Source organism: Tiliqua scincoides, chromosome 5 (genome assembly GCF_035046505.1).
Source record: "Tiliqua scincoides isolate rTilSci1 chromosome 5, rTilSci1.hap2, whole genome shotgun sequence".
NCBI lineage: Eukaryota > Metazoa > Chordata > Lepidosauria > Squamata > Scincidae > Tiliqua > Tiliqua scincoides.
Window position 1 is genome coordinate 121,884,543 of NC_089825.1, and position 60,436 is coordinate 121,944,978.

The window sequence follows — 60,436 nt, forward strand, 5'->3', positions numbered from 1 at the left end:
GAAGCAGAAAGTTTCTACCCTCATCAGTGCCATCTGATGAAATGCTGTTATAGTAACCATACCTGCTACCACCTTGCTATTGACGGTAAGACTTGGGAGCCTCTCTAGGCATTTTGAGCATTAGAGCGCCAGTGTGCAATTATGATTAAGTTGTTGGGCAGTGTTTAGATGCCTTCATTCAAATTAAGTACTTCTGTCTCAGGGGTGACTGTCAAATCAGTTCCCCTTCGTGGTATACAGACACTCAGTACGATGTGGCTGAGAAAGCTTCCTTTTTTCCTTTCCTAGCTTGTTGGGTCATTGTGATTTGCAAAGGTGTTGGGAATGCAAGTGTCACAGGCACCTACTGGATAGTGCCTATGATGTCATCAACGATAATGAATACAAATCCTTCCCCACCGATGTATGCATCGTATTGCGCTTAACACTAATGTTCCCTCTGCAAAGAGGAGATCAAGTATTAAGGCCTCTTGTCAGTTTCATCTCCTCCCCTAGTTTGTTTCCCATGTGCACAGGAGTTATTTTTAGCGGGGGATTTCTCCAACAGGCAGTTGGAGAGCTAGGTGACATATGGTGCAACTGCTGCTAGACAGGACTATTTCAGCGTAGCTGGGGGAATCACATGTCTGAATGCTGCTAGATAAAGGACTTCCTGCACAGAGAAAACTAGTGTATGTGGGGATGGGGAGACTAGGCTGTAACACATCTCCCACACATGTTAGTTTCCTATGTGAAACTTTTATAGGAGAGACAACTCAAATAGGCAACTCTCTGACAATCTGAATTGGTTCAGTCCAACAAGAGCTATCGTCAGCTCTGAGACTTTCAGATTTTGCGGTGAGACTTCAGAAGGATTCTCAATCCATGTGATATGGAAGAGCCTCTGGGACTATCTCTTGTTTTCTTTGCTTGTTTTCTCATGTTTGGCTGAGGGATCCTTCCCTGGCACACTGGAGTATGCATAATCCATCTTGCTTAATGAACGGGGGCACCTGCATAGGCATGCCCCTCTAGCAAGGTTTCCTCACTCTCTCAGCAACCATCCCATGGGGACAGGATAGCCATCTTTAAAATGGGCCTTTTAAAGGCCAGTTTCGTCACCGTTACAAGGACTGTACCACTGTAGGCCAATGGTGTTTGGTGGGAGCGCATATTTGACTATTCCTTTTTAGAGAAAACACTAGGCTAGGCTAAAGATTTAACCCTGACATGCTTGCTTTCTATGCACTGGAAATGTTTTCCTTGTGAAGAAAAATGCAATCCCACCAAGACCACCAGCCTGAAGTGGTAGAGGCCTGGAGAAGTTTTTCCCACTGAATTCTTCTGCGTGCATTAACAACTGTTCTGCAAAGGTCAAGATCTGTTAGTGGCACCAGGCTCTGGAACTGATTAACCAACCTGAGCTGGGATTATAACTCCTGACTAGAAACTTGGTGGCTTTGTTCCAATGTTGAATGAGAGAGATCTGCTCTGAAGAGCAATTGATACAACTGATCGTCGTGTCACGGTTGCTGCGCACACCACACACCACCACATCAGGTTCTGGTGCCACCATTAGCTCTTAACTGAACTGAAGAGATTCCTCACAGCTCCGGGGAGCGTAAAACGCACTCACTTTCCCCTGGTTCACTGCTTACCCGCTCTCAGTCACGCTCTTGCCTGCAAGTGTTTTGAGTGTTCCCTGAGGTATCTAGTGGGCCACTGTGAAACACAGGAAGCTGGACTAGATGGGCCTTTGGCCTGATCCAGCAATGCTCTTCTTATGTTCTTATGAGAGCCAGGACGGTGTAGTGGTTTGGCTTAAGATTTGGAAGATCCAGGTTCGAATCTCTGCTCAGCCTTGAAGCTCCCTGGGTGACCTTGGGCTAGTCACGATCTTTCAGCCTCATCTACCTCACAGGGTTGTTGTGAACACAGGGTGTTGTACCACCTTGGAGGAAAGGTGGTCTAAAAACCGTGAAAAATATATATAAATAAATCTCAGCAAAGGGCTGTGAGCTGACCACTGTGTAAACAGATGCCTTTTTTAACAGCTGGCAGACAACATCGAAATGCGGGGATCCTTGGTGGAATCATTGTCACGGCAGTCATTCTGAGCGTAGGGTTCTTCATTTTCTGGTAGGTCATGGGGACTTGGACGTCTGCCACCATCAAAACCTGACCACTGTTTCTGGCTGCAGGGCTAAGGTGGGATCTAGGAGTCCAAAAATCATGGGCAATGTTCATCATTTAACTCCTTGGACTCTGGGGAACAAGCAGAATTGAGAGGCTGGCCAATACCCGATACCACCTCAAAAGAACTATGGGACTGAAAAGACAGGAGTGAGTGGGTTGTCAAGCACCTGGTAGGCCACAATCCATGACTGATCGATTCTGCTCAGCTTGGTAGGTTGCAGGTTTTACAGGTTTGATCTCCAATTGTGCGCACAGGCACGGACGCACTCAAAACATTAAAATGCATAAAACGTGCAGTTCCTTGCCAATGAAATTTTGCACTTTGTCCATGATGTGTGACAATTTGTCTTGAGAAACAGCCAGAATCAGAAGCCTCTTACATTAAGCAAAATTCTTAGATGGGCTTACTCTGTGTGTGTGTGTGTGTGTGTGTGTGTGAGAGAGAGAGAGAGAGAGAGAGAGGCAGGGAGACAGGGAGGCAGGCAGGATGTGTTCAAGCATACAACATTCCCAAGTTAGAAAGTTAAAATGCATATCTGACACACAAACTATCTTTTTGCCCAGATCAGGTTCAGGAGGAAAACGGTTGTGGTTTGGAACAGAAGCCAATCATGCATATGGCACTCATTAGCTGGCTCGTGTATCACCACAAAGACCCACCCACCCCCTTTGCAGACTTCGACTGTGTGCTGCTGATAAGGCTGGCCAATGCATCAGCCATAAAACTATCTCCTCCTACCATGGAGCAATTTGGGGGGGGGGGAAGTACTTAAAAATAAGGCATTGCAGAAATGTAGGAGCCAATAAAAATGAAGGTGCTTGGAGAAGGGAGGTGGAGGACAGAGACACCCTGTCTGAGGTGAAGAGGGGTGACAATTACCTTTTGATCAGTAGCCAGGGGCAGGAGTACATATGTCCGTTAGGGCCAAGAGCTTGTTCCACAGCAAAGAATCCCACACCTGCTCCTCAATGTAGACTCTCACCCAGCTTTACCCCAGAGAACTTAGCCTGCATTCCAGAAGACCTCCCCCAGACTCATGACCCTTCTGTGAGTTCCGATGTGCTTCTCTCCTGTACAGGAAGTTCAGGGAGCTCCAAAGGAAGGAAAGAGGGTCTGAGACCCCAGAGAGCGGGAGCTCAGAGTACACAGCCAGACTCCTGAGTGGCAGCGACACCGAAGAAGAAGCCTACTGGTCAACCCAAGAGAGGGACACTTGGGTGCCCAGAAGGCAGGAAATGAGCCCAGAAGAGGAGCTAATGAGAGGAATAGGGCGACCGTACATGAGTCCAGAACCGATACAACTAGTAGTGAGGCTGCAGTCGGAGCCAGAGCCACGAACAGGGCCGCCACCAGGGACCGCACCACCGCCACCACCAGGCGCGGCACCCCCACCGGCTGCGGCACCATCACCGGCTAAGGAACCGCCGCCGCCACCGGCTGCGGCACCCCCGCCGGCCCCAGCTGCGGCACCCCCACCAGCCCCGGCTGCGGCACCAGGTGCGGCACCAGCACCAGCTGCAGCACCACCACCGGCACCAGCCGTGGCACCTGGCGCGGCACCACCACCAGCGCCAGGCGCGGCACCGCCACCAACGCCAGGTGGGGCGGCGCCAGGGGCAGGGCCACCACCGGCACCAGGCGGGGCACCTCCGCCAGCTGGAGGTGCGGCACCAGCTCCAGCACCAAGTGCGGCAGCACCACCAGCGGGAGGCGCGGCACCACCACCGGCGCCAGGCGGGGCGCCGCCACCGGCAGCAGGCGCGGCACCAGCTCCAGCAGGGGGCGCAGCACCAGCACCAAGTGGGGCACCACCTCCAGCAGGAGGTGCGCCACCACCGCCAGCAGGAGGCGCGGCACCAGCTCCAGCACCACCTGGGCCACCGCCTCCGGCAGGAGGTGCGGCCCCACCGCCAGCACCAGGTGCGGCCCCACCTCCAGCACCAGCTGCGGCCCCACCACCAGCAAAAGCACCATGATGGCCAGCACAGCAGGACAGCTATCCAGGCAGTCCCCGCATGTCTTTATTAGTAAAAGAGTTTAATTTTCATCCCATTCATCACTATGGTGACTGTTTCTTGATCAAACATCCCCAGAATCATTGCTTCCTGTCCAGAGAACCCAGGAGTCTTGGTTCCAAGCAACCTCTGGCTGCAGCTCATCCTGCTCCCATCTTTATCTCACATGTCTTCAAAAGCTGTGTGCTGTAGGAAGAGAAGTCAGAGGGCCAGACAGGCATAGCACCTAGTGCAGGGGCGCTCCTCTCCATTTCCAGCATCCGTTTACCGGTCAGACTAGGTTAATGGGGAATTGGTAGTATTCCGCTGCTGTCATCCAAAGCCAGGGGGCCCAGACAGAAAGAGGCCACCTTGAATAAGCCCTCCTTCCAGGATGACCAAGATGCCCTTAAGATCCAAGGGATCACCTCTGAAGTGAAACTTAGGGCAATCTAGTAAGCAATGTTCCCTACAAGGTGTGTTGATCTGTGCTGTCAAACTCTGTGCAGTGTGGGGATTGGCAATCCAGCAGTTTGGTGATGATGCAATGACATCATTGCTGAGTCTCTGGTGACCCAGCTGACAGACCTGTCAGAGGGAATAAAGCTGGTAAGCACAACAACCCACTTCCTCTTGGGCTGAGCCAGGCAGGCAATCAGTAAAAAAAAAGACCATGTTTATTTTACAGGCTGAAGGACCAAAACAACATGTGTTGGGGGAGGGGGGAATTTTGTTAAATGATCAAAGCAAGACATTTATCAAAAACAGACAGGAATGGCAAAAGGAGGGTGTTTGATAAAGGGTGGCAAAGATATTAAAATGCACAACAAATAAAACACATCCCTGATCCAAATCACTGCATACTTTCTTCCCTACTCTTCCTTACCCACCACGTTCCAGGCCTGGTTCCTTCATGCACTTGGAGAGTATGTATGCCTTTTGATAAAATCGTAGTTTTCAACAATAAACCTGAGCAATACACACATGCATTCCTCTGTGTGAACTTCTAAACACCAGGATTAATGATGCCATGGTTTTATCTGATTGGATGGTTTATGATCTCCTAGAACCTCCCCCTACCTGTCTTGACCTGATCAAGAGGGCTGGGAGGCCCAATCGGTTGGCACATGTCAATCTCAACAGGGGGGCCGGTTAGGCTTTAAGTTGAACCCAGAAACGAAGATGGGGAATCTACACTCTGATCTGGCTACCCTGACATGGGGCTGTTCTGAGGTTGCACTGAATTCAAAGACGGTCTTGCAGCAGGATGTCTCTGCAGCCTGGCTTAGGAGACCAAAACATCATTGAAGCTCTTTGGAGGGCTCCAAAATAGGAGGAATCCAAGGATTTTTACCACAAGCTGTATAGCCAGTAAAAGTTCAACATATGGCAGCCTTTTGGATTTCTGTATCAATAGGTTTGAATTTCTGGATGTTGTGTAGCTGTTACAGAAGCAGCATTGGGGGAGTGAGTGGGGAAGGGGTAATAAGTCAACTCAGTTTGTGGCAGAAATAGAGGAATGAAGACCTTCTTGCTGAAAAAGGAGAGTGTTTGAAATGTAAAGCAAAATTCACACATACAGATCCTGGATGCAGATGGCATGCCTTTGGATCAGGGTGATAGAAGTCTAAGGTTCTTTTTTCCTGGTATTTGAGTGTGTGTGGGGGGCAAAGGTCAACTGCAGTCCCAGGGGGAAAAACATCATCCATGCTGGTGATCCCATTCATACGTTCCACAGGTGGACCGTGGCATCCTTCATACAGTCAGCATGAGCGAACACCTGCAAAAGAGAAGGATGGAGAATTGGGCAAACAGGAGTGGCTGGGAACAGCATCTGAGTTCTCCAATCGGATAGAAGAAAGAAGAATGGGCTCAAAGCGGAAAAGAAAACATGCTTTGGTTCTCTGGATGAGAGGAAGGGATAAAACTGTCTCCAAGGCCCAGAGCTCACATGTGCTTTGTGTGGTTGCCAGCCTTCCAACTAGCCTTTGTAGCTACACATTTAACCACAACTTGACCTGTAGATATTATCTTCCCTATCTGCCAAAGGGAAGTGAGATGAAAGTAGATGGCTACAGCAGCCTGGCTTATTAACTTAGAAAAGATCAGACGATCAGACGATCTGGGCCAAGAGTTAGACCCCCACCCCCACCCCAGAGCTGCTGAAGGAGAGGGTGTTGCAACTCAATTACAGTTAAGGAGCCAAACAACTCAGTGACAACATGGAGAACAAGTGGTAAGCGTTGGAGTCTTTGATGGGAAGATGCAGGTTCAAATCCCCACTGAGCCACAAAGCTAATGGGGCAACCCGAAGACAGGTCACTGGCTCTCTGCTTAGAATGAGGGGAGGGCATGTGTATGCTACCTTGATTGACCTCCATAGCCCTAATATAACAAACAGAGCAAGGCTGGGAAGAAGCAATTTCATACAGATAAAAAAACACTGCCTTAGGCCAAGCCTGGATACCTTGTGACACATCAACCTGAATGCAGTTCACAAACGGTATATTATCTGCTTGACACACATATGTTTCTGCTGTCCCAAGCAGACAGAAAAAAAACCAGGGGGCTTGTCGTCTATCAGTCAATGGGCTGCCACACACTGCTAGTAGGTTGAGTTTGGCACAGGGGGTCGCAAGTCAAGTGGGGCCAACCTAAAGCAGAATGTACAGAAGGTTAGTCAGTGGGAAAGATGGGATGGAGGGAGGAGGGAATGGATGTCTCTTGTTTCATCCAGACGCCAATACAACATCTGCTGCCTCCATTTCTGGGCCACGTTGTGTTAAAAGTTTGATGAAGGTACTGAAAGAGGAACAAAAGTGAGAAGGAAGACGCTATACAGCAGTGAGAACAGAGTCGCAGTTCTCAAAGAACACAAAGAGCTCTTTTGGATCAAACCATGGGTTCATCTCTAGACCAGTAACCAGTTTCCAGCAGCAGCCTGCCAGATGCCTTTGGGAAACTCACAAGCCTTCTCATATTGTGTGTCCAGTGTCCGGTATCCAAGACATACTGCCTCTGAACATGAAAATTTCATGGAGCTACACTCTGGTTAAAACCATAACCCATCTTGAGGCAGTGAGTTCCACAAGCCACTTATGTATTACAAACATGGGCAGCTCAGGCCCAAATCCTAACCAACTTTCCCACACTGACATAGCTGTGCCAATGGGGCATGTGCTGCATCCTGCAGCTGGGTAGAAGTCACGGAGACCTCCTCAAGGTGAGGGAATATTTGTTCCCTTATCTCGAAGCTGCATTGCCCTTATCTCGCTGCTGTTAAGTTGGTTAGGATTGTGTCCTTAGTGCCCATGTTTTGTATAGAGATAAGAGACCAGGCCACACATCAGGAAATCCTAAATTTCAGGCTTCCCTCTTCCAAAACCTCATTAGACAGCCTTAGGCAAGTCACTGAGAGTCCAGTCCTATGCCTGTCTACTCAGAAGTAAGTTCCATTATAGTACATGGAGTTTACTCCCAGAAAAGTGTGAATAGGATTGCAGCCTGCATCTCAGTCTATGATATGGGGGATAGTAACACTTACTTTACAGGGTTGTTGACAGGATCAGGGCTGCTTCCAAATATCAGGGGGCCCTCACCAAACTGCTTTAACTTTGGTAGATGTGATGGGAAAGTAGAAGGGTGGCTGTTGCTCTGCTACCACTGTGTAAGGGCTATGGCAGTGGTACTCAAACTTTTCTGGCCAGCGGCTCCCTTGACCCCCGTGGCTGTTGGCCATGACTCCCCATCATGTTCCCGAGGGCTGGAAGTGACATCATTAAACAGGAAGTGGCCACAAATATTAGCTATATTAAATATATTAAATATAATATTATAATATTATATTTATTATAATATATTAAATATAATATATATATATTAACGATATTAATATTAATTATATTAATCATATCATTAATTAAATGCAGATCTTAAAAATATATTATTAATACCCAGCAATATACATGCTTTATAAATGATCAGCTGCTGATCACTGTTGGAGACAAGATGCTGGAATAGGTAGATTTTGTCTGGTCCAGGAGGACTCATTTTTTAAAACTTTGTAAGCATACCAATAGAATTGTTTTATCAAATGAACTTTGTGAATAACCAGTCTGACCAACATTACACACACACACCCTTGTGGACCCCAATCCAACTAGTAATTTCTCCCATTCTCCTTGGATAGGATTGAACCCTTTATTAATTTAATGAAATTAAATTTTTCCAGCAGCTGGTGGGGAAAACAAAAATAGACCATGAAAATATATCAGAGCTGATAAGGGTTTGGTTAGGAAGCTGATTTGTCTCCTATACTAGGAGATGCACAGCTCAAGTCTATGTATGTCTACTCAGAAGTAAGTCCCATTAGAGTCAATGGGGCTTACTCCCAGGAAAGTGTGGATAGGATTGGGCTGGCAATCACTTCATCATTGGCTGATAAGTATTCCCTTCAAATAGCAAGATTCATCACTTTAAAAATACAGCCTCTCCTCTTCAGTCAAACAACAAGATTAATAAATCACTTTAAAAACAGTACCCTTTCTCTGCTCCTGGCCAAGTAAAGTGTGTGATTCTCTCTCTCTCCCCCCCCCCCCCCCTTTGCCAACTGCATGGAAACAACTTTAAGACCCCTGGTGACTGGTAAAATAGGAAGTGTTTTATTTGGGGAGGGGGAGGAAAGCGGGAAGGTTTGGAGATCGAAAGGGGGGAGTAGAAGAGGGAGGGGGTTGAAAAGAGAGATTTCACTTTGATGAGAAGTGATCCCAGGCTGGGAACTAGGAACCAACCAGACAAGGATCAGCGAGGGTTAAGGACTGCAATCTGGGCATGCTCGGAACTTGCCAGATTGGGGTTGGAGTCAAAGAGCTTTGGAAGCAACATGCAGCGAACACAGAAGGCGGCAGCCTTGGAGTGGAGGGAGAAGAGGGTGGGGCGGCAGCAGCCACTCTCGCAGCTGAGCAACTCCCGTTTATTTTGCTTTAAAAAAAAGCACAGACGACGGGCAGAAGACGGGCTCGGGCTCGTATTCTGCCCAGGGGTGTGACTGTATCGCTGCGAGAGGACATCCCGTGCCTCCCTTTTGAGTTCCTGGCGCCTCCCTAAAGAACCGCGCAGCACAGTTTGAATAACACTGGGCTATGGGCATAGAAGGGATCTCAGGCAGTGGCAGGCCGGGGGGGGGGGACAAGGGGGGCAAAAGACCCAGGTGCTGCATCTATGGTCCCTATTGGGGCAGCAGCCCTGCGCCTGCCACAGCCTGCCACAGCGCCGCTTCCACCCACGCATCACCACTGCTGCCTCTGCCTGCCCTCCAAAGCCATTATGGTGAGCAGGCAAAGCCCAGCACAACCTTCCCCCTGGCACTCCAAAAGCCATCTGGAGCACCCTTAACAGTACTTCTGGTTTTCCATCAGAAAATTGGAAGTATTAAAGATGCCTCAGAAGGCTTTTGGAGCGCTGAGGGGGTTGCATGAGGCTCTGTGCGGCCAGGTAAGTATGGGGGGCAGCGTGTTGCATGAAGGTGGCGTGTTGCAGATCTGGCCCCAGACGGTACAGGGGCCAGGTCTACACTTGGTCTGAGGGATCCTTGACAGTGGGCCATTCTGAGGGCCATGGGGGCTGTCTGACCGTGCTGATCCCCTGAACCTGGCCCTGGTAAGGATGACTATAAATGAAACGTTTTGAACACATTTTACTGTTAAAGCTGGTGAACTGATAGCAAACGGGGATGGTCAAGTGCTTATCAGTTTGTATGCCAAAGGGGGTCACCTGCAGATAAGGTAGTGTTTTCTACACATTTGGGGGGCTCCCTGGGTCCTGCAAAGGAGATAGGTTTGTAAATGAAAAGAGGGGATGTTGAAGTATCAGTTTGAGGGAAAAGAAGCAGCAGAATTCAAGTTGGGGTGTGGTGTGGGGTCTTGGTAGGGACTTGGCCTACTTAAGCCAAATGGGCATTAGGAGTGGGGAGACGAAATGTTTTGGGGCAGGCCCGTCTTGTAAATGCTTATTTTTAGAAGTGCTTCTGTGTCACTCCCCAGAGATGCACTCAAGTGACAGCATGCGAGAGGGACGCCAAACACACAGCTGGGGAGTCAGGCAGCAACTTATTGGGCTGTCACACACCTTTGGTGACTTCCGAACACGTCTCGTGATGCATGATGGGAAAAGAAGCTGCCGCTGTGGCTGTCCGTGTGTACAAATGCAGTTTCCCCTTGCACTAAGACACAGTGGTGGAGAACATATAGCTGGTTGAATTCCTGCCTACTGCGCAGTCTTTAAGTAAAAGGAACCCTGTCAAAAAACTGACAGCTCAATCCTATCCACACTTTCCTGGGAGTAAGCCCCATTGAATCTAATGGGACTTACTTCTGAGTAGACATGCAGAGGATTGGGCTCTAAGGTGGCAATTATTATTCAGCACTGTCGATATCTGCACTTTGAAGCTGGGCAGGATTCTGAGGATCCCACCTTCGCTCCTGCTTGTATGTATAATACCTCCCTGTGGATATTCAAGCTGCCTCTAGTGCCACATTGATTGGCAGTGGCTCTCTGGGGTAACAGATGGAGTTTTTTTTTTTCTTCTCTTACCCTATATCATTGTTTGAACTAGAGATGCCAAAGGGCCTTGGGGCCCTTTTGCATGCAGACAGTGCTCTACGGCTGTCCTGCACTTTTGCATTATTAGGTCAGGGGTGTTCAAAGTTTTTGGCAGGAGGGCCACATTGTCTCTCTGACACTGTGTCAGGGGCTGGGGAAAAAAAGAATTAATTTACATTTCAAATTTGAATAAATTTACACACGTTTACATAAATGAATATATTAAAGATGAACTTATATGACTGAATGAAGGTCTTGCAATAGCTCAAGGCCTATAAAAGGCCTTGCACAAAGCAAGGCTGGCCTTTCCTTTTCTGCCACTATTGCATCACAGATGTGAAACAGCAAGCAGTGGAGGGAGCCCTCATCCCACAGCTCACTGAGAGGTCAAACAGTTGCCCTCACACTGAGAGCAGTTGCATCGGGCCAGTGTGGGCTCCAACAAATCACTGGAGGGCCAGAGGCTCATTGGAGACTGGGAGCTCTGTGAGGGCCGCATTGAGAGGCTTTGAGGGCTGCAAGTGGCCCCAGGGCTGGGGTCTGGGCACCCCTGCATTAGGTGGATGAAACACAGAAGGGTCTGAAAGTCTGGGATTTCCAAAAGGTTAGCCAATGAGGAAATACTGTTGGATGGGAGTTATGCAGAAATCTTTAGAATACCTTGGGTGATGATCAGATGCTGAGGAGGACAGGGGCTCGTTTGCCTTTAATAACTGTGCAGGAGAGGAACTTTGGCTAGTATAAAGTAGCAGGCAAGAGTGAGGAAAAAATGTAGCCGGTCACCTTACTAATCCGATTGCACTCTTGTGCTTCAGGTCAAATAATCCAGAATAACGCCTGGTTCTATACTCAAAATGGCAATTACAGATTAGAATTTCCATATGCACACATTGAAAAGGCAAAAGGAGGGGAAAAAATCCTTTTTATTGCTATTTAGCAAGCCTAAAAAGGCTGCCAAAGGGCACCTAACCCAGGTATGCACCCTACACCGTGTCTGCTCAAGAAATGGGGCTTTGGGACAAGTGCACTTGTGCACAAAATGTCCAGTTAAGCACTATTGTTGCCAAATGCTCATGTGCTTTTAACCACCATTTGACGTGCAGAAATTGGCAGGGAAAGCTTTTCAGAACATGGTGGGAAACATCATCTACAATCAAATGTCTGTGCCTCATGCAGCTGTTAAAGGCTACACAGCTACAGCTACATGGCTGATTGAAAAGTTGGCAATCCTAACAGGCATAATGAATAGGCCTGGGGGCATCAGCAGGGGGGAGACCCACGTTACCTCTAGGCTGCTTCCCGGCTGTTGGATACAGTCCTCATGGCCAACCCTCCACCTTGGCGCCGAGACCAGGTCCTCGAGATCTTCCTGGCCAGCCGGGCCAGTGTGCCTCCCTTGGCAGCGTAATCCCTCGCCAGTTCTTCAGGGGCTATCTCGATATTGCCTGTGTACCACATGATCCAGCCCAGCAGACTCAGGAACACCAGTACTGCACCCGAGTAGATCAAGAGGTCCCCAAAATCCCGGCCCTGGAGGCGCAGTCGGGCAAAGATGCCAGTCAGCAGTGCCACTGTGCCTGCTGCGTCCATGAGCATTGCAAATGCCAGTGCCAAGCGGCAGCGGCCCAGTCCTGAGGACCCCATGAGGGGACCCCCCCCCCCGGTGAGATGAGAGGCAGTGACAGCACAGAAGAGGATCTGGGGCAAAAAGGAAGGTCACAGAAGGAACTATGAAGAAGGGAGAGTCTCAGCCTGCAGAAAGGGACCAATACGTTGGCCTAGAACCAAGCGTAGTTGGTTTTCTTGAATGGAAGGGGAAGAAGAAAGGACAGCAGGAAGGGTGAATGGTCTGCTCAGGACTAGGAAAGAAAGCGAAGGAGTGGCTCAGGTGAGAGGCCCAGGAAAGCGGTCCAACCAGTTTCAGAAGGGGAGGGACCAAAACTCAGGTAGCAGAGGAATTAACTCTGCCCTGCCCTCCAAAGCCAGAAATGCCTGGATCCCAAGTCCCCCCCTGAGTTAATCTATACTAAATTTTTTTCCAGGGCATCCTGGCCTCAACACCCTGGCCACTCAAGACACCTAACCCCCAATAATTTGGGAGCCCAAATACTCAGTTCCCCTTGCTGTCACCGTTTGGCATAACTCTTGCTGCTTCTGAAAAATCCAGGCAATTTCTGGCTCCAAATGCTTCCTTCTCTAGCCTGCTAATCTCTCCAATACTTTTGCAGTGAACTCTGGAGTCCAGTCCTCTCCTTTACCCTCCCTTTATGACAGGTGAATCGGTCAACAAAGAACCTCACCCTTTTCAGAACTTTGCATGCACAAATACCTCCTCCATGTGTCTGTCCAATCATATTGGCACAATAAAAGCTTCCTGTTTACCTTTGGGTAGCCATCCAATCAGAGACCAGGAAAAAAGTTGGAAGGGGTGTGTGGGCGATACTGTTCAGTATGGCTATTTATTGCCTTTGATGTGCAGGAATCCATTGTGTTTTTTGAGCTTACAATCACAAAATCTGTGCCTGTGCAGGAATAAATCCATCACTACCACAATCTGAAACATTAGGGTCTAAGTCCCATTGAACTTTATGGAATTTACTTCATAGTAAACATGCTTTGGAGAGAAGAGGGCTATCTAAGTTTCTGTAGCAGCAAAACCTCATGTGGCATCTTAAAGTTGAACTCATTTATTGTAGCAGAAGCTTCCATAAACCAAAGTCCACTTCAACAGGTGCATGAAGTGAAATCTTCAGTAGGCACATATATGAACATGAATGCATGCATGCACACGCAGAAAAAAAAAAATTAAAAACAGAACAGCATTTTCTGTCCTGCTTCCTGAGAGTAACACTTGTGGACTGTGATCCACAAACACTCTAAAATAAATTTTTAAACTGTGATCATGCCACAATACTTTTGGTCCATAGTGGTGGAGAAGGGGAGTTCATTTCCCCTCCCATAGAAATTACACAGACTATGTGGTGAAACCCAACATTGCCACCCCTCTACAGCTGTCCAGAATTTCAGAGTAGTGGAGTAGCTGTTAAACACTGAACTTAACCATCCACTTCAGCTAGAAAGGTCCAATGCATGTTACAAAAGAAAGTTCCATGATTGCCTGTGCCACGTTTGAACAATAGAATCATATGAGACCTATGGATTGTGTGCAAAGCTAATAGGCTTTGCATAATATTTGCTCATAGCACAATACGCTATGCTTTGCTAATATGCAAAGCTCTGTAGGTTCCCAGGGTGGTATGGCACTGTGTGAATCCCCCCACATCACTGTCTGTCTCATGGGGTTCTACATGACCAGCGAGGCATGATCAAGACATGGGGAAGCAGTAATGGTACCATTTTGGCAATACACTATATGAACCAGGCCTTTATAGCCTTTGAACCTCTCTCCACCTCCGCTCCAAACAGCTGGGATTTCCACCAAGCCTCCAGAAGTTCCAAACATGTAAAAATAAAAAATAAAAAAACTGGAAACTCTCTTCTGAACATGTGTTCATGCCATACCACCCTGGGAACCTACAGAGCTTTGCATATTAGCAAAGTATAGCGCAGGGCTTTTTTTCTAATGGAACGCGGGGGGACGGAGTTCCGGCACCTTTTTGCAGGGGCCCCTCCCCTTTGAAGGCATTCCAGGAGGGGGGAAGCAAAATAGAGGCATTCGCTGGGTGGGTGCTGGGGGGTGCAGGGTGGGCGGGCGCCTGGCCCCTGCCTGACCGCACAACAACCCCCTCCTGCTCCCATCTCCAAGCTCTCGCCCGAGCCCAGCCCGCCTCCCCTCCCCCCGCGCTCTGCTTCCCCGCGCAGCTTCCAAGCCGGTGGAGGGCGCGGGGGACACGCACTGACGCCAAGGAGGAGGACAGACAGCCAGCCAGCCAAGAAGACGGGCTGCGGTACCCACGGAACACCCAGGTACTGGCTTGGCGGAGGAGGAGGGGAAGGAAGCTGGCTGGTGCAGCCCCCGTGCCAATCTGCAGCACAAGCCTAGGCATGTCTACTCAGAAGTATGTCTCATTGTGCTCAGTGGGGCTTGCTCCTGGGAAAGGGTGCATAGCCTTGTAGCCTGAGAGCCCAAGCATGTATACTCTGAAGTAAGTCTCGTTCTAGTCAATGGAGCTTACTCCCGGGAAAGTGTCATAGCCTTGCAGCCTGAGTAGACAGGCAGAGGAAGGGCTCTGTGGTTGCGGTCCTCTCCACACTTTCCTGGGAGGAAGACCCACTGCCTCTAGTGGGACTGACTTCTGAGTAGACAGGCACAGGAGGGGCTCTGAGGCTGCAGTCCTCTCCACACTTTCCTGGGAGGAAGCCCCATTGACTCTAATGGGATTGACTTCTGAGTAGACAGGCACAGGATTGGGCCCTGAGACTGCCATCCTATCCACAGTAAGCCCCATTCACTAAAGTGGACTTCTGAGTAGACATGCATAGGATTGGGCTCTTAGGCTGCAATCCTAGGCACTTTCCTGGGAGTAAGCTCCATTGACTAGAACGAGACTTACTTCAGAGTAGACATACCTAGGATTGGGCTCTTAATCCTGGCAGAGATATATATCTGCACCCGTTTTCACATGCTAAAGGCAGGTGAAAAGGGATTCTACGTGTGTACAATGTGCTGCCCAGCCTTGACAGAGATCCTCCTCATCCTTCCCCCACAAGCATGCCCTCCGCCAGCCAGCGTTTGCAGCTCCTCTCCAGCAATGCACAGCAGCTGCTCAGGGCAGCAGAGAACATGCAATTGCATGCCAAGTGCCTTCCCAAAGACACAGAGTATTCTGATACCTGAATTAAACCATATTTAATCGCTCGTTTGCAAACGTAGCTGTTTCTATGTGCACCTAAGGACCCCTCTCGTGTAAGAATTCCTTTTTTGTTCTTACTCCCACAGTTGCTTAGAGTAATTTTATTACATGGAACTCATGTAAGCCATTTTTCAGAATCCATTCACTGCTTCCTCTCCTCAAAGTAGTGCCACACTACATACTACACGCTACAAGTGCACCTATACAGTATTTTTCCCCATGTGTAGAAAAAATAGCTAGGGGGAAGGGGATGTGGAGATTGACAGCCCAATCCTATGCATGTCTACTCAGAAGTAAGTTCATCTTTAGGGGGGAAGCACATAAAAAATATTTTATTTCTCCAATAAAAAATGGTTTAAAAACAAACAAATAAAATAAAAAGATTAACAAGTTGTGGGTTCCTGCACCTTTTTATTTACAAAAAAAGCACTGGCATAGCGTATTGTGCTATGAGCAAATATTATGCAAAGCCTATTAGCTTTGCACACAATCCATAGGTCTCATATGATTCTATTGTCCAAAGAATGGCACAGGCAATCATGGAACTTTCCTGTGTAACATGCATTGGACCTTTCTAGCTGAAGTGGATGGTTAAGTTCAGTGTTTAACAGCTACTCCACTACTCTGAAATTCTGAACAGCTGTAGAGGGGTGGCAATGTTGGGTTTCACCACATAGTCTGTGTAATTTCTATGGGAGGGGAAATGAACGTTTTGATCTCTGAAGCTATTTGAAGTAGGAAACATTTTGTAGTTAGGCCTCTGGCTCCTCAATGGAGTATAATTATTTTCAAATCTAACATCACTGTTTGCCATCTCTCCTTCTAATTACTGTAGTGTTTTCCATTCTGCTCAAGTCTATTCAACTCAGAAGTTTGCATGCTTCTCTCTTTGGCAAAAAGGTAAATAAGAGACACAGTTTCTGGGCTTGGACATTTGGGATTTGAGTCCCACCTGTGTAGTCTTGGAGAAAGTTTCTCCTTCAGCCTTATCACACACACACACCCCTCTGTAAAACTGGAATAACAGTAGCAGAGAGGTTGTGAGAATTCCTTTAGAATGTATAGGCCACTTTTCCTTCATGTGTACAAAAGTTTATTCAAAAGTCCCATTCACTTGCATAAGGTTGACTCGCAAATCAGTGTTTATGCGAGTGAAATTCTAGAGCAATGTTTCTCAAACTGTGGAGTTAGGACCCTCTAGGTGGGTCGTGAGCCAATTTCAGGTGGGTTCCCATTCGATTCAATGTGTATTTTATTTTTAATATGCTGTATTAGACTTGATGCTCCCATGGTATGTGACTGCATTTGGGGAAATGTTACAGATCTTTACTTTTAACAGGTTGCTTGGTATATGCTTTTAACAATGATAGTCAATGGGGCTTACTCCTGGATAAGTGCAGATGGAATTGTAGCCTTTGGGATGTTTGGGGATTTTTTTTAAAAACAGATCAGCAACTACTTGGGAGGGTTAGGAGTGTTCTTTATTTTAAATAATTTTTAAAACTTAAACTTATTGTAAGCTTTTAATTTACTTACCTGATTTTGTTGTATAGGTGGTAAAATTTTTTCCTGTTTGATAATGTCATATCCAGCTATGACGTCACTTCCAGGTTAAAGACATCACTTCTGGTGGAATCCAAAAGATTGTCATTGTAAAAAAGTGGGTTCTGGTGCTAAAAGTTTGAGAATCACTATTCTAAAGGAATGCCCCATGCTAGTCAGTTATAGCAAAAACAGTCTTGTTAACAACTTAAAGACAGATTTATTGTGGTTTAAGTTTTTCTGGAGTACAGCTTATTTTTCCAGATGATGATTCTTGTATTCTCACAGCCCAATCCTATGCATGTCTACTCAGCAGCAAGTTCCATTGAGTTCAATGGGGCTTACTCCTAGGAGTGTGGATAGGATTGCAGCCTCTGTTAGTATCTTTCTATTTTTGGACTGGAATCCCCAAAAGTTCTATATCGCAAAAGTTCTATATCACATATAGCAGGCATGTCCAACAGGTAGATTGCGATCTACCTGTAGATCGCGGAGGGGTCAGAGGTAGATCGCCAGCCCCACTTGGCTCCATCTCTCCAGCAGCTTGCCCCGTTGCTAGGAGAGAGCTCTCCTGCCGGCAGGTCGTCTGCTGAGGGCTTGCCACCGCTGCTGATCCTTTGGCTGTCTTTTTTCCCTGCCTGCGGGAATCTTGCCTGCGGGTGTATTGGGAGCGCTTGTTGTTTTCGTGCCAATAGTTTGTGGGTACACCAGGGGGTCATTGCCTGCGCCCTGCGACGAGACGCCACAGGCCCTCTGTAGACAGCATGACGACTTCCCAGATTTCCTTTCTTACCACTGCATCATTCGCCAGCAAGTTTTGGCAAGCAAGAGACTCAATACAAAGACTGTCATGGACATCACTTTCAAAATTGTAAATTCAGTTCATGGAAGATCACTTCAAAAACAGCTTTTCAATCTTACTCTTGAGGAAGGGGTAGCGGAAATCAATTTGCACACAGATGTAAGGTAGCTAAGTAGGCACAAATTTCTGCAAAGATTTTGTGATTTGCTGAATGAAATAAGAAGTTCTTTGAAGGAGGGGGAGATGACCAAGCAGAGTTGGAAGATGAGGAGTGGTTATGTGATCTGGCATTTCCCACTGACTTTACAGGTGAACTAAGTGATATGAACCTTGAACCACAAGGTGAAAACAAATGCATTGGCGAGATGATGAGTAGTTTCATCCTACAAGAACAAATTTGAGCTAATGATGACTGACCTTGCAAACAACACTTTTGATCATTTTCCTAATACACAGGACCATCTGGGACAATATCCAAATTTTGTTTTTTCAGAATGAGAAGTATGTGACAGAAATCTGTTCTGTTATCCAGAAATTCGAAAACAGATTCTGTGACTTCCAAAAAATTGGAACAGTTGTGGAGTACTTGTCATACCCATTCAAAGTAGATGTGGACATTAAAGAAACTGCAGCTGCTATCAGTAAAAATTACTCATTGAACAAGCCATCTCTTGAAAAGGAAATATTAACCCTTAAAAATGACATTTTTCTCAAGACCCGTGCTGAGCAAGAATCGTTTTGGAAGCTAGTGCCTAGAGACAAATTTCCCAACTTGAGAAGATGCAGTGAAGCTGTACACTCCTGTTTCGGTTCAACTTATTTGTGTGAATCTGCGTTTTCCCATCTGAAAATGACAGAGTACACAACGTTCCAACATGACAGTTGAACATCTCCAGGATTCCCTGAGACTGGCCCTCACGCAATATTCACCCAGCTTCAAAAAGCTGGTGGATGAAATGCAGGCTCTGATGTCTCACTAATGAGCAGAGCAAAATATTAAAGATTGTGCAAGATCAGCCTGGATCAATACTTGACCTAAATTTAACACAAATTACTCAATAAAAGTTAAAGAAAGTTATTAAGACAGTTAAAGAAAGTTATTACTCAATAAAACTTTAAGAAAAAATGTACTTTCCATTTCCCCTCGCAGTTCTTACTGGATCTTTGTCTCTCTGTTTTGTTTTTGCTTAATTTGCTTAACAGCTGATCACATCCAAGTAAATGACAGAAGGTTCATTAAAAATGGGGGGGGGGAATCCTCCAACTTTATTGGGTTAAAATTTAATTTGAAACTAATTTGAAACTTAATTTTCATGGTGGCAGATCACTGGCACTTTTGGACGGAAAAAGTAGATCATGACCTGTTCGAAGTTGGACATGCCTGACATATAGTATCACATATATAACTAATAGTTCTATATCACATATTGCAATATGCACACTAGTCCTTAAAGTGCCACAAGACTCCTTTTAGTTTTTGTGCATATGTCACAGTTGCCTTATGTGACATAGGGCACAATCCTAACCAGGTCTACTCAGAAGTAAGTCCTATTTTGTTCAATGGGGCTTACTCTCAGGAAAGTGTGGTTAGGATTGCACCATATACACATAAGGTTGGCAGGGGGTACCCCCTCCATCTGTCCACTTGTCCCCACTACTCCTCCACATTCAGGATTGGAAAAGGAAGAGGGGGTATAAAGTGGAGGAGGGAGTGTGCAGGAGAGTGTGCTATAGTCTGCTGCTCTCCACAGTTCCTTTTCTATTCCATCCTCCCTTTCCAATCCAGGAGCATGAGGAGAAGAGGCTGGCACATCCCTAGGTAATTGGGGGATAGTATCTGGCATGCCAACTTGATCTCCAGTAACTCCTGGGTTGGCCCTGTGACCAGGGTGACCAGATGTCATAATTGCAAAAGAGGACAAGGCACCTCAAATGTAGGACATCCAAGTAAAATGTAGGACATGACAAAATAAAAGCTAAAAACACTCATATTTTGATTTCATGAGGTTAATTTAAATACTTTATTACTTATAGTTTTAAATTTAAACTACAATAAATTGAGTGCTCCTTTCTGGAGTGGAAAGGCAGGATATAAATTCTACTACTAAATAAATAAATTACAAGAAGGCTATGTGCTGGTTGCAGGGATCTGCTCATAGGCCTCCAGAACACAAGAATAAAAAGAAGACACATCCTGGAAAAAGAGGACATCTAGTCACTCTGCCTGTGACTCAGTACAAAAAGAACGGTGAATGTTGTCCTTATTGAAATATTTGTATCCCCACCTTTGGACTCCATGGAACGGCAAGGCAGTTGACAGATTTAACTCAGAAATGGGAATTAAGACAATCATAAACGGCAGCCAAGCGCTACAAAGAAACAAGGCAAAAACTCAAGCAAGTGGTTTCTTAGAAGGGACCATGGATGTAATTTCTGTTTCCTGGAAACCAGCCCAGCAGCAAGTAGGAAAAATAATTCCACGTGGCTGGATTGGTGGAAAGCAAAACCAACAGTAGAGCAATAGCTGTAAAGGCAGCACAAAAGTATGTCCTGTTGTTCAAGCAACAAGTGACCCTGAAAGTGACTCTAAAAGTGAGTTGGCAACCCAGAGATCACCCAGATCTAAATGGTCCCAAAGAAAGCCACAGACCTGGTGTTCAGACATGACATGAAACATGCACGTACAGACATACACACACCCAGCTTGTACATGTCATATGACCCTGGATCATGTGATTGCAGAAACTTAATACTAGCTCTTTCTCCCATCTCTCCTCCACCCCCCCCAAGACCTTGGTAGGAAGCCTCCGTTCTCCCCATGCCATTGGTCAGCAGGGCGCATCTCGGTGCGCAATTGGCCACCTTTGGCACTTCCTCATGCGCCATTGGCTGCTTTGGGAGCTCCGGGCTCTGCCTATCTTTCCACTTGGAAAGTGACATGAAGTTAGGTCCGCAGCCAGGACTGCCGCTGGCCGGGATCGTAGGTGGAGTTTCAGGGCTGGCTTGGGGGGGGGGGAGGGAGTCAGAATTTGAGTTGGGAAGCTTGACGCTGGGGGGGAGGAGTCTCCGGGGTTCCCAGGAGTAACCCCTAATGGTTAGAGCACAGAGCCTAGGAGCAAAGGCTGGGAAAGGAAGGTGCATTCGGGACAAGGTGTAAGGGGAGTGGTGCCTAATGATTACAGCAAGGGGCGGTGCATGTGTGCAAGCGCTGGGACTAGGAGGAATCGGGAAGGGAGTGAGGTTCTATGGTTAGACCGCAGGGGGAGGGAGGGGGAGTGGAGAAGAGGTAGATCCCAGAAATCCTGGGATCTGTGGGGTGCATTTTGGGACGGGAGGGGTTTAGATTTCTAATTGCAGGGCTGGGATGTGCTGGAGGAGCAATCCTAATAATTCCAGAAGAGGTGCTGGGACTCCTGGATTCTTGGCTCAGAGACTGGGGGTGGCGCAAGGCAAGTGGGTGAGAACAGGAGGGCTAAGAAACTAGGCAGTCCTGGGTTTTCGGGAGAGTGCAGTGGTTAGAGCAGCCTGCGATGGGCGACCCCGAGGAGATATTTGGGGGTGATGGGGACCCCAGCCCTGCCCCTTATGAGGAACTGGTCACTGCGTTGGCTGGGGGGTTGTATGGAGAACTGGAGCGGCTGGTAGGGGCCCACGGATCCGGAGCGGTGTCAGGGCTGCTGCCCCAGCTGGTCTCGGTTCTGGAGTCACTGCAGGGGGCTTGTGGGCAGGTCCGGGAGCGGGATCAGGCTCTGGAACGACTGCGAGAGGACCGGCTGCGGCTGCTGGAGCAGTATGAGCGGGAGAGAACTGGACGAAAGAGGGCAGAGGAGGTAGGTGGGAACGGATGGATTGCCTCTTGTGCTCCCTGGGGCATTTGGTGGGCCGCTGTGAGATACAGGAAGCTGGACTAGATGGGCCTATGGCCTGATCCAGTGGGGCTGTTCTTATGTTCTCTTTGGGCAGGACTCTTGCAAAGATGGTTACATTTCAGCATTGATTTAGTCTCATCAGGGTGCTGGGCAGGGCAGACAGAGAAGGGTCACATCTCTGGCCAGAGGGCTTGCAAAATTGGCTGGACATCAGAATTGCCTGGCAGGCCACTCTGGGGGAAAGCACTGGGGAGAGGGTGAGGACTCTGCCCTTCTCCCCCTCAGCATCTCAAGACAAGTGGAGACCAGGTGACTGCCCAGGTCAGCACTTCATAGTGGACAGCAAAAGTCTCAGTACCAAAGTGGTTCATGTACTTCTGCAGCTCAGGAAGGCCTGATGCTGCTATAGGGAGGCAAGAAGCGTCCTGTTGACAGTGGTGGCATAGCTATAGGGGCTACAAAGCGGTAAGTTTTGCAGGCGCCTGAACACGCCGTGCAAACGGCCCCTCCCCTTCGGAGCCACTCAGGCAGACATTTGTCTCCGTTTTGCTTCCACCACCTGGAATGGCTCTGAAGGGAAGGGGAGATGCGTTCAGGCACCTACAAAACTTAGTACTTTGCACCCCCTCTGGCTACGCACTGCATCAACAGTCAGATGTATGCATCAGACTACTGTTACAAGCTGACGAACTGCCTGTCCCCTAACCCCCTGTATCTGGCAATGGAAGGTATACAGGTGTCCCCCAAAATCTTCTGGGTATCAGAGGTACTGACAGATCCACCATCACTATATTAATGTAAACCCTCATTGTTGCTAGTTGCTTGCCACTGCAACATCCTATGGCAGGGAGTTCCATGGATCAACCACATGGCACGAAGAGGTGCTTCCTTAAAGCTGTAGCCCATCTGTTTCAGCAAATGTCCCAGTGTTTGGGTGTTCTATGGAGAGAATGAATAAAGGGAAATTATTCATTCTCTCCATGCCATTCATGGTTTTTAGAATTTTTTATCACCTCCCCTCATACACACTCCCCTTTATTTCAATTTCTGAGCCTTTCTTTGAAAAGACAGGTCTGTCCATGGTGTGAGTCGTGTGTGGTCTCCAAGTTCAGCAGGCATATGCTTCTGAGAACCAGCTGCAAGACCACAGTGGCAGGGAGAAGTGATGGGAGAGAATTCTGCCTTCCTCTTCTAGGCATCCTGGTCAGCCACAGGATTGAATAGGCCTTTGGGCTGATCCTTATGTTTCAAGGATCCTTGTGTTCTTGCATAAATGATCCATAGGTTTTCCCTAGATAATGTTCATGTTGGATGTGATGTATCGGAGATTAGTCAGCCATAGTCGGCTGGGACATGGGGTGGCGGCAAGACTGATGGGAAAGAAAAGATGGAATGGGGAGGCTGTCAGCAGGTTGCAGGTGGGACTGGCAAACCTGGGGAGTTATGGCCTGCTGTTATTAGCGATGGTGCCTGGGTTACCCACCTTCCCGAAGGGCCACCTGTGGAAAGAGGGAGTCTAGATTTGGGGAAAGGATGGAGTGGTTGCTTGGACTTCCCAATTCTCTTCCCCAGCGATTCATGGAGCTGGAAGATGCCCTGGAGCAGGAGCGCAAGGCACACGTGCTGTCGGTGACGCGGCTGGAGGGGCAGAGCCGTGCCCTGGATTTGAAAGCGCGGAGTTATGCAGACCAGGGTGAGATGCTCTGTGTCGAACCAGCCTCATTCTGCAGCGGAAATGCTGCAGTCCCAATACTGATGTATGACTATCCATTGCCAGTTCTGTGAATAATCTGCATTTGATAAGGACGCTCTAATTCTCTCTTAGTCTAGGACACTGGTTGCCAGACTGGAACTGGATGAATTTAAGCAGCAGTCCTCTTGCTGGCGTCTCTTCCCCATCTTCTGCTTGATACCTCCCCATGCCCATTCTCAAACATGCTCAATCTTGCACCCTTCCCCTGTCTCCCACTCTACCTCTTAAGAGCTCTGGCTGGGCCAGTCTATCCTGTTTGCCAAGACTGAGGTGTAAGGAAGCAGAGAGCAGTACAGCCTCTTCCAAGAGTACACTCTGGGTTCTTTGCAAACTGGGGCATTAGAAGGTGGTCATTGGATCACCAGTGTTGTCTGCTTGGACTGCCAGAAGGTCTCCATTCTGGGCATTCCCATGGCGAGTGGGAGGAGCCACTTACATGGCGCATTGTGGCGCTTGCCATACTTACTCTGCTGCTGCCCCCTCTGGCTACGCTTCTGACTATTATACACAATTATACACAATTAACATACCTCACAGGGTCACGTGAGGATGAAAGGAGTGGGAGGAACCCTGGCAATTGTCCTAAGCTCTTTGGAAGGCAGTATATAAATGGGAAAATATTATAGTTTTCTGGGCTTAAGTCTTGGTCTCTACATGCAACTGAAAAGACAGAGATAGCAGAAGGAAGTGGACCTCTTCAAACTGGTTTGGAAACACATTCATGAATGCTCTCCTCCGGGGGGGGGGGGGGAACAGCTAAACTTTATAAGCAGAAGTCTAGCCCTGAGAGAGCAACATTCTCTCTCTGATGTGCTAGTGTTTTATTTGCGGACATGTTTTTGTCAGAGGGAGCCTTCAAAAATGGCATCCTCTGTTTGCATTCTGTAGCTCCAAATGGTCGAACTCCCTAGATGTCCCTGCTCTTTCCCTAGATGTGTTTCCCTGACTCCAACTGCATTGTCCTTCAGTTCTGTCCTGTCTCTGGTGCCTTCAAGGGATCTTAAAACTAGTTTTAAAAGCGGTTTAAATATGTACTATATAGAAATTCCTCTCTCTGGGGTTTTCTTTGCAGTGGCCAGCCTGGAAGAACAAAAATCTTCCCTCCTGAAGGAACTCGCATCTCTCAATCAGACCCACACAAAGGTACCTTTGGCCTGTAGCAGACTTTTCTGGTCTGCTCTCTCTTCTCCGCTTGACCTGACCTCTCCAAACCAGGCATCAGTCTCACTTCCTACTCTGTTCCTTACAGATGGTGCAAAGCTACAAGGAACTGAAATCGCAACGGGTGGCATTGGCTAGTATGGGCCAAGCTGCGACTCCATCTGCAGAGGCAAAAAGGTGTGGAGAAGGAAGTGGGCTGTTGAGGCTCAGGGTTCAGAAGAGGGTAGCAAGAGAAGGGCCCACCCACTGAACAGGGTAGATGTTTGTCCAAGATGCCAAAGTGGTCAAGTGTGTTGCAAGGCCATCTGCAACCTTCCAGCACAGTTGCATCTGCAAGTGAAATAACAGAAGGCTTTCTTGCAGTTACCTATCAACACCAAGGCCTGCTGCCTCCCTATATGGAGTCTGTGCCAGTACATGGACCTCTTCTTCAGCTACCTACCCAGAATGTTCAGTAGAATAAATTAACTTCTTATCAGAGAATGTCTCACATTTACAAACAAAGAAGAACAACCAAGTAGAAAATATGAGGTCCTGAAACATGGTTACTTATATTACACAAAAGTTAAAACCACACAGCTGTAGATCTAAAGACCAAATGAAAATCCAGCTTTAAACTAAAATAACAAGTCTCGAACTGGCAGTAATAAAGTGTGATATGCGGAATTAAAATGGCCTAGGTCAATGAAAATGTTTCTACCTGGTACTGAAGGGTTGCAAGCATAAATGCTGGGGGTATGGACCAACGGAAGGCGTCCTTTCAGCAAGGTGCCGCTACAGAAAAGGCCAATAATCTTTTGCACCTGATCTCAGCAAGTGGCGGAACCAGATCATCTGGGGCTCACCAGATCATCTTAAAACATGGGCAGGACAGGAACAGGTGACCCTAAGCACTCTGGCCCCAGGCTATAAACTCCTTTTCCCTGTGGTAGGGTGAAGTCCCTGCTAAGCCGTGCACCCCCACCGTTCCTTCCAAGCACCTCAGATCCTGGCCCTCCTGAATCACCTCATCCCCAAGAGGTAAGTTCCTGAGCACTGCGCTGGTTGTTGGCTCTTGGCGAATGAACATGGCAGCGGATGAGGAGTTTGGTGTGGGGGTGTGGGGTGCAGAGGCACGAAGGAGTTAATATCTTTCAACGGTTTCTGCCTCCTCTCAGGAACCTGCAGGGATTCAAGAGCTTCCTCATGTAGAGAAGACGCCCCAGAGAGATGCAGAACGAAATGACTTTCCCTTGGCTCAAGAAATGGTTCAGCCAGTGACAGATGGTACGGATGGGGGTTCTGTGCCTTTTCCTCTTTAGAATAAGCTTTCAGGCCAAGTCAGACGATTGGTCTATGCAGCCCAGGGCTCTCTCTTCTGCTATCCAAAGTTTTGTGCAGAGGCAGTGGTATAGCTACAGGGGAGGAGAGCACAATAAGTACTGGAGGCGCCGCAACACCACTCGCGGCTGGAGCCACTACAGGCAGCAACCGCAACCACTGGTTAGAATCATGTGATCATTCACCATACGCTGGCCACATGGGCTTGGAGCAAAGAATGCCCTTCCTTGGGAAGAAGGAGACCTCCCACTGGAGAATGGGAACCTTTTTGATCATACCCTTTGAAAATTTTATGTTTCTTCTGAGAGTTATGGTTCTTTTCTATGTTCTTTGCTAGAACATAGAAACATTTCATATAACATAGAACATTTCATATAAATGAAATGAGGGGAAGAAAAAAAACTTCCCCTGGAGTGACCTTGCCCACATTCTGAGGTGGTTGTCTGCGGCCTTCAGCCATGTGTTGAGCCCTCTGCAGGTGAATTTCTTCTGCAGGTGAATCGCCAAAATTCAATGACGTAACACAGTTAGGGGATGGTACAAAACATTTGTTTCAAGGTTTTTAGTGACATGCAACTCATAAGTGTTTACTTGGAAGGACGTCCCACAGAGATAAGTGGGGCTTTCTCCCAAGTTAATTAATGTGCATGGGGTCACAGCCTTAGGCTGCCATCTTGTACACACTTTCCAAGAGTGAAACCCACTGAATTAAATGGGACCTACTTCTGAGTAAACCTGTTGAGTATTGTATTGTTAATTAATCCATTGAATGCCAGCTCGATTTATTGTAGCAATTGATAATTCCATTGCTTGTTATCTTTGCTTCTCCTTCCCTTCTATGTGTTGACTCCTCTGCTATCAACATTTAGATTATAAGCTTCTTTGGTGCAGGGACTTGTCTGGTTTGGGTTGGGGTTTTTTTTTTTGGGGGGGGGGGGTTAGGAAACTCAGTACAGTGTCATGGACATTGATGGCACTAAAAGTTGTTCCTGCTGTAAGTATATAGGCGTTAACCATTGTAAAACGGGTTGCAGAATGGAAGAGCTTTATAGAGATTAATACGTTACAAATAATGACCTATAATGAAGCAATAAATGTGTTGCATTCCTGTTCCCCCCCCCCTTTCTTTCTTCAGCCTCGCAGGCCCAAAAGCATTCCTTGGACCTGGATGAGCTCCTGAGCTCTACTCCAGAATTGGGACCTGACCCACAGCAGCCAAGCAGGTAAGAGGAATGTGTTTAGTTTCAGAGCTCTAGGTCTTGACAGACAGCACAAACTGGCAACATGTGAATGACCTATGCATGAACACTGACTGCACTGTCCCCTAGTAGGGTGAGGGAACTCCTGCTCCCCTCAGTGTCTGCATGACCACATTACTCCCTAATCCTCTAGTGTTTCCTCTTTTGCCTTCACCCTTCACTAATGTCCTTATTTCAAGACCGTTAGCCCTTCTAGCCATCATTCCTGCTGCTTTGGAGGACCACGTACCATCTTATTTGATGGCCAAACAGGCAGCTTCCCCTTCTGTTCCTCCCTGATGGAGGTCAGCGTCATGAGAGCGATACGCAGCTTGTTCTCTGTGTCTCCAATGACTAGGGGTCACAAAATCCTCCACAAAACTGTTCCCTAGTTTCTGTCTGTGGTGTCAGAATGTGGGTGTGTGTTCCCAGAAGAGGGGTGGGTGGGTACTCTTGTCTATTTGTTTGTCTGTCTGTCTGTCTCTCAGCCCCCTGAGTACTGCCCTCGAGCGCAACACGGTCTCACTTTTCGCCGAGGTCTCCGGTCTCAGCCCTGAACTTCTCAGTGACATGGATGATGGTGCTGATTTGCAGGGTAGGTGCCTTCTTCTTCCAAGTGTGTTCTTTTCCTGCTAGGACCTCCAAGCTCCTGTTCTCCTCCCTGAGGACCCAGGAGTCTTGCCTATTCTAATCAAGTGGGCATCACTCCAGAAAATTGGGTTCCCTCTGTCCACCCTGTGAGAAATTTGAATCTGAGGCACAATTCAGTGATGTCTGTGTTTTTGATCATCTTTGCAGGGGATGCCTTAGAAACTCTGATGGCTGAGAACATGCAGCTACAAGAGGCACGGTAAGAATCAAGCTCCACCTTTCCGGACTTTCTCCCTCCACATATCTCCCCCCCCCCCATACTGTCTGCTTAACATCTAAAGGTCCCAATCCTATTCTTACCCATGTGCTGCTTCTGTTGGTGTGACTGCCATAAAGCAGTCAGCACCAGTCGTAAAAGGTGCTCTGGCAGTGTGCTCAGTAGTGCGCTGCTGGGAACACTGGTGGGAAGGCCAGAGCCTTCCTGCTAGTGCCAGTGGATTTGGATCCACCTGCTGCCAAAGGTAAGGTGGTGGGGGAGGCAAGAGAGGGTGGGGGAGGGCAAAATGCTGCAGCAACTTTTTTCTGATGGGTTATGCCTTTTTATTTCGTTGTCTTTATTGTTCTGCTGTTACTTGTTACGATAGTTTGGTGGTTATTATTTCATTGACTTTAATGTTGTTAGTTGCATTAATTTCTTTGGACTAGATAGCATGGTATAAGTTCTTTAAATAAATAAATGGATGCAGCCAGATGCCTCCTGGAAGGAAATGCTCCAGGACGTCCTTGTTGAGGATGCTTTACATGGCAGGCATTGAAAGAGCATTTAGATTATTGAAAGGGCCTGCACCTCATCAGGGTCGGATCCTGTGCATCCCCTTGGGCCATCCAGCTGGTCCCAGGTTAACGCCTTGGTGTCTCTTGCCAACCCATCTCCAGGATCACCTTGGATACTGCCCGCCGCCATCTGATTGCTCGTGTGGAGGAGCTCAGTGAGGAGCGTGAGTTGCTACGGATAGAGCGTGATGGCATATCTGGGGCTCTGAGTCGCTGCCAAGCCCAGTTGAAGGAGACGGAGTCAGAGCTTAATCGGTACATCCTTGTAACCGCTCTCCCTGCTATGATGCAGCCATGCTGTGTCCATCTCCTCTGCTTCTCCTTATGCAATCAGGGAGGAAAGCAAAGGGAGGGGTCAGGACACGCATGCCATTTTGTGTGTGGGACAGGTTTGGGGGATAAAATATTGTCTGAATGGGCCATTTCCTGAGCTGGTGATTGGAACAATGAACTATGTGGCATTTAATACTTAGCAGGGAAAGAGGACTCCTTCCTCCCTAAGTCATCAGTCTGCATAGTTTTTTTTTTAAGAAATGTGAGCTTATATTGTTGCTATTTAATTTAAGAGTGGAAAAAATCTGATACCAGTGCTGTGGAAATGGCAACCAGCCTTAGAGGAATTCCTCAGTGGATTGAATTTTTCCTTCCCAAAGATGCTTCTAGCTGGTTAATGTATGCATTAACATATGTATCCCATACTTCACTCTGGGCCTCCAGAGATCCATTGTGGGCAATGGAGACCGTTTCCAAGATTTGACCAAAGAAATTCTGGCTGCTGTCATTATGGGACACTGAGACCTTCTGTTGACTCTCATTACCTGATTGAATATGCCCAGCATTTCAGCTGTGTTCATGTCCTTTCTTGTTCTAGAATCCGACGGGAGTTTGAAGAAACAAGGCGCCAGAGTGATGATGGGGAGGTAACTGGGATGGCTTCTAGTGGGACCTAAGACCTTATGTGTCTGCTTTTCTATGGAGTCAGACCTTTGATCCATATGACTCAGTATTGGCCACACTGATTGTGGGTCTTGTGGGTCTCAGACAAGGTTCTTCCCCAGTCCTACCTGGAGATGGTGCCAAACTGCAAAGCATGTGTTCTGCCACTGAGTTGTAGCCCCTCCCCTATGGCTCCCCTATGGGCTCTGTGGAAGGGAAGGCCCTTCAGAGTTACCCCAAGGCAGAGGTGGGACCCTGGGCTCTCTGTAAGGGAAGCATTCATAGCCATGTGCTGTTTTGTCAGGATCCCTCTCTTCCTCTGCAGGCTGACGGAGGCCTGTCCCGGCCTCAACGGTTCACCCGGGCTGAGATGGCACGCGTGGTGATGGAGCGCAACCTCTACAAGGAGAGGCTGATGGAGCTGCAGGAAGCTGTTCGCCGTACTGAGCTGCTAAGGTCAGGTGCATGGAGAATAGCAGGTCTTGCATGAGGTTTGTGGGAAGGCAGGCAAAGCAGGCCATGGTGGATCCTGTGCCCCCTTCAGCTCTCTGGCCTATGGCCTAACTGAATTTGCTGCCTAGTGATGGCTGAATCCCCTTGGACTTGACTTGTAATTGGGCTGAGAAATGTTATTTTCCTAAGAAGTCAGATGAGAGCTCAGTTATTTCTGAGCCTTTTTGGACCTGATTGCCCTCCTGATGATATCAGCAGAAGTATGGTGGGCTCCAAATTCCTCTCTCCCCAAATTTCTTTTTTTTCTGGCTTCAAGGGAGGCAAAGGAGGTATAACAGCATACCAGGCATCAAGGCAAGGGGGAGGAAAGAGGGAAAGCTGTCTCATTTCATCCCCACCATCGCAGCCATAGCTAGCAAGTGGGTAGGGATGAGAGTGAGGGAGGAGTCCTTCTCTATTTTGGATCAAAGTCCAAGAATAACAATGGGATTGTAATGCTTACCTTGGAGGAGAGCATTGCAAATCATTGAGGCTCACATGCCTGATCTCGTCTGATCTCAGAAGCTAAGCAGGGTCAGGCCTGGTTAGTACTTGGATGAGAGACCACCTGGGAATACCGGGTGCTGTAGGCTTATACCATAGTCTTTCGAGACTGAAGGTTGCCAACCAACCAACCATAGTCCAAACCAGAGAAACATGAAGCTTGGTGACATCACTGATGACCTCAAGTGCCATCTAGACATCTTCCCACTGCCCCCATGGTTGGAGCTGAGAGAGGGTGGCTTATTTAAAGTTACTCAGTTTGTGACTGAGGAGAGATTTAAACCAGTGATTCTTGGCTCACAGCCCATGCTTGTAACCACTAAGAGACAACCGGTTCTTATTGTTAGTCAGTTAGGGCAACCCTGTGTTTTAACAGAGTGTAGCCAAGAACTAGCTGCGCACGTGATTTGAATTATCTATTTCCTTTTACTAGCCGTATGGACAAAGCAGCCCTCCAGATTGGAAGAGGGAGAAACAAAGCTCCTGTGCAGCAGCAGGGCAGTTCCTAAATAATTGTTTCTCTCTCTCCAGGGCTTCGCGGGATGAACAGGCAGTTCAGATGAAAAAGTCATCCTTCTGGAAAGTGTAGGTGCCAGCGAACATCTGCTCTTCTAGCCACAGCTGCGAGTACTTTGCAATTCTGCCATTTCAGTGCCCAAGTGTGGTATTTGGTATTGGATGCAGAATTTAGTATCCTAGGAGTATCATCTTTCTTTTTCTTTTTTTTAAAAAAAACACAAAGCAGATTGCTAAAACTTATGGTGACAAAGATTGACCTGAAAGAGTTTGAAAGGACAAGTGCTGGTCAACCCTGAGAAGCTCGTGGCAGGGCTAAGATTCCAGTTTTCTGGAGGGTGGGCCTTAATTGCCATTCATTGCTATTTCCTCCCCCCCCCAACCCAAGAGCAGAATAAAATTCAGCAAATAAGTTTTTCCTATGTTTCATTTATATGGGTTATACATATTGCAGAATTCCTCTGTACTTGGTACAGAAGTTTGTGTTCCCTTGGTACAGAGTAGTAGAGTGTTGATAGCACTCCCTGCCCATTCTGTTTCTCCTAACCATGTTGGTTCTCTACCTCCCCCTTCCAGCTTTGATCGCTTATTTAGCCCCTCCGACTCTACAGAGAAAGTTCCTGCATCCCCCCTACCACCAGGGAGGGCCCGGTCTAGCCCCAGCAGCCATGGGAAATTGGGACAGAATGGAGGGCAGTTATCTCCAGCATTGAGATACATCCCACGAGCTACGTCACCGTCTGAGTAAGTTGTGCAGAAGGGAATACACAATTTAACTTCAAGCTACTGGACTTCAAGCTGCTAAATGGTTCTTGGTGTCATGTGATGCTGCCTTATTCCAAGTTGGGCTTTTATTCCAACTAGCTCAGAGTCACCCACTCTGACTGGCAGGTGCTCTTCAAGGGCTCAGACAGAAAGGTTTTCTGAGCCCCTATCTATTTGGTATCCGGCAGGGCCGACACTTCCCCGCAGCAGAAGCGTCGAGATCTGTACAGAGAGATCCGCTCACACATCTGGCATGAGCATGGTCGGGCACAGATCCACGGGTGGAGCCAGCCACCTGCACTTCAGGTGAGCATATTTGTGTGCACATAAGTCATGTGCATCTACCAGCTCAATGTTGTGCATGCCTACTCAGAAGTAAATCCCATTGATTTAAATGGACATTATTCCTGCCTGACAGCCCAATCCTGGGCTGCCTGGCACACGGGACTGCTGGGTTGCCAAAAATGGCTGCCACCATATCCTGTGTGCACCAAGCAGCCCACAGTGGCTCCACTTTCATCCCCTTCCCCTGGGTAAGGGAACTAGCCACACATGGGGCTACTCGATTCTGTGGCGGCTCGTGAGTCAGTGCAGAATCAAGGAATCCCTTAAGAACATAAGAACAGCCCCACTGGATCAGGCCATAGGCATCTAGTCCAGTTTCCTGTATCTCACAGCGGCCCACCAAATGTCCCAGGGAGCACACCAGATAACAAGAGACCTGCATCCTGGTGCCCTCCCTTGCATCTGACATAGCCCATTTCTAAAATCAGGAGGTTGCACGTACACCTCATGGCTTGTAACCTGTAATGGATTTTTCCTCCAGAAACTTGTCCAATCCCCTTTTAAAGGCGCCCAGGCCAGACGCCATCACCACATCCTGTGGCAAGGAGTTCCACAGACCAACCACACGCTGAGTAAAGAAATATTTTCTTTTGTCTGTCCTAACCCTCCCAACACGCAATTTTAGTGGATGTCCCCTGGTTCTGGTGTTATGTGAGAGTGTAAAGAGCATCTCTCTATCCACTTTATCCTTCCCATGCATAATTTTGTATGTCTCAATCATGTGTGGCCCGACAGGGCTCAGGATCTCCTCCTACCCCACTCCCTGCCCTGCCTTGCCTCCTCTCCTCCCTCCCCCACCTCCCTCCACCCTGGAATGCCTCCTCCCTGCCTCCACCCACCCCCACTCACCTCCACTTCCTGGTGGTTCAGGCGAGTTGTCAGGCAGTGTACCATGGGCCCAGCACCGGAGCTGGGCTCACAATAAGGCTCACAAATGTGCCTTATGATACGTTTGCAACAGTGCACGCTGGTGATGAGCCGGTGTGCACAGAGCAGGATCAGTCCCTGAGTGAGCTAACTACGTGAGTCCCAGTTCTTGCGCATTGATTTTTTTGCATGGCGACCAGTTCTGTGTGTGCTCATTGCATCTGACAGCTGGCAGTCAGGCAACTTTCTCTTGCAGAACTGATGTTTATGTATGAAACTAGTGCATGCGTGAGTCTCATAGCAGTATAGCTGCCTTGGTAGGCTGTATTCCTCCCATTCCCACAATAGGAACCATCCCTGTTTAGAAATGGGCATCCTGCAAGGTGAGTTTCCACATGGTAAGAATTCAGCTGTCATTCCATTGCAGGGCCATGACCTGTCGTTGGGGGGTGTTGATGTGCCTATGCTTTTGCAGCCACGGATGCTGGACCAGAAGGATCCTAATACCAAGGTAACAAAGCACTGTTTCTCATATGTCTGATAGTGAAGCAATGCTTTTTTTAAATGAATTAAAACTGGAGGCCAGTGACACCCTTGTGACCAAGAGTTTCAGAATGTATATATTGGAGGGAGAATGACCTCCCTTCAGTGGAGCCAAATCTGGTGCAGTGACTCATGTAGGGACAAAATGGGCAGGCAGCCTTGCTGGAGGGTAAGTAATTCTGCTGCAAGTTTATATTGGGGGTGATGGAAACACCTCCGTTTTGCTCCCCCTGCCCAGAATGGCTCCAAAGGGGAGGGGCTGCTGGCACACTGAGGTGAGGCTCCCTGCAAAATTTAGTGCTTTGCACCCCCACTAGCTATGCCACTGGATGGGGGGAAATGGTTTTATTTTTTTGCAGATTTTGGTGTTCTCCAAAACTGAGAAGTACAGAAAATGGCGTTATGTGTTTTTATTCCAAATTTACATTATAATTATAAAAATTATAATCACTTTAAAAGTGTACTAGGTAGGTGATATAGGTGGTATAGTGTCAGCAGATGCAGCCACAGTCATTACCCACGCACCCCATTAAATAATAAATAAAAACCAGATAGAACAGATTTTCCCCCAGATGTTATGATTTTTTTTTTTAACAAAAATGAGAAGTGCAGAACGCAGTGTTATGTGTGTTTATTTCATCAGATATTGACTCTCACTTCTAGTGATGGATAATTCACACCTGATTCTGCAGAATTAGCAGGGAAAGCTGATGAGGAGGCAAAACCAGGGCAGTGGCTCATTCAGAGACACATTGGGAAGCCTCTCTGTATACATGCATAGGATCTTTGGGGTTCACAGGAACCTTCATTAATTATTTTTATACCTTGTGGCTATTCTTTCATTGCACACTAGAGCACCTAGTGCACCAGCTGGGGAGTTGTTGTGACTAAGGCACTTGATATCAGATTGGAGGGAGAGGGGTAGCTCTTGTATGAACACAGTTGTTCATGACACAAGGGGTCAGCAGCCAATCTTTCAGTGTCCCACTTGTCTCTCTCTCTCTCTCTCTCTCTCTCTCTCTCTCTCATTGCAGCTCTGGTGTGCTGCAGCATCAGTTGGACCTAAGACCCTGGACACCGCAGAAACCGTAAATATCTTGAAAGGCCAGCAGCGCTTGTGGTTTGAGGCCCTATAACTTCTCAAGTCTAGTCTTGTGAATTAAGTCCATTCATGTTATTTATCTCTGTGTGTGACAAAAGAAGAAAACTGAGTGTGGGTCTGTGTCTGGCCAAGGCCAGCCTTCTGATGAGGCTGGGTGACAGTAGCATAGCCACAGGGTTGGTGGTGCGCTAAGTATTGCAGGTGCTGCAACACGCCGGGTAAGCGGCCCCTCCCACTCACTGTCAGAGCCATTATGGGCAGCAATGACAACTGCTGTCACTGCCCAGAATGGCTCCGATGGGGACGCTTACACAGCGTGTTGCGGCGCCTGTGAAACTGACTGCACCGCCACCCCTGTGGCGCGCACTGCTAGGTGAAACAGCCCCCTGAGGCGGTGAGCTTGCATGTGACAGCAGATTGGCAAGGGCTGCCCCACTTGCACCCTGCTCCTGCCCACCAGCTGTCTTTGCAGCTCTTCCCTTTTGCCTGCCAGCTGGACCCAGCCCTGTTGCTGCTCCTCTTTCCACTCAGTGAACTTTAAAAGGGAACACATCAGACCTGGAAGAGAAAGTGCGTGGAGGAGAGTGGGACACGCTCCAGGCTACTGGGAGCAGTGACTTGCCATGCAGCTGTGGGGGTGGGGAGCTCAGATAGGGGAGGCAGGCCTTGGGCCAGCTCTGAGAGTGGCAACAATTGAGGTGATTTTTGAAAATAACACACAAGTCATAATTTAGAAATTGCGCGGGGCGGGGGGGGGAGGGAGTTGTTAAGTCCCATCTCCCTGCTGACTCCTCTTTCTCTTGCCTGTAGGGTGAACCTCATCAGTGCTTTACTGGCAGCTCTCAGTTGTGGGTGGCCTCTGGGACCCACTCAGCAAGCGAAGTCACCCTTTTCGATGCCCAGAACCCAAACCAGCTCTTGGAACATTTTGTGTTGCCTGGGGTTCACATCCTCTCCATTGCATGTGTGCCTGGTCAGTGTGGGGAATGAGGAAACAGGGGGAGGGGGCTTATCTCAGCCAAAACTTGAGGTGGAGCTGTGTACTGGGGTGGGATGGGAGACTGGCACTCCTGAATGCAGAATAGTTTCAATGTACTGTGGTCCAGTTCAGGCATCATATCCAACTGTGGCTTGGTCTCCTTCCCTTGTGTGCTTACACCCTCATTTCCCAGTTCACAGTCAGCTGTGATATCTAAATTGGGCAAACTTTGGTTACGGCAGATGTTGCTTGTCTCCAAACTAGAAGTGGAAACCCAGTTTTAACCAGGGTTCCAGTCCTGGATTGGAGGCAGACTGGGGATAGGAGTCATGAACAGAGTGCTCATTGTCTGCCCACTCAAGATTTGCACTCCTCCAACCCTCACCTAAGCAAAGGTCCCGTTCCCTTGAGAGTCTCCACTCATTCTCATTTGCTACCCACCCCTTCCTCCAGATCTCTCCTCCAAGCCCACCTGGTACTGATCTTGTGGGGTTTCTAAGCATGTCTTCCAATGTTGCTACCTCTCTGACAAAACGGTTTACCCTCTCTCTCTCTGCTTTCCTCCCACCAGGCCTAACCGTGCCTGGCAGTGAGGGCCTGGAGCTAGAGCCAGAGATCCTAGAAGACCCCCTGGCACCTGGATCTGACAGTGAGGATGAGATGCCAGAGATGGAAGCAGTTGGCACAGAGTCCACCGTATGGTTTGGGACTCAGGAGGGCTGGTAATTGAGACCAAGTTTGAGTGGGGACGAAACAAGGGTGGGGGAGGCTTTGCTGTAGCACCCCATTTTTTAATCAATCACTGACAAGCCTTGCCAGTGGCTGTGCCTGGCTATTATAAACAGGAGCTGGTCACAGCTCCACATTTTCTGAATGTTTACCAAATTTTTGCAAACTCTGTCTCCTGATCTTCACTGTGTAAGTCTTGCTTTCCTTCTGGGGCTTTGAATACATTATTTACATCCTTTCTTTATAGAGGCAATAGATTTGTTCTCTTTTTTAAGATCTTGGAAACTAGCCCGGAAACTGGCCACTGACAGTTTTACACATGCCCTGAACAGAAACAGATGAGGCTGCTCGAACTAGTGTGTGGTGAAACAGCATCTAGGCTACAAAATCCATGCCTACCTGCCTCTTTCTGTTCTCTCCAAGCTTATGCCCCACAACCTCTTCAATGCTTTGTTGCTCCTGATGTCTGCCGGTGCTCCAGTCTCTGTATTATGGTAGCCATGGGGTACCACCTATTTATTTAGACTGGGAAACGTGGCAGCCAAAGCTGAAGTGCTGGTTGCCAATGAGGACAGCAGGTGTATTGGGAGGCAGGCTAAGGGTGGGGAGGATGCTGTGGGTGGGGGCTAGGCAGGGAGCCTCAGGAAGCTGCACTTTTGGAATCTCTCTTTTCACTGTTTTTCGGAGCATCTACATTCATTCTGCTGAGACCGACTGGCGACACTGCCGGGGCAAAGTGCAGCTGAAGGATGCCGTCCATTGCATTGTGTGAGTAGATGGCTGTGCTTTGGTCTTTTGGGAGGCCAGGAAGCCCTGCTGCTTATGCCTGTTGGAAGTTACTTGCCTTCCAGCTCTGGCACCAATGTTGCAACCTTCCCTGCCTGACCCTGCCCTTTCTGTGTCAGCCATGCCCAGGGCCGAGTCTCTGCTGCACTCGGGGATGGATCTCTTGCCATTTTCCATCGAAACACAGGTATGTCCTGCTCCTTTTGATTCCTTCCTGCCCTGACTTCCCTTGGATTGAGGCTTCCTCCTCCCACGTCTAACCCTTTTTTTCCTCAGTGCGGAATTGGGACCTGCGCTCTCCACGTCTGGTTGATCTGGGAAGGCCCCGGCGCTCCATCCGTTGTGCCATCCCTGTGCTCGACCGGCTGTGGTGTGGTTATGGAAACCGAGTGTATGTCGTGGATCCTCGCACTGCTCGCATCCAGGTGAGCCCCTAGAGCTCCAGGAAGGTGCTTCAACCTCTGGAGGCCACTTGGCAGATTGAGATGGGCAGATCCCTTAGGATATGCTCACCAAACTGGCCTTGGCCTTACTCTAAGGCAGCTAGATCTCAGTGTAGGGTCGCTGCCCTGGAGGGGCCTGGAGCAGGCTTGTTCCACCCCCAGGGAGGCCTCAGATTGGCTGAAGGGGTTCCAGCACCCTTGTTCTCCTCCCTAGCAGAGCTGCCAAACCTAGCCTAGGAGCAGGAGCTGTTGACCTCACAGCTCCCTGCTTCACACTGACTGCCTCGCATCCCTGGCCTCCCTGTTTTATGGAGCAAGCCCGCTCCCTTTGGCCCCTCCCCTTCCTCCAGGTGGGGCAGAAAAGGCCTTTCTTGTCCCTGGCTTGTTTCCTGCAATGTTCCTTGTTTGCCCTGCCAGCCCCCTCTGGCTGGTTGGGGTGAGCCAACCTGCTTTGCCCCCTTCAAGGGCAGGGAAGCCTCCCCACCCTGGGCATGGGGTGCCTGCTCCAGGGTAAGTCGGGGGGGGGGCAGGGCATCTGGGAGGGGCCCCGACACTCAGGAAAGACTCATCAATTGATATTGGCCATTCATGGTGAAATAGGTGAATCTGAAGGAGCAATTGCTGGAGTCTAAAAGGATTCTGCAGTAATCTGGTTCCAAAAGAGCTCATATCCAAATATACGGCTTTGATACTTTGGGATGCTGCAGGAGTAGAAAGCAGAATCAAGCCAGCTATCCTGAGATAAATCTAATAGGAAGGAAGATAAGGAGAAGAAGGGTCTAGCGCAGTGGTTCTCAAATGTTTTAGCACTGGGACCAACTTTTTAGAATGATAATCTGTCAGGGCCCACCAGAAGTGATGTCATTAACCTGTAAGTGATGTCATGGCTGAAAGTGACATCAAGTAGAATTTTTAACACCCTCCCATGAAAAATCAAATTAAGTGAGTAAATTAAAAGTTTACAATAAGTATAAACATTTATTTAAAATAAAGAAGAACCCTCCTAATCCTGCCAAGCAGGTGCTGATCTTTTTAAAAAAAATTCCCCAAACATTCCCCATACCAACACTTACCTAGAACTAAACCCCATTGACTATCATTGTTAAAAGCATATAGAGTAGCCTGTTAAAAGTAAAGTTCTGTCACATTTCCCCAAATGCAGTGAAATACCATGTTAGTATTGTCTAATATAGTAAAAATAAAATACACATTGAAATGAATGGGGAGTCATCTGAAATTGGCTTGCAGTACACCTAGTGGGTCCCAACCCATAGTCTAAGAAACATCGGTCTAGTGCAGTGTTGGCGAACCTATGGCACGCGTGCCAGAGAGGGCACTCCGAGCCATTTCTGTGGGCACGCGCGCTGAGCCAGGCAGCCTGGAGAGGGGCGCTGAAGCTGCTGCCTCCTCTCCCTTCACTCCGTTGCCCCGAGTTTGCTTCCCTCCCTGTTTTTCCCTTCCCCAACTCTCCAGCAGGCTCAGCCAATCAGCATCCAGCAGACTCCTGGCTTTTTCTGTTAGAATGGCTCAGGGCCCTTCACTGGCTGAAGACCAGCCAATCCTGAGCTGCTCTCCTCCTCAGCCATTTGAACCTTTGTAGCCCGCCTTTCCAATTGCCCACTCAGTGCCAGGAGAGGCTTTTCCTCCGCAGCACAGGCACAGCTGGGGGTGAGCAACACAGCCAGAGACAAATCCTGCGTGTCTACTCAGAAGTAAGTCCCATTACAGTCAGTGGGGCTTGCTCCCAGGAAAGTGTGGCTGGGATTGCAGCCTCAGAGCCCAAGCCCATGCAGGTCTACTCAGAAGGAAGTCCCATTGCAGCCACCCCTTCCCTGCCAATATTTCCTTAACCAGCATGTAATTAGTCTGTGGAACTCTTTGCCACAGGAAGCAGTGATGACAACTTGCCTAGATCCCTATAAGAAGGGATTGTACAAATTTCTAGAGGAAAAATTCATTACGGGTTACAAGTAATAGTAGGTAAAAGATGTTAATGTACAAGTTGTTTTTTCTAAACTAAAACCTCAGTATTCAGGTTAAATTGCTGTGTTGGCACTTTGCGATCAATAAGTGGGTTTTGGGTTGCAGTTTGGGCACTCGGTCTCTAAAAGGTTCACCATCATCAGTGGAATAGTTTCTAGGGCAGGCTTTGCAAAATCTTCTGAGTCTCCTCAGGAAGAAACTTGAACTTTGTAGGTGGTGCTTCTGCTTGGGACAGCTTGAGAGGTGCAGTTGGCCATTGGCCACACCCTGATTTTTCTTCCCTTTTTCCCAGCGATACTTTGAGGTGACTTCACACCCTGAAAGCCAAGTGCGGCACTTGGTGGCGGTCAACAGTGGTGTGTGGGTCTCTGTTCGGCTGGACTCCAGTCTGCGCCTGCTCCATGCAGAGACTGGGCAGCCTCTGCAGGAAGTGGAATTGGGGCCCTGCATCAGCCGAATACTTGGTGAGTGACTTGGAGGCAAAGTGTTCAGCTTTTGGAGCAGACTGGAGTAGAATAGTGAGCAATTGCTCAGAACTCAGAGGGGCTGCAGAATTCTTGTATTTGGGGTGGGGGAGGTAAAGCCAATGTTAGGGGAGGGAGGAGTGGATCTGGCAGCAGTCACACATTCCCCCTCACCACCTCAGTACCTTCTCACGTACTCCCCTCCTCAGGAGCACTCAGAGCGTATGCGAGCCATTCTGTGCAGCTAATTTTTGGTTTTTTTCCCCCCGCAAAAAAAGTGTTGTTGTCATCGTGACATTTGCACACCATCTTTTTGCTGGTGCAATCAAGGCAGCTTACAACTGAAAATACTAAAATTTGTTTGCTAGATTTCTTCCAAGGAGCTAAGGGCAGTAAATGTAGTTTGCTCCCTGATCCTACCTACCCCAATTTTGGTATCACAACAATCCTAGGAAATAGGGTAGAGTCAAACCTTTATCTCGGGGGTGAGGCCAAAAGCAATTCTCCAGCTTTATGGTCTCTGGAGCCTTTTCCACCCCTAACACCCCTAACCCTGAGACCCCTGGGTCTCAGGGAGCCCCAGGGCTCCAAGGAGCACAAATTGAGAAATGCCAAGTAAAAGCAAAGTTACTCATTGGTTTTATGGCTGAGTGTGGATTTGAACTTGATGGCTGAGTATCTTTGGACTTTGTTCAATGTTCTAACCACTGCAACACACTGCCTTTCAATACACTCTAGCCCACCTCTCTCCTCTCTCTTTCCTGTTCAGGGAACAGGAGGTGCAGAAGCTAGAACCTCATCAGGGAAGGGGGAGGCAGCATTTGGCATGCCTGCTCAAGCACTAGGAGGTCTTGGGCTGGCCCTGAGTAAGGAACAGGCAAAGCAGAGTAGAGGCTGAAGGCATTTCTGGGCCCCAAAGAGCAAGCAGGCCTGTCTTGATTGGCAGAAAATGATCAAGATACTATCCAGGGCTGACTGTTTCTGACTGAGGGCTGGAAGTTTCCATATCAGGCTCTCAGCCAGTCATGGCCTGTGAAATCCTTCCCAGAGATTCTGCTGCTTCTCAGCCTCCTATGGCAAGTCGGTGGCCTCGGACTCGGCCTCCTAGATGTAAATAAATGGATTGTTAGCGTCTTAATGGTTTGGGATTAGGTTTGGTTTGCCTGTTTTTAATGTAGCATCTCTTGCTTGTCTCTCACCTGGCCACTGTAGGACCCGACAGCCTTAGTTTAGCCCTGAACATCTCAGCACTTGGTGCTTTTGGAAAGCGGCTGTGGGTCGGCACATCTGGTGGCACCATCATCTCACTACCCTTCATTCCTGGTATGTGTGGAACAGAGCGTGGTCTCCCCTAGTGGCTATAAAAGAGCACATATCACTGCCCCCTGCTACCTCAATTTGTGAATTTTCTGTCTTCTTTCTCTGTTTGTAGAATTTGCCAGAAGCTCAGAATCTTCCTCCTCAAAGGGTGCCCCTTTCTGTGCCATAGAGCAAGCACAGATCAGCTACCACGGGCACAGGGATGCTGTCCGCTTCTTTGTCTGTGTCCCAGGTAATTGGCAGGGAAGGCTGAGTATCTGCTGTCATTGAGGATGATGTTGAGAGGATTAAAACATTGAGGAAGGACCAGCCACCAGGTACCCTGCATTCACTGGAAGGGTGTCCTGATCTGTGATCTCATGGCAGACACTACTGGTGCTTGTAGGATTATCTTCAGCTGGCATTCCTTCCAGCTTTGCATTTGTCTCAGGAATCTTGGGTTGGCAGAGGCAGCTGTAGCACGGTTGGTTCTTTCCTCTTCCTGCTTCTGGTGGCAATGGTGGAAGAAGGGGGCTGCTGCTGCCCAGATCTGGTGGAGATTGGAGTGCAGACTGGAGTGCTTCCATCAGCACCAGACTGGAAGGGGTGGAATGATGACATGGGGCACAGGGCTCCTGTCTCCCTTTCACTGCCCACCCAACCCACTGCTTAATACAAAACCTTCAATGGGCAGGCCATGCTTAAGGTGCTAAAGTTTATGCCTGCCCAGTTTCCAACCTGTATGGTGTAATTGTGGATTCTTGTAAGCCATACAGTCTCCAGACTTTTGTGTCTGTGTTCGCATTTTTCCCCCTTATGGCCATATCCGTCCTTTTGCTTCTTTAAGGCTGTATGAATCCATCCGCTTCTGAGAACCCCAAGGAGCAACACAAAGAGAAGTCAACCAAGCCATTCAGTTTGGTGCTGAGCGGAGGGGAGGGTTATATCAATCTCCGGATAGGTAAGCTCGGGAAGTGGGAACAGAAGGTGAGATCTCTGTATGAATTGCAGTCCCATCCCATTCCTGTCCCTGGCTATCCAGCTATTAGGTTTAGTGCCTTTTCTGGCCACCTTTTGCCAATGTTTTAAATTCTCCTCCCTGCCTAGGAGATGACACAGATGAGCACTATGGGAACCTGCTTCTCCCCAATCCACGCCTCCGTCGATCTGAACGAAGCCACCTCATTGTCTGGCAGGTGCAGGCCTGAGGCTGTGGCAGCGGTCAACATAGCTGCTGTTGGGTGGCATGTTTTGGCTTCCAGCTAGGAAGAAATGGCACAGTCACCATGTGGTGTTACCTTCCATTGCGCCTGGTTGGGAATTCGCCCTGTGGAGTCTGCAGCGTTGGGGTCATGAAGCGTTCTCAGGCTGGCGGTGGAGAAAAGAAAACATCATCTGAGCACCTGGATCTGTTCCCTGAATGGGCTCAGCAACAGTGCCTGCAGCTGATGGTCCCTTCAACCCTAATTTTTTAAATTATCTTCCCTGCTTTCAAACTGGATGAGTGCATTGCTGTTCACTAAATTTCCTGCCCCTTTACAGACTGCACCCTTTCAAATTCTGCTGCTTTGTTCCTTTCCCCCTAAAATGCACAACAATTTACCTCTTACAGCCCAGGTGAGGGAGAGCTGAGTGTTGGGCTACCTGAACCTTTGAGAAAGGTCTAGTGCAAGTTGAGAATAAAGGAAGTTTGTCTAGTGAATTAAAGCATATGAGGCTGAGAACCAGGACTTCTGGGTATCCAAGTACACTGGAGCTATGACCTTTGATCTTGATCCATTCTTTGATTCTACAGCCTGGGATATGAGGACATAAACAGATGAATCTTGAACTATGGGAACTGAAATGTTGAAAAAATAAACGTATTGACATAATTTGTAGCATTACTTGGAGAGACCTCAAGAGGGAGCTATCTCATCTCACAGTGCTGCCCTTTTGCTAGGAGCAAGAGAAGATATTCTGGTGCTACTGAGTTAATAGATCCTGCCTGGAGCTCTAGAGTGAGGCTAGACCAGGCTTCCGCCTCACTGGTAATTTCTCAGGGTCACTGCCTTGTGGTTCACCTGTCTCAGTTGGGGTAAGGGTCTCTGGCAGCATTCCAGGATCTGTTTCTGTAAGATTAATAAAGCTTTAATTGTTTTTTCTTTGGTCACACTGTTGTTTGCCTATTAAAGGGAACCTGGAGGTTTTCTAACATGAGAGATAAACTGTTTGCAAAGGGAGGTACAGTCCGTTTGGTCTTTTTTAAAGCAGACCTGATCTGCTGAATTAAATCAGAAATGTGCAGTGTTGTTTACCTTTTACTCTGGAGTTCCCAGGTAGCTGCAACTTTTATCTCTCAAGAATAAATAAACAGCTTGTTCAAATAAGGTTCAGTCAAGGGACAGAGTGTTGGAGGCAGGAGGGGAGCAGGCATGTCCCCATAAAATGGACCTTGGTGTAAACTTGTGGCTTCACAAGTTGGGCCAGTTAACAGTTTACTTTGGTCCTCAGACAGTACTTTCAGGCATCTGAGGCTGCAATGTTGCTGAAGCAAAGCAAATCTCCGTGCAAGAAAGGTGGGCTAGGAATAATTGCAGTGATGGGTGGCTGTAGATAAAAAGCCTTGCCCAAGGTTCTTGTGTGATTATGCTTTTAACTGCTGAATTTTGCTTTTAACATTTGAACGGGCTTCCTGTTGAATAATGCATTGGTTCCTCACGCCCCCTGGTGTCTGCGTTGACCGGCAGTGGTTCCCCAGAGTCTCAAGCAGATGTCTTTTCTCAGCAGCTGCCACTTCAGAATCTTTGGCTGGCAAAGCCTGGGACTGAACCAGGCCCTGCGGCAGGCAAAGTACGTGCAGGATTACTGAACTGAACGTTCTCCCTTTTTTGGAATGCCACCTCTCCCCCCCCCCCCCCACACACACCTCTAACACCAGTGTGTGCCACAACCCAAATCCCTGGCCCTACAATTAATCAGTGATGTTAAACAAGCCATAGCCCCAAGACTGTGAATTCTAGAACAGCTATTGCCATAGAGATCACAAAGTGATGCCTTTCAATGCAAAGGCTGCCTTTCCTTCCAAAGCTATCAAACAATTAGCCTGAGGAGAAAAAACTGCTCAGTGTTGAATATAAGAAGTTGCCTTACATGGAGCCAGACAATTGGCCTACCTAACTCAGCATTATCTACACTGAATGCTTCCCAGTGTTCAGACAGGCAGCTCCCCGGAGTCATAGCTGGAGCTGCTAGGGAGGGACTGAACCTGGGACCTTTTGCAAGCAGAGCAAGTGAGCTATAGCCTTTCTCTGAGGGGCTTCTTACCAACAGTTTGGACCAAGGCTGACAACAGCTGAGGGCACTTGGTGAAAAATCAGCATCAGTGCCTTGGGAGATCTTCCACAATATGGGCATTTGTTTTGGATGTTACATTTGCTTCAGCAAATTGCAATGGCTCTTCTTCCTTCAGGGCCTCAGATTTTTTCCCCTCTCTTGGTTTTTCTACCTGAGAAATGAATTGGCTCACAGTTTTACCTGCAGGCTACAGTGCCAGCATGTGTTGAAATCATAGGAACTGGATGGAAGCTGGGCTTGTTTCAGCTGAGCCCCACAATCAGAGCTGGAATACTTTTTTGTTTTTTTATAAAATGCCCTGCCTCTCAGTCCTACAACTTCCAGGATGGCTTACAAACAAAACAGTCAACGTAAAAACCAAAATAAAAGATTATTAAGAGCAGCAAAGCAGGGTGACAGCAGCACTGAAACAGATCTAATACATATTTTTAAAGACCTGGGAAAATCAACAGCTGTGATGAGATTTGGCACCAGACCTCCACAGCCGGGTCACTACTGCTGAGAAGGCTTTGTCTACAGTTGCTGTCCACTTAACATCTGAAGGCTGGGGGAGTCGGAGGGGGAGGGCTTCCGAGGATGACATTAGACTTGTCCATGTGGGAGAGGATGGGCCTTGAATTCACCACGCCCCAAGCTGCAGAAGTGTTTAGAGGTAATCACCAGGACTCCAGATTGTGCTTAAACAGACCAGCAGGCTATGGCCATCCTGAAGCAGCTGTCCTAAGGAAGTGCCTCTGGCCATGCATGGAGCATATATCCTTAATCCTCTATAGCAACCATTATTATCCTAGCCTATCCTAGCCACAGATAAGTGAATATAGCTTCCCAATCACCAGGTGGGTCTTCCAGATGGAACACCTGAGCTTTGGAACCTGGAACTTCAGCCCCTAGCCAAGGCAACATTCTCTATACATGAATTCACACTATTAAGTGAAGCCTCCTATACTTGGAGACTTCTTCGCTCCCCCTCTCTCCTCCTCAACAACTTGGCAGTGTGGCTCCTGGTCAGAGTGACCAGATGTCCTCTTTTTCCAGGACATGTCCTCTTTTTTAGCTTTTAGCTTTTTCAGCCTGAAAAGAACTTCAGTGTTCTCCTTTTCCCTGTGAGTGCGCCCCTGCAGGTAGCACATAGCCTTCTTGTAATTAATAAATTATATGTAATATTTTAAATTTAATAATAAGTAGTATAGTGTTTAAATTAAACACATGAAATCAATATAGCAGTGTTTTCAGCTTTTACTCTGTATGCCCTACATTTTTCTTGAATGTCATACATTTTGGGGAGCCAGTTATTTTGGGGAGCAGTTATGACATCTGGTTACCCTGATCCTGGTCCTCAGATGATGTCATAATGTACAGGCTTGCAGGCACACATTTCACTGGGTCAGGCTTGCATTTCAGCAAAGCTGAAGGAGAGAGTGTCCCAATAATCCTGTGTCCCAATTATCCTGTGTCCTAATAATCAATGCCTTGTAATTTACCCTTGAGTCCCACTCAGTTGCAGCCATGCTGTCATACTTTCAAGGTAAGATAGGTTCTTAAACTGGGGCAGTGGGGGCCTAATCAATCAGGACGGGAATCTGGGAGGACAGGCTTGGCAGAGGGATTTGCTCATGCGAAAGAGCAAATAAGTGACTGCCTCTGAGAAAAGGGAATTTTTCCTCAGGTCCAACCGGCTCTTATGCCTAGAAAAGAGGAAATGGGTAATGTTGCCTTTCCTACACCATGTGGCTTGACTCACCCCTTGCTTAAGCATTCCAGAACTGTTACTTAGAAGGCTTTTTCTTGGTCTAGATTGAATAAACTGCTGTGTTAGGAAGAACCTATGGCTGGATGGCCACCATTACCACTAACATTACCATTAGCACTACTGTCCAGTCTCTCAACTACCCTTTGCCTCCAAATTTCCAGAACATGCTACTTATTCCTGCCACTTCAACATTCTTTCCTCTAGCTCTGTGCTTATCTCCAGTCTGGCTTCTGCCCCCGACACTCCCCTGAAACTGTTTTCATAAAAATCACCATCTTCTCATGACCAAACAGAATGGTCTCTATACCATCCTCATCCTTTTGGACCTCTGCTGCATTCAACAGAGTTGATCAGTCTCTAGGCATTGGGGCTCCATGATTCAAAGCACTGCACATTGATGGACTGCCTGGCCTTTTGGTGTCTAATTTTAAGGAAGAGAGGCTCAAGCACTTGCAGAAGGGACTGCAATAAGATTTGGAGTGCCTGGCACTTGTGGGAGAAGTGTGGGGACCTGAGACATGACAAGACACTGAGTTCTCCCAGCATTTCCCATACATATCCTCTTGATTTTTAATATTTTTCTGACTCCCAGGGACTAAGAGTAGAAGGGATCTGAACAACTTCTACCAAGAAATCTGCGAACAGCCTTTCCGGACTGAAGGCACAGCGCCTGGCATTCTGCAGACAGTGCTGAAGCAGGGCGAGTATGGTGCCTTAGGGAAAGTGCCAATCTTCGAGAGTACCTTTCTTCAGGTAACTAAGCATTGCTCCCCTGGTGGCAGAGTGCTGCTACGGCAGGGTGATGTTGCATCTTGGTGTATATCCTCTATGGCAGGGGTGTCCAAACATTTTGGCAGGAGGGCCACATCATCTCTCTGATACTGTGTCGGGGGGGGGGGCAGGAAAAAATTAATTTACATTTCAAATTTGAATAAATTTACATAAATGAATTTATAAGAGATGTAGCTTATATGAATGAGTGAAGGTCTTGCAGTAGCTCAAGGCTTATAAAGGCCTTGCACAAAGCAAGACCAGCCTTTCGTTCACTAACACTGCTGCATCACAGACGTGAAACAGCAAGTAGTGCTCTTGTCCCACAGCTCAGGTGAGAGGTCAAACATGAGAGGTCAAACCGCTCTCATGCTGAGAGCAGTTGCATCAGGCCAGTACAGGCTCCAGCAACTCTCTGGAGGGCCAGAGGCTCAATGAAGACTGGAGGCTCCCTGAGGGCCAGGTTGGGAGCCTCTGAGGGCCGCAAGTGGCCCCCGGGCCAGGGTTTGGGCACCCCTGCTCTATGACACTATTTTTCAAACTGGGTTGGGACCCACTAGGTGGGTCACGAGCCAATTTCAGGTGGGTCCCCATTCATTTCAAAATTTTATTTTTATTAAACTTGATGCTACCATGGTATGTGACTTCATCTGGAGAAATGTCACAGCTCTGTAGTTTTAGCAGGCTACTGTAGTTGTAGCATGCCCTCCCACTCCTGACCCTTCAGCATTTTGAAAAATGAGACGATTGATTGGTATCCTTTAGCTTCTATAAGTTCTCTTTGTTTAAACTCCTTTCTTATAAAATACATGACTGCACTGATAAGTGCCCTTTAGACACTGTTCTCTGCCTCTGGGATTTGGTGTCAGTTCTTCTGAGCATTCTCAAGACCAAACTCCTTGACCCTTCTATGTTCTGGGGCCTATAATTCTGCTATTGAAAAATGGCTGCCCACAAAGCATGGAGTGCTCTGTTGGCGGGCATTTTATGTGCACTGCTGCAAGAAGAAGCAGCGCCGCAACTCCACTGCTGGACACTGCCTTGCTTGCTGGACTAGGTAAGGTAGAGGTGGAGGCAGGAGGTGGGTGAGGTGGGGGCAAAACTGGGCGGAGAGGGGTGAGAAAGGGTTGTGGGAAGGTGGTGGGAGCTGATGCATGTCCAAGGAGACCCACTGCAGAGCAAGAGGCTTATGGAAGAATACGGAGAAATTATTGTCCTTTCCCCTCCCAATCTGCCGTGCCCACTGGATTCAGAGCCCAATCCTGAGCTCCCATGGTGCGCAGTGGCACCAAAAATGACTGCTGCAGCATCCTGCACTCCCACGGCAGCTATGGGTGGCACCTCGGGAGAAGGGGACTTTAGTCTCCTTCCCCCAGTAAAGGGAGAGGCCCTGCAATAGGGCTACTTGATTCACCGCCGACCAAAAGGTTGGCGGTGAAGTAAGAGCCTTCGTGTCAGGCGCTGAACCTGATGAGAAGACTCTGGATCCTGTGGAGCGATGCTCCTCCCTGCCTCCTGCCTGCCTCCCTCCCTCTCCACTCCCTCCCCCTGGCACGCCTCCCCCGTCCTCTTCCCGCTTCCCCGTCGCGCCTTCCCCAGCCCTCTCCTTGCCCTTTGCCTGCCTCCTCCCTTCCCGGAATGCCTCCTTCCCGCCTACCCCATCCCCACTTTCCTGTCCGTGGCTCGGCAGTCTACGAGACTGCCAAGTGGCGGAGGGCAGGCACCTGCGTGGCGCTAGCCCAGTGCTGGCCAGTGCCGGGCTAGCACAGGTGCTCGCCTGGCGTTAGAGCTTGCAAATGTCCCTTATGGCAAGTTTGCGACAGTATGCATCAGCACTCAGCCGGCGCATCAAGCCCAGAATTGGGCTCTAGGTGCGCACTTTTTGGTGTGTCTGCATAGGTGGGGGGGGAGGATAGGAATGGGCTCTTAGTTAATTTTGTGGACTGCAGCCCACCATCAGATGCATGAAGCAAAATACTCAGCGGGCAACTACTACTATTACTACTACTGCTACTACTACTACACACTCACAAGAATAGAGAAAAAGGGAAAAAAGTTGTAAAAGTTGTTATATAAAGGACAGTGAGGATTCACAGCAAGAGTCATAGTTAAAGCAATCATCCCAGCTATGTTGAGTTAATCTGTCAAACAATGGTTGTCTATTAAAGCCAAAACTTCAGAGGAAAGTTTCCATGAGAAGCAACGGGATGACAGTTCAAATGCATGAGACTAAATTCAACCTGGTTATCTAACAGTATACTGGTAAAGGAAGGCTTCGTCTTAGCTCAAGCCAAACTGAATCGCTTCCTGATAGAACAGTCACCCGTTGCCTTTCTCGTATGCCGTTTACTGCTTGACCATGCTTTATTAATGTTGTTTGTAGTGGCGTTGTTTAATATTCTGCCTTTAATGTATTTTGCCTTGGGCTGTCTGTGGCAGGAAAGACAGGATATAAATGTTTTAAAGCAACACAGATAGTGTTGTCAGCCATGGCTTGCATTTGCTGTGGTTCGGGGCTTCTATCACAGTCACTTTTGTTCCATTCTCCCATTTTGTTCACTTCCCCACACAGGTGACCAAGAAAGGAGAATACATTAACATTCACAACCACCCCAACATCATCACCTTGGGCATTTTGGCCAGCAGTCCCCAAATGCCACTTCCTAACCTGCTGATAATTGCCCAGGAAAAAATAGATCAGAAAACCAAAGAACTGGAAATCAAACGGTAAGATAGAGCAAAGTGTCCCTCTGCCCCACACCTGTCATTCCATTCCATAGTTTGGGAGGGGGAGGGGACGACCAGCTGAATTTCTTAGGCTAAATTCTTTATTCTCCCCTCCCTCAGGATGATTCCTTTAGAGATGGTGGATATTTTTGTTCACAACTTGAGCAAACGGTGCTTGAAAGTACAGATGATAACAGGACGAAAATACTACTTGCAGCTCTGTGCCCCTGAAGGGGAGGAGAGCTTCCTCTTTGAACGCTGGATACGCCTACTTTACCTCTTACGCACAACCAGAGGCACTGTCAGAACTCCAGTGACCTCAATGGATCCTACACTTCACAAATTATGGAAGTCAGCCAACATACCAAGACAGAAGTCTTCTAGTTCCAAGGTGAGGATCAGGATAGCTGGCTTCAGGCAAGAACTTCCTGAATGTGTTTGTGTGATCAGAATGATGCCTGAACCATCTAAAGAAACAAAACCATGCAGAAGTTTTTCTTCTTTTTCACCTTGCCCTTCATCAGCCCACCCATCCATTTCTCCATCTATTCATTTGGAGAGATTTGCCCTAACCCAGGCATTGCCATTCATACTTTCATTCTCTCCTGAACCCATCAGTCCACCACCATGAACATTCATTCATTCCACCCACATAACCACCTAGTTACTTGCCTCCTCTATCCATCCCTGCATCTCAGTCATTCCCTTGGCCCATGGATTCTTGTACATCCAGCTATCTAGCCACCTGACCACCCCATCATGTGTCCACACCACACAACCAAATACAGCCAGAGTGGTAGAGTGGCTAGAGAGAGTCCCCACATGAAGCTCACTGGATGACCGTGGGCAAATCACAACCTCTCACCCTCACCTATCCCCCTCACCAAGCTACTGAGAAGGCAAAATGAGGGGAGAACCATGTGTGCAACCCTGAGCTCCTTGGAGGAAGGGTAGTTATAAATGTAAATCGTAAGAAACATGGCTTTCCTGTTTCTATTCCATCTGGGGTCATCCAAACCTTCGACCTCTGTATGCCAGTTATTCTCTCTTACACATCTGTCCACTTATCAATGCTCTCAACCACTTCCATATTTCAGAACTCTGCCTAACAAGCAGCCTGTATATTTCAGTTAGGGCTGAAGATGAATCAGAGTAACTGCTGAACTATATTCCTAAAAATTGATTACAGGTCATGTCTCATCATCCACTGGCACGATCCTCGTTATCCTCGTTATCTGGAACCCCAGTGGATTAAAAAAAAAAAATTAGTAGATACCAAATCATTGGAAAAATAGCTTTAAAGATCCACTTCCAGGTTTTGTGCTCTTCTATTGTTGCCCCAGAATGCATTGGTATATAGACACTATTTCGCATTTTGTCACTAAATGGAATCTAATGGAATGAAATTATAATTATTTAACAGCACAAAGATAGGAAATTGGATTTTGGTGTTACAAGGCACTTAAAGGTGGACCTTGGTGTCAGTGGTAAATCAAATCAGTGGATACCAAATTATTGGATACCGAGGTCCCACCTGTATGTTTTCCATTAACTCTTCATCCCAGAAGACTGTGCAAGCCTGATCACTCCACCGCCCCTTCCTCCCCTTTCCTCGCACCACTGTCTCCTCTTGGTGTTTCAGCAGCTTCCCATTCTGGACGCTGCTTAAACACTAAGAGAGAGCAATGGCGTGATTGCCCTGCCACCCTTTCCTCCTCTTTGGAGGCTCTCATTGAGCCTCCAAAGGTGGAGGAAGAGGAGTAAGAGCAGATCATACCACCATTACATCCTCATCTTCCAGGAGAACCCGGAAGTGATGAGTGACATTGTGTGACATCACAACATCGCATAATGTTATGACATCACAACCCCAGGTTCCGGAGCACCCAGCTAAGCCACTGGTGCAAGCTCTGATCCTGTCTATAACCTATAACTCATGGCCCAATCCTATCCAACTTTCGAGCACTGGTGCAGCTGCAACGCATATGCAACAAATGTTCCCATACCTTGAGGAAGCCTCTGTGACTGCTTCCCCAACACAGGAAGCTGTGCATACCCCATTGGCACAGCAGCACTGGCACTAGAAAATTGGATAGGATTGGGCTCTCGGTCTGCTTAACTCACACTATAGTCAGTGTTAAGACTGTTACAAGCTTGCAGACTATTATACCATGCCCAACATCACGCATTCTTTTCTTTTCTTTTTTGCTTTGCCTAATCCAGCCTGACAAAGAGTTAAAGGTAACTCAAAAGCTAGTTTAAGATTTTGGATGTTTTTGGTGAGTATAAATGGAGGCATTATTTGATTGTGGTTCTTGATTTTTTTTTTCCTAATGGACCAGATGGTTGCATATGATTATTTTCAATCCACATACGAATTCCTAGATCAGGGATGGCCAACTGCTCTGTTATAAGGTGGGAGGGGCACACTCTGTTCCAGACAGTTGTTTGGAAATGTAAGTGGCTACTGCCGGCGGGGGGGGGGAGGGGTACATAGGACAGGGCCTTTTTGGTTGTGGCACCAAAGTCTTTCTTTGGCAGAAATTGACGAACTGTGCACCTGATAGATTTTTTCAGGTTTTTCTGGCTATTTTTTAAATTGGTTTGTGTATTGAAATATGGTTTTAATTTTGTAGTTCTTATTCAGATCTGTTAACCATTTTGAAAGACAGAGAGGTAGAACATATATATTTTAATAAATAAAATAAATATTTTAATAAATATATTTTAATAAATTATTGCTCAAACCTACCTTCTTGCACAGCCCAGGTTGCGTACAAACATACTTGCTACCTATAAAAAGAGAGATCTAGCATTAAAGTGTGGAACATATCTAGTTCTTACAACTTGGAAACATTATTTTCTTCATGAGTGCAAACTTTTACCATATCCTGATGAAAATTTGGTAGAGTTGCCAGGGGCTAGATAAAATTACAATGCGGAAAGAGCCACCCTGAAAGCTGCCAGTTGGTCATTCTTGCCCCCACGCAATATTTCCCCTGCCCCTCACTGTACCCCAGTGACTGGTCACACTGCTCCACGTGTACAACACGCTCTGTATTCTTCCAGGCCACCAAGCATGTACCCGTCAAGATTAAAGATTCCGCTGAACTATTCCGAGAGCAGCATAGCCAGGACATGGCTTCCAGGAAGAAGCAGAAACACGTGTACGTACATCCGTGAGTCTGTCTTTAGGACATGTATACTTTGTATCTTCTAACTTTCACAGATGAAAATTGACTAAATTTTACTTTCACCGCAGTCATGTTTAAAGTAGCCCCTCTCCCCTGTTACTCATCTTTGGTGGCTCTTCACCATCTGCCCCATGCTGAATTTGTATCCCAGCTTCTGAAACAAGTGTGCTTCACTGTCCTAGGGAAGCAGGGACTGTCCTAGGGAAGCAGGGGCAGTTACAGCAAATTATCTCTGGTATGTGTGCCAATGCATGGGAGTAAAGGGACTTATCTGGTGAAGATCTCATCTAAGCTTTTCCATTGCAGACAAAAGGACAGTGTTTCAAAGCAGAAGATCCCAAAATCAGGTAAGGATAAAAGCAATGAAGACAGAGCAAGGCTCAAGTAAAACCTCAGCCCCGGTCCTAGATGCGACATGGGATGGGCAGGAAGGAGCATCTCCTACAAAAAACACAGCCCAGTGTATGGGACCTCCTCCCAGGATGCTGTACATCCTCTGCACAGCTGAATACCTGGAGATGAAGTAGCTGGGAGATGTGGAAGGGTGCCCCTCAAGATCCAGAATTCCTTCACTATTCCTACGTGCACCTCTTTACCAACAGACCCCAATGTAGGCCCTGGTTACCATCACAATCCTGCTACCTCACCCCGTTTCTTTTTTATTCCAAAAGGGTTGAAGGAATACTCTTATCAAGGAACACTTGGACTCGCTACTCATGACGTAAGGACAAAAACAGCCTGATTTTCTCTAGCATTGTAGATCTTAGAAATTGTAGATAACCCAGTAATTTGACCTTGCATGCCCTTGGGACAAAGGGCATGTTTGCCCAAGGTGTTGATCCTGTTCAGCCATTTTTGGCACTGGCCTGCCTATTTTGGCAACATAAGTGGAAGTAGCATGGCCAGGAAAGCGAAGAAGTGGCACAGCTTGGTGGCAGTGCAGAGGAGACTGGGTTATCTTGGATTAAGAATGGTTCCCTCTCTTGAGACTTTTTGGTGAGGCCTGAAGACCCTTCTGTTGAAACGAGCCTTCTGAGTTCTCGGCCTTTTTAACATCTCTTCAACATCTTTTAATATTTTAAAATACTTGGTTACAGGCCTGATTCTTTTATGATTTGCTGCTCTATGCTCTTTTTACCTGACTACTTTTTATCTGACTACTGTTTTTGTGATATGTGTTAATATGCTTTTATCTGTTTTTAAATTATGTTTTTTAATTTGTTTTAACCTGTTGTAAGCTGCCTTGAGTCCCTTCAGGGAGAAAGGCGGGTTAAAAATAAAGTAGTTGTTGTTATTATCATCATCATCTTCTTCTTCTTCTTCTTGCTATATGTACCTCTACATTTCTGTATTCACCTACATGACCTCTCTTTTTCCATATTCCCTGCCATGTAACTGAACAACGAGGACTTCAGTGCTCACCTCGGTCAAGGACATAGCATTCCTGAGTATTTCTATATGCATTTAAATAATATACGTGGATTACATGTGAATTTAACTGATAGCTGAAAACCAATTTGTAATAAGAGAGTCAGCAGGGCTAAAGGCTGTGTGATTGAAACTTGTTGCATATGATGAAAGAAAGAAGTCTGGAAAGCAAACACACATTTAAGCTCATGTTCAGAGGTTGCACCAGTGAGGCATGCTATGCTGGAGGGAGCCCATGAAGAACCCACCCCCCCCCGGCTATCCCTTCTGTCCCACGCTTACCTGGCAGGTTGAATGTTAGCCAAGCAAAGGCCCAGTCCTTCTTGAACAGCCCAGCTTGCGTACAAACATGTACATTCACATACTTGCTACCTATAAAAAGAGAGATCTAGCATTAAAGTGTGGAACATATCTAGTTCTTACAACCTGGAAACATTATTTTCTTCATGAGTGTAAACTTACCATATCCTGATGAAAATTTGGTAGAGTTGCCAGGGGCTAGATAAAATTACAATGTGGAAAGAGCCACCCTGAAAACTGCCAGTTGGTCATTCTTGCCCCCACGCAAAATTTCCCCTGCCCCTCACTGTACCCCAGTGACTGGTCACACTGCTCCATGTGTACAACATGCTCTGTATTCTTCCAGGCCCCCAAGCATGTACCCGTCAAGATTAAAGATTCCGCTGAACTATTCCGAGAGCAGCATAGCCAGGACATGGCTTCCAGGAAGAAGCAGAAACACGTGTATGTACATCCGTGAGTCTGTCTTTAGGACATGTATACTTTGTATCTTCTAACTTTCACAGATGAAAATTGACTAAATTTTACTTTCACCACAGTCATGTTTAAAGTACCCCTTCTCCCCTGTTACTCATCTTTGGTGGCTCTTCACCATCTGCCCCATGCTGAATTTGTATCCCAGCTTCTGAAACAAGTGTGCTTCACTGTCCTAGGGAAGCAGGGACTGTCCTAGGGAAGCAGGGGCAGTTACAGCAAATTATCTCTGGTATGTGTGCCAATGCATGGGAGTAAAGGGACTTATCTGGTGAAGATCTCAACTAAGCTTTTCCATTGCAGACAAAAGGACAGTGTTTCAAAGCAGAAGATCCCAAAATCAGGTAAGGATAAAAGCAATGAAGACAGAGCAAGGCTCAAGTAAAACCTCAGCCCCGGTTCTAGATGCGACATGGGATGGGTAGGAAGGAGCATCTCCTACAAAAAGCACAGCCTAGTGTATGGGACCTCCTCCCAGGATGCTGTACAACAGTGGTGCTCACACTTTTTTGGCTCGAGAGCTACTTTGAAACCCAGCAAGGCCTGGAGATCTACCACAGTTTTTTTTTTACAATGTTCGCGCCATCATAACATATAACATTTATGTGTACAATGTATGTTGGTGTACCTTGAGCCCCAGTGAGTATAACAGGACTTACTCCTGAGTAGACATGCCTAGGATTAGGCTGTGAGGCTGCAATCCTAGCCACACTTACCTGGGAGTAAGCCCCATTGAGTACAGCTGAATACCTGCAGATGTAGTAGCTGGGAGATGGGGGAGGGTGCCCCTCAAGATCCAGAATTCCTTCACTATTCCTACGTGCACCTCTTTACCAACAGACCCCAATGTAGGCCCTGGTTACCTTCACAAACCTGCTACCTCACCCCGTTTCTTTTTTATTCCAAAAGGGTTGAAGGAATACTCTTATCAAGGAACACTTGGACTCGCTACTCGTGACGTAAGGACAAAAACAGCCTGATTTTCTCTAGCATTGTAGATCTTAGAAATTGTAGATAACCCAGTAATTTGACCTTGCATGCCCTTGGGACAAAGGGCATGTTTGCCCAAGGTGTTGATCCCGTTCAGCCGTTTTTGGCACTGGCCTGGCTATTTTGGCAACATAAGTGGAAGTAGCATGGCCAGGAAAGCGAAGAAGTGGCACAGCTTGGTGGCAGTGCAGAGGAGACTGGGTTATCTTGGATTAAAAATGGTTCCCTCTCTTGAGACTTTTTGGCGAGGCCTGAAGACCCTTCTGTTGAAACGAGCCTTCTGAGTTCTCGGCCTTTTTAACATCTCTTCAACATCTTTTAATATTTTAAAATACTTGGTTACAGGCCTGATTCTTTTATGATTTGCTGCTCTATGCTCTTTTTACCTGACTACTTTTTATCTGACTACTGTTTTTGTGATATGTGTTAATATGCTTTTATCTGTTTTTAAATTATGTTTTTTAATTTGTTTTAACCTGTTGTAAGCTGCCTTGAGTCCCTTCAGGGAGAAAGGCGGGGTAAAAATAAAGTAGTTGTTGTTATTATTATCATCATCATCATCTTCTTCTTCTTCTTGCTATATGTACCTCTACATTTCTGTATTCACATACATGACCTCTCTTTTTCCATATTCCCTGCCATGTAACTGAACAACGAGGACTTCAGTGCTCACCTCGGTCAAGGACATAGCATTCCTGAGTATTTCTATATGCATTTCAATAATATACGTGGATTACATGTGAATTTAACTGATAGTTGAAAACCAATTTGTAATAAGAGAGTCAGCAGGGCTAAAGGCTGTGTGACTGAAACTTGTTGCATATGTTGAAAGAAAGAAGTCTGGAAAGCAAACACACATTTAAGCTCATGTTCAGAGGTTGCACCAGTGAGGCATGCTATGCTGGAGGGAGCCCATGAAGAACCCACCCCCCCCCCCCGGCTATCCCTTCTGTCCCACGCTTACCTGGCAGGTTGAATGTTAGCCAAGCAAAGGCCCAGTCCTATCCAATCTTCCAGTGCCAGTGCAGCTGTGGTCAATGAGGCATGCACTGCATCTTATAGCAAAATAATCAAAGCAAAATAATTGCTTTCCTCTCCCCCTAGGAAGTGAGTGCATTTTGTTGAGGCTTTGTGTGTAACTCTTTTGATAGTTATTTTGCTTATAGGTATATAGAAAGAATATAGAAAGATTATTTAGGGTTTTTCTGTCTATTTTTTTAATTGGTTTGTGTATTGAAATATGGTTTTAATTTTGTAGTTTTTATTCAGATCTGTTAACCATTTTGAAAGACAGAGAGGTAGAACATATATATTTTAATAAATACATATTATTGCTCACACCTATCTTCTTGCACAGCCCAGCTTGCGTACAAACATGTACATTCACATACTTGCTACCTATAAAAAGAGAGATCTAGCATTAAAGTGTGGAACATATCTAGTTCTTACAACCTGGAAACATTATTTTCTTCATGAGTGCAAACTTACCATATCCTGATGAAAATTTGGTAGAGTTGCCAGGGGCTAGATAAAATTACAATGTGGAAAGAGCCACCCTGAAAGCTGCCAGTTGGTCATTCTTGCCCCCACGCAATATTTCCCCTGCCCCTCACTGTACCCCAGTGACTGGTCACACTGCTCCACGTGTACAACATGCTCTGTATTCTTCCAGGCCGCCAAGCATGTACCCGTCAAGATTAAAGATTCGGCTGAACTATTCCGAGAGCAGCATAGCCAGGACATGGCTTCCAGGAAGAAGCAGAAACACGTGTACGTACATCCGTGAGTCTGTCTTTAGGACATGTATACTTTGTATCTTCTAACTTTCACAGATGAAAATTGACTAAATTTTACTTTCACCACAGTCATGTTTAAAGTACCCCTTCTCCCCTGTTACTCATCTTTGGTGGCTCTTTACCATCTGCCCCATGCTGAATTTGTATCCCAGCTTCTGAAACAAGTGTGCTTCACTGTCCTAGGGAAGCAGGGACTGTACTAGGGAAGCAGGGGCAGTTACAGCAAATTATCTCTGGTATGTGTGCCAATGCATGGGAGTAAAGGGACTTATCTGGTGAAGATCTCATCTAAGCTTTTCCATTGCAGACAAAAGGACAGTGTTTCAAAGCAGAAGATCCCAAAATCAGGTAAGGATAAAAGCAATGAAGACAGAGCAAGGCTCAAGTAAAACCTCAGCCCCAGTCCTAGATGCGACATGGGATGGGTAGGAAGGAGCATCTCCTACAAAAAGCACAGCCTAGTGTATGGGACCTCCTCCCAGGATGCTGTACAACAGTGGTGCTCACACTTTTTTGGCTCGAGAGCTACTTTGAAACCCAGCAAGGCCTGGAGATCTACCACAGTTTTTTTTTACAATGTTCGCACCATCATAACATACAACATTTATGTGTACAATGTATGTTGGTGTACCTTGAGCCCCAGTGAGTATAACAGGACTTACTCCTGAGTAGACATGCCTAGGATTAGGCTGTGAGGCTGCAATCCTAGCCACACTTACCTGGGAGTAAGCCCCATTGAGTACAGCTGAATACCTGCAGATGTAGTAGCTGGGAGATGGGGGAGGGTGCCCCTCAAGATCCAGAATTCCTTCACTATTCCTACGTGCACCTCTTTACCAACAGACCCCAATGTAGGCCCTGGTTACCTTCACAAACCTGCTACCTCACCCCGTTTCTTTTTTATTCCAAAAGGGTTGAAGGAATACTCTTATCAAGGAACACTTGGACTCGCTACTCGTGACGTAAGGACAAAAACAGCCTGATTTTCTCTAGCATTGTAGATCTTAGAAATTGTAGATAACCCAGTAATTTGACCTTGCATGCCCTAGGGACAAAGGGCATGTTTGCCCAAGGTGTTGATCCTGTTCAGCCGTTTTTGGCACTGGCCTGGCTATTTTGGCAACATAAGTGGAAGTAGCATGGCCAGGAAAGCGAAGAAGTGGCACAGCTTGGTGGCAGTGCAGAGGAGACTGGGTTATCTTGGATTAAGAATGGTTCCCTCTCTTGAGACTTTTTGGCGAGGCCTGAAGACCCTTCTGTTGAAACGAGCCTTCTGAGTTCTCGGCCTTTTTAACATCTCTTCAACATCTTTTAATATTTTAAAATACTTGGTTACAGGCCTGATTCTTTTATGATTTGCTGCTCTATGCTCTTTTTACCTGACTACTTTTTATCTGACTACTGTTTTTGTGATATGTGTTAATATGCTTTTATCTGTTTTTAAATTACGTTTTTTAATTTGTTTTAACCTGTTGTAAGCCGCCTTGAGTCCCTTCAGAGAGAAAGGCGGGGTAAAAATAAAGTTGTTGTTGTTGTTGTTGTTGTTGTTGTTGTTATCTTGCTATATGTACGTCTACATTTCTGTATTCACCTACATGATCTCTCTTTTTCTATATTCCCTGCCATGTAACTGAACAACGAGGACTTCAGTGCTTCACCTCGGTCAAGGACATAGCATTCCTGAGTATTTCTATATGCATTTCAATAATATACGTGGATTACATGTGAATTTAACTGATAGCTGAAAACCAATTTGTAATAAGAGAGTCAGCAGGGCTAAAGGCTGTGTGACTGAAACTTGTTGCATATGTTGAAAGAAAGAAGTCTGGAAAGCAAACACACATTTAAGCTCATGTTCAGAGGTTGCACCAGTGAGGCATGCTATGCTGGAGGGAGCCCACAAAGCACCCCCCCCCCCCCGGCTAACCCTTTTGTCCCACGCTTACCTGGCTGGTTGAATGTTAGCCAAGCAAAGGCCCAGTCCTATCCAATTTTCCAGTGCCAGTGCAGCTGTGGTCAATGAGGCATGCACTGCATCTTATAGCAAAATGATCAAAGCAAAATAATTGCTTTCCTCTCCCCCTAGGAAGTGAGTGCATTGTGTTGAGGTTTTGTGTGTAACTCTTTTGATAGTTATTTTGCTTATAGGTATATAGAAAGAGTATAGAAAGATTTTTTCAGGTTTTTCTGTCTATTTTTTTTAATTGGTTTGTGTATTGAAAT

General features: G+C 47.3%; 2 protein-coding genes and 1 long non-coding RNA gene across 3 annotated transcripts; 2 read left to right on the forward strand and 1 right to left on the reverse strand.

The window, feature by feature from the left end:
• Positions 1 to 12,057: 12,057 nt before the first annotated feature.
• TMEM238 (transmembrane protein 238) lies at positions 12,058 to 12,414 on the reverse strand. Its single transcript, XM_066630367.1, has one exon. The coding sequence runs from the start codon at positions 12,412 to 12,414 to the stop codon at positions 12,058 to 12,060; it is 357 nt and encodes a 118-aa protein (XP_066486464.1).
• Positions 12,415 to 21,272: 8,858 nt separating this feature from the next.
• LOC136654345 (C-Jun-amino-terminal kinase-interacting protein 4-like) lies at positions 21,273 to 43,599 on the forward strand. Its single transcript, XM_066631308.1, has 27 exons — positions 21,273 to 21,758; positions 23,370 to 23,490; positions 24,623 to 24,693; positions 24,800 to 24,888; positions 25,644 to 25,731; positions 25,869 to 25,977; positions 27,167 to 27,254; positions 27,758 to 27,864; positions 28,068 to 28,119; positions 28,797 to 28,949; positions 29,566 to 29,614; positions 29,956 to 30,086; positions 31,158 to 31,211; positions 31,719 to 31,886; positions 32,096 to 32,213; positions 33,547 to 33,630; positions 34,697 to 34,750; positions 35,575 to 35,737; positions 36,315 to 36,465; positions 37,160 to 37,240; positions 37,378 to 37,445; positions 37,535 to 37,683; positions 39,977 to 40,148; positions 41,361 to 41,471; positions 41,581 to 41,700; positions 42,295 to 42,408; positions 42,555 to 43,599. Exons 1-27 carry the CDS (start codon positions 21,459 to 21,461, stop codon positions 42,653 to 42,655), a joined length of 3,066 nt encoding a protein of 1,021 aa, XP_066487405.1. The 5' UTR covers positions 21,273 to 21,458; the 3' UTR covers positions 42,656 to 43,599.
• An 11,706-nt stretch (positions 43,600 to 55,305) lies between these two features.
• LOC136651076 (uncharacterized) lies at positions 55,306 to 56,435 on the forward strand. The gene is made up of 3 exons (XR_010794491.1): positions 55,306 to 55,397; positions 55,731 to 55,771; positions 56,337 to 56,435. It is a non-coding gene; the product is annotated as an uncharacterized lncRNA (long non-coding RNA).
• The last annotated feature ends 4,001 nt before the right edge of the window (positions 56,436 to 60,436 follow it).

Excerpts from the sequence above, each read along its gene's own strand:
- LOC136654345 (XM_066631308.1), top strand. The coding sequence starts at position 21,459 with ATGGGCGACCCCGAGGAGATATTTGGGGGTGATGGGGACCCCAGCCCT. Across the intron at positions 32,214-33,546 it reads GCCAGCCACCTGCACTTCAG|GGCCATGACCTGTCGTTGGG; the intron begins GTGAGCATATTT and ends ATTCCATTGCAG. Across the intron at positions 33,631-34,696 it reads AGAAGGATCCTAATACCAAG|CTCTGGTGTGCTGCAGCATC; the intron begins GTAACAAAGCAC and ends CTCTCATTGCAG.
- TMEM238 (XM_066630367.1), bottom strand. The coding sequence starts at position 12,414 with ATGGGGTCCTCAGGACTGGGCCGCTGCCGCTTGGCACTGGCATTTGCA.